General features: G+C 42.9%; 1 long non-coding RNA gene across 1 annotated transcript; it reads left to right on the forward strand.

The window, feature by feature from the left end:
* The first annotated feature begins 25204 nt into the window (after window positions 1–25204).
* Window positions 25205–37836, forward strand: LOC120892591 (uncharacterized). The gene is made up of 2 exons (XR_013426157.1): window positions 25205–26130; window positions 27355–37836. It is a non-coding gene; the product is annotated as an uncharacterized LOC120892591 (long non-coding RNA).
* The last annotated feature ends 34253 nt before the right edge of the window (window positions 37837–72089 follow it).

The following is a 72089-nucleotide window of genomic DNA, read 5'->3' on the forward strand; positions in this document are numbered from 1 at the left end:
AGCAGCATCGTTAGAGGGATGCCAGAGGAAACGAGCCCTGAGAGGTTGCTGGGAGTCCTCTGACCACATTTGCTGCAGACCCTATTTTCTGAAATGCCTCACTTGCTTCTTTCAAGGGAGGTTGTTATCTGCTTCCCTAAACAACTTGCTCCGTAGCCAAGTCACTTGTGGCGAAGACAAGTTATGGGGCTTTTCAGAACCAGGCTGGTGATGGGAATAACAGAATTGAGACCAAGGGCCTTTAAGTGCTGTTTGCACGTTAGGTTTCCTTTGGAGCCCCGTCCCAGCCCTATGGAGTACAGTGTTTATGTTTTATTTAATGACTGCCTGACACTGAAAAATGGTTGCTATATAGCTTTGTAGTGGGAGGCTGGGGAGAGAGAGTCAGAACAATAGTGCAGAGGGGAGTTTGGAGTGAGGAGATGTACCCTGTCCTATCATTACCAAGTTCATACTCCTCACTTGTTTTTACCTGTTTAAGTACCATGTCCTGTGGCTCCTCTGAGGATCAGCCCTCACTTCATATGTGGTAAAGGCTTGTCTATTATTGTTGGTAAGTGGTCTTGATGGGGGGGGGCCGATGGGGGGGAGACAGGCAGGGGAGCAGAATTTTGATGCATCAAAAAAAAATGACCTGTATTTTGTAGATCTTTCTCAGTAGTGCACACATGCCAGACATCATGCAACAGGTGAATTCCTTTCATTTTTAAACGTGTTCCAGATGAACTTTTAAATAAAGGAAGCTAGTAACACATTATTTGCACAGCAGAGTTTCTTTCTAATTATGAAGGTCATTTATAAAATTGGATCTTTGTAGCGTAGACTTGATGAAAACAGCCACATGGGTAGAATACCGTGGTAGGCTCCCTAAGGCCTAGATTGGGGATGTTAGAGGCGCCCAGCTCTAGCTATCAGAGATCAGGGTTTGAATCTTGCATCCAGCATTTGCAAGTTCTCCGACTGTGGATCAATCACTTAACTTGTGTGTTTCCAGGTGATTCATGTGCAGAAATGGAGGTAATGCTTCTTCCTTCAGTAGACTGTTGTGACATAAAGTCTCCAGCACATGAAAGAAACTCAGCAAATGCTATTTCCTTCCATTCCTTCTCCCTCCTCAGTGCATCAGCTCACCAATTTAGGCTGAACTGAAAGCATCATCTTGGTTTATCAGAGAAAATGGCCAGTTATGAAGAAGAAGCCATCCCTCAAACTGTGTTAGTGTTTTCCCTGGGTTCTGATGGCTCATCCTCAGGTCTGAAGGCACCTGTGATGATCTCCTGGCTTTGTCCCCTGCAGTGGCCTCAAGGACTTCCCCATGTGGGCCCGGCTCATCCCTCGGTGCCTTTAGAAGGGATGCCATTTTTGTAACTCATTCCATTTACCAGTATGTCTACTTGTCCTATTGAATCTCTGCGTTTCCTCCGAGTGCCCAATTCAACATTTTATGCTAATTTCCTTCTTATTTTGGAAAAAGCTTCAGGAAACCAAATGATCTTATAGAAGCTGGCAAATAAGAGAAAAGAAAAAAAATTTTCCCAAGGTTTATGAAAAGCTATAGTTATTTCCCATAGTCCATGTAAAAATGCCATATTTTTATGGCTTTGGAGTTGACCACCTCGAAGGAACGCCAACAAACAGCAGAGGCTCATAACAAGACCCAGGAAACTGGCCCAGACATCACAACACAACATGGAATTTGTCATTCTGACACTCTTTGAGGCTGAGCTGGGGCTGTTCGATCCCTCCTTGTGGAGATGTGCCCATCTACTGGTCTGTCCTGGGACTGTTTCTTACATAAAGAAAGAATGAGTTGCCTGTGGAAAGATGGTCATTCATTTAAGATATTGAAGTTTCTCTGTTCTCTGAAAGTATTCTTGCTCTCTTGTGGAATATCTGAGGGGAGGCAGTGGATTTCAGCATTTGCCAAGTAGTGACATTATCCATGTCCCTAGGACCACCTTGTCCAATAGCACAACGCCTGTGTGAAACATCTGAGAATACACTGTTTCGTAGGGCAAATGGCAGCACAAGGATTTCATTGTTTTTCAGGAGCAGCAATGATCCGACAGGTGGCATCTCCACCACACCTGCTTTCAAGGTTTCCAGGGTGGGTTCTTCCTTGGTCCGTGCAATCCGGTTGGTGCCTTGCTCAGTATCCTGTGTGGAGAACTGCAGTGGAGGACCAACTCTCCTGCTCCAGTAGCAATCTAAGTGCATTTTGTATGAACGATGACGGGTTACTGACCCACTGTTCTTGAACTTGTGTCTCCAAATTAATGCCGTTCTTCCAAAAAGTTACCTGGGAAGTTTAAATGCTAACTTTAGTGGTACCACCTACACTGGTGTATGATTGTTTAAATCATTCCGGGGACCACCTTCAGAGGCAAAGCCTAATGCCGCAGTGGTCTGCTGAGCGGGTTCAGTTCAAAAGTAGTCGGCTGAAACCGGAGACTTTAAGATCTGAGAAGCACAGCCTCGCTCTCTTTGAAAATCAACACTGTTTGAATACCTAAGAGGCTTCATTACTTTATGGTCAGAGCTGACAGGATGGAGAGAGAGTAATTATGACAACATCCTAAGCATAGCTCCTGTGGACAGCTTGTGCTAGGAAAGACGTCCCCAAATTTCCGCTTTTCCTTGATCATAAGCAATCTGTCCTTTCCTAGTCATTGTGTCACTCATGGGTACTTGTTTCATTTCTTTCTTGATTTAAATTTTTTTTTTTTTTACGTTTTGTTTTCTATTAAGGCTTTCTGTTATGATTCCTGATCTGGCAATCTCACTTGTGATGGGGAAGTGTTTATATTCCCAATTCCAGGGTAATTCTATTTTCTTTCCTCAGCCATGTTTGATTCTCCTCCCCAAGGACTGCAGCCACTCCTGGCCTTCTCCTGATGTTCGTCTAGTTTGTCCCAGCTCTGCTGTGGTGTGGCACTGGAGTCTCATAATGAGGAAGGGCTCCTCTAACAGGGTTCTTTTCTTTTCTTTTTTTTTAGTAGCCTTCTGCGTGTCACATTGGGTACATACGTGTGTGTCTCCTCTTCTCTGGGTTCTTGTCTTTTTACCATATGTTCCGCCAGGCAAGTTTCTACTAATTACCAAGGCTATATAAAACTTCCTCTTAGAGGGAAAATATTTTTATACAGCAGCATTTCAGGAGTTTGGTAGCATGCAGAATTTGGGGGAAAAAAAAAAAGGAAACTCAACGTCGGGAAGACTGATAAGTGACCCAGTTGGCCCGAGTCCCTGGACACCACACTTACTTTTTTGCTTCAATAAAGTCTGCTTCAAAGCAATCTCAATCCTTCATCAAAGAGATCTCCAGCACACTCCCAATGGGTTAACATAAATCTTACTGTTCTCACTCTTTTTCCCCCTTCCAAGTTGCTTTTCAAAAAAAAAAAAAATCAGTCCTTGTGTCTCCATTTCTTTAAATCTTTTATCCTCAGGCTGCTACCACTGGCTGTACGGATTACATATCAGCAGTTAAGAATATTCCACAAAGTCCTGGCTTGTTCTCACCCTGCCGTGCTTACAGTCGCCGATCGCGATGAAAGGCATTTGAAAAGCACAGCCAGGCAATCCTGAACCCGCTCAGCACATTCCCTCTCTGCAGCTTATCTCACCGTGGATGTTCTTTTGACCAGCCATCAATCATGTTAGAAAGTTTCCCGTGATTCCTGAGATAGGGACCTCTTTGATGCCAGTTAACAATACAGCACATGCGGCATGGGCTCAGGAAAATACTTTTGAATTTGAGTTCAAGAAACGCTTTGTTCCAGCTCAGATTTCTACACTTTCTTAGGGTCTCATTTCTCTTGGGCAGCTTCAGTGGCTCCCTATCATGTAAGCCAAGTTCAAGATCCCACGGATGCTTAAGTGGCTGCCATAACCAGAAAAGAAAGGGCCTGCAGGGAGACTGAGAGGCACAGAGAGGAACAGAGAAAGAGATGGAGCAGAGAGAGGAGGGAGAGAATAAGCACTCAAGATTCGCACATCGAGTTGAAGACAGGAGCAACTGAGAAGGCATCCTGTGCCCAAGGAGCTGTAGGGGCAGGTAAGACTCAGTGTCGGAGGAGAAGGGCTTCTTGCAACAGAAACTTCCATGCTCCAAAACATCTGTGTGCTTTACAATTAACAAATGATCCATTCTGGTAAATGTTCTTGGGAGCTGAAAGTTAAATCATTACTCTATCCCACCAGGTGTGATTTTTTTTTTTTAAAACTTAGGTAGGGCTTGCTTGAATCATTTTCCATTTTTATGCTTCGTCCAGGACACCATGGCAGATAACTGTTTTGCTGATGGGAGTTGGGCTTTGAGCTTAGGGGGTTAATATTTAAACATCTCCAAAGCCAAGGAGTCCTCCTGCAATCAGGCAGAGTTCATTTGCAGTTACTTTTAGCAGAAAGGGAAGAGGGAAGCTGTCTGCCAAATTATGGGGCCCTGTACCCTCATATCATCGTGCATTATTGTGAGTGGACAGGCCATTGATTGCTCGGTACTAGGGGAAAGCTGTTCATTAACCGAACCGCATAGCAAACAAGTGCCACCCACATTCCTGGACTGAGGACTGGAGATTGGAATTAAAATGTCACCCTTTCTTTTATCATCAGCTGCAATTTGGAGACACTTCCCTGGAGACTTGGCCTGCCCCTTCTTTCACGGGTTTGGGATAATTCCATTAAAAGCATTTTGCTTACTAAAGTAAAACACCCTATCAAGTGAGTGGCATTTAGCAAACTTGCTCTTCTCTTCTTGATTACTCTGGTCTATTGATCTATGTCTCTGGAGAAATTCTGGAAACTTCCATGAAGTCTTTTGGAGTTTAAAATATTATCTTCCCCATGATTAACTTGAATCAGAGGCTAATAAGATGAATTTTTTTTTTTTTACTTGCATTGGTGGTCCTGGTTCTACCTGCCTGCCCATCAATCTTCCTGCTCTCAGAGAACTTCCACATGAAGAAGTACACATGTCACCAGTGGCTCGGAAGGCCATGGAACCATTCCAGTTTGCCAGTCAGAAATAAATGCCTTCTCAGGAAAAATAGAAGGCACACAGTTGGTTGTTGGAAATTGGAAATAAAGAATCTTATATGAAAATAGTGGAAGGAGAGACCTCATTCTGTTAGAAACCACAGAATTATATTTCTGTTTCTGGTGCATTCCCTGAGGTCTGGATTCCAGATAATCTTCCACTGGGGATAAGGAAAAAAAAAATAAATTGCAATGTGTTTCCTTCTGCTTTAATTTGGAAGCACCGTGGATGGCTTTTGAATTCCTGGAGCACACGTGGGAAGAACACCAGTAAGCTTCTAGGGTCTACTTTCTCCTGCAGGGAAGATAACAGAGAAATGAACGATGGGCTCCTTCTAATTTATAACGATGGTTTCATCTCTCTCAGATATTACTTTAGTTCTTGGATGATCAGTTCTTCCCACCTGAATCCTGATTGCTTTTTTAAAGAGGAAAAAGATCAGAGAGCCTGGAGAGTCTGTTTATAGTCATTACAAGTTTGAGACTTACATACTACTTTTGATCCTAGTTTTGAATTGCCAGACTAAGAGAAGTTCCAGTTTATTTTTAATTTGTTCTTTTTGTTTTGTTTTGTTTTGTTTGCTCCATAGTTCGGATCACAAAAAAACACCTATAAACAAAGCTGACTGGTTTTGTCTGTATGTGCTGAAGTGCAGACTTCAGATCTCCTCAGCAAAGTTATTTTGAAAGTAACTAATGGCTTGCATTAATAGAAGAAGCCAAAGAACAACGTGAGAAACGCTGTGACTGTGTGCCCGTGTTACATAACAAGAAACATATGGTACTAGATGTCTCATGGTGTCGAAGTGAATCCTGTCTTTGTGCTTGCTCTTAAATTAGGCACTTAAAATATTGTGCTGAAGTTTTTAAGTGTTCTGAAGCTCTGACCACGTTCATTCATACTGACATTAAATATATATATATATATATATATATATTAATATATATATAAATATATAAATACTGGGAATTCTCTCCAAAAGTAACGGTGATATCTTCTACTGCTATATTCAGAAGGGCCATTTGGTCTTTAGCAAAAGGCAAGAACAAAAACCCATTTATTAACCGCCCCCACTGATTTTGTCCCAAATATAATATAATTACTCTTCTTTCTGCTTCAGTTTCTTCTTTAACCCATTCTGCTTTCTTTTAATGAAGGAAAGTGGAAAATAGGTCAGAATACATAAAAGCAGGACATGGGAGCAAGATATGCATGGGGGCGGATACCATGTCTCTAGCTTCTATTCCCCCCCAGCTTGTCTTGTTCAGCCATATTCTTAGAGCACAGCTTGACAAGTGTTTCCGTTTGTGGGTGGAATAAGGGAGTGAGAAGATGGGGCTTGTGGGCAAGTCTAGAACAACTGTTCCCAAAGTTTGATTCTATGTAACACTAGTCTAGATACATGTCTCGCAGAAATGTTCTGATTGAGAAATATTACAGCTTCTATTTACTTTAGGAGAGCCAAAATGCATATTAGCATGCCACAGACTGAAAAACTTGTCTCTGAAGGGAACATGATAAACTTGGCTAATGCACTATTCCTCCAATCTATTGGGCCCTAGAACTTTCTTTTCCTTCCCTTGAAAATCGTGCTTCCTGTTAATGTCCCACAGAGCCAGTGCTCTGATTAACGCCCTGGATTAAGATGGATTAGACATGATGGAAAAACCTTGTTTTCTTTGGGCATTGGATTGAAGATGTATGTATTGAGCATGTATTGAACATGTACTTCAGCTATCACAGGAAGTCCCATTAATAAGAAAAAGGGCAGAAGGAAGTAAAAGGCTGCATTTCCCATTACATCAGGAAAATAAAAATGGTTCAGGCAGAAAATTTGATGAAACGTTTCGTAGGGAAGAAGAATAGAGACCACTTAAAGATATAAATGTCTATTGTGGGAAGTGATGGTTAGGCCTACCCAGAGCGTTTGCTGCTGTAGAGTCACAGGCTTAATACAGTCTTACAGAGAGACAGTCTCCTCTGGTGAAACGGAGAACAATCTAGTATGGACAAATCGTAAAGACTCATGATTTTGTGTGTCTTTTATTTTTTTAATGTTTTTTTTCTAGAGTAAAAGTGGGTTAAAGAAAAACTAAGTTGCTAGGTATTTTCTGTGTCTGTGGGTCTGGTGCAGAACTTCCCCCGGCAAGGCGGACGGGGTCTTCTGCTGAACCGCTGTGTTGTGAGGATCATTAGAGTCTGCGAGGGAGACAAACGGGCCCCATCATTTCTTCACCGTTCACACCTGCAGGAGGAAGGCGACACTGACAGGAGAGGAGCCGCGGCATGGCAGTCACCTTCCCTCTATTTCTGCTCTCCCTTCTTTCTGGGTAATGAATCGGGGTGTCGTTAGCTGCCTGCCTTGTGTTCATCACTGTCAGTGCTGGCAGGGTAACAGATAACGGCAGAGATTCAAGGCCACCCAGGGAATGAAGCCTGACAGGACCTCATTTATCACCCCCCTTTTAGGGGGTCTCTGTGGTGGAGCCAGCACCGACGCTGTAATGGAAGCGCACCAGGTCGCACAGGGGCCGGGCGGGAGCGCGCTGCCAAAAAGCAACCGGAGCTGTCAGATCTGTTTTGTAAATGAAGTGTTGTTCTAGAGACAGTGTGTTTATAATTGTCATCCCGTATGCAGTCCCTCCATATCCAAGATCCACTCTCCACGCGGTCCCTCTCCTTTCTTTCAGACAAATGGGATCTGCACCAGCTACAGAAAAGGTATGCCAGAAAATGGATTTCTTTGACCTTGGGTGCTCCTAAACGTGCTGTCCATCTGGGGTTTATGCTTTCCCCCTAAAGGCTGGGCGCGTCCTCCACTGGGGCAGCGTGGTTACTAAGCTTAGGTAGGAATGGCTGGCTGGAGAGCTGCCTCCGGTGTCCCTTTCCCTGGATGATCTCTGGCTCACCTCTATCCACATAGGTCAGTGACTCCCTGGTCCACACCAACAGCCAGCTCAGTTCTCCACTCTGTGTGTCCACATCTCCACTTGGACATTCCACAGGTCCCCGCATTTGTCATATCCCAGACAGGTATATCATTTTTACCCCAAACTTTCTTCCTATCTAGAGTCTCAATCTCAAGAAATGCAAAAACCTGCCAGGCGGCGGCGGTGGCGCATGCCTGTAATCCCAGCAGCTGTGGAGGCTGAGACAGAGGATCACAAGTTCAAAGCCAGCCTCCACAAAAGTGAGGCACTAAGCAACTCAGTGAGACCCTGTATCTAAATAAAATAAAGAGAAATGCAAAAACCTATAGCAAGAAAAGGAGATGAGTCCCAGTGTCTTTGCTAATCTTAAACAATTTCTAAATGCAATCAGAACTGAATTCAGTTGGAACCAACTTTTATTTATTTATTTTTTCTATTTTTTACCATACGATTTATTTTTACTTTTGTATTTTTTAATTTTTTTAGTCATACATGACAGCAGAATGTATTTTGACAAATAATACATACATGGAATGTACATACGGAACCAACTTTTAAATATCTCCAGTAATAATCTCTTTGTTTCATATGATTTTTTTCCCTCAGTCTCTTTAATGCTCTCGGTCTCTATATCACAGTGTGGGAGAACAGTGCTTACCAACTCAATTTAAATCCAGCATTCATCATTGACTCCCCATTGCCTATTGGATGGACTCCAACCCCTTCCCATGGAATGCTGGCTCTTCATAATTGGACTCCTGTCTCTTTGACATTTCCTGGACTTTCTGCTTGGACTTTATAATCTAGTTATGCTGAATTGCCAGCATGTCCTAGAATATACCAGTTCCTTTATAATCTCTGTATCTTTCACATGCTTCCTCTTCCAGGAGCATGTAACCCAGGTACTAAACCCTATTTATTATTTAATCTCCATGAAGGGACTAGCTTTTTGTGAAAACATCATTGACTCCATTTCCATCATTGACTTCCTATTCCCAGATCATTTTTTATGGTTGCTGAAATAATTCAAATAGCACTTATTGAATGCCTCCTAGTGTCAGGTACCGTATTAGTTTTTTTTACATATTTGTATTTCATCCCCAAATCAGATTGTAGGATAGATCGGATTAGATCAATTAATCAAATGATGAATCTGAGACTCAGAATGATTAAATAGTTTCCCCAAAGTCATGCAACTTGGAAATGAACTTCAACTCCAAGTATCTCCAACTGCACACTGCTGCTCTTTCCTTTGTTTAAAAACATATCTGTTCATGTCTTGAGAATAAGCGCCGAATGTTTTTGATTCCATTTTCTTCGTGCTGAATACAGTGCGGTCCATGGTGGCCCTCCAGCAAATGGTTACTGAGTGGATGAAACTTGTAGCGGTTTCCATCTGTTTTGTATCCGCAAAACACATCTACCGACAATCTCTGTGTCCACAACGATCCTAAGCTAAAGGCGCAGATGTTCCTATTTTTACAGTTGTGAAATTGAAGCTGGAGCAGGTAAATGGCTTTGCCGGGCAGGGACATGGGGCAAAAAGACAGTGCTTCCTCATGCGGTTGCCCAGGGCCTCCTCAAGGCTTCACGCTGGCTGTTAATGAAAGAATTCACTAATGACGGTGACAGAACAGCATCAAGGAAGGACACACAGAGCTGAAGAGCATCTGAACCAAGTTTGTCCCTCTGTGCTCCGAGGCTTTCTGTGGTTTCATTAAATTCTCATTCAGCTTCTTCTTTTCTTCCTGCCCCCGGCCCCCCAATCTGGCTTTTTCTAACAAAACTCCACCATCTCCATTACCCACTCTGTTCAGGCAGAATGGCTCTCCACATCTCCTCTTATCTATCATGCTTACTGTCCCTGCTCTCTGATTTTCCTCACATCCTTTCTGCTGCTAGGAGTGCCCTCCTCCACCGCTGTGCCCAGCCAGGCCCATACATCTCTCAAGGACAAGCCCAAGTCCCATTTCCTCTGTGAACTGTTCCCCATGGCTCCATCCGCCTGCTCTGACCAGACATAATGTTGTCTCTGCCTTATATTTTTTGGTCTTGGTTACATAATTTTATTGCTTGCTCCATCCTATCTTGCATCCTGTAATTACTTCAGCATCCAACTTTTTATTCCCGGGAAGATTGCAAACTCCTTGACAGGAGGGACCGTGCTGTATATTTCTTTTATATTCCACACAGTGCACTGCACACAATTCTATGCGGGCACTCAATAAATATTTATTGAATTAAATCGAATATGGCACAGACTACATTTAGACCTTCACAGAAATTCCTTTTCATAAATTATATGAGAATCGACAAGGGGATTGTCGGAGGGAATCACTTGAATATACTCAGTCTGGGCAAGTACACAAGAGATTGCAAGGTCACCCTCAGATCTTGGACAAAAAGAGATGGCTCTACTGGGATTTGGGGCCAGGGGTGGAAGAGGAAGACTGTGCTAGGTCAGGAGGTGGGAAATGGTGGCTGCAACGAGAGTAGGGAGCCGGCGAAATTCATCAACCAGAGATGTGCTTCTGTAGAAAAGGGTCTACAAAGAGCTGTTTTAAAAGTTATGAACAAGTGAAATCATTGAGTCAGGAGATTTGTTGAATAATATCTCGCCAGGTCAGCAAAATAATGCTGCTTGCAATAATTTATGCACAGGTAGAAGGCAGCATTTAAAGAATTTTATTCATAAAAATATTTCTATTTCTTTTGGTATTTCCCCTCCCCTGATTCTCTCTCTCTGTCTCTCTCTCCCTCTCTTTTTCTCTCACATACACATGCATGCACACACACCACACATTCACACATATGCACATTTTCTCTTTTAATTGGACAGTGTTCTCTGAATATTTGGGATACAACTGGATTTTGTGTTTTTCATTGTCATTACTCCACCCTTGAATTGACATGTCGGGGTCTATAGGGGAATCATGGGTGTAGAACTTGACTTATGACAGGCGGGAATGATCTTGATCTGAAATTTATTGCTCAAATGTAGAATGACATTATATCAAGCCGTCCACAATGGTTAATGCATCCCCGGGCATAGTTCAATATCTTTATTTTTTTTATATCTGCGTATCTTTTCTCATTCCTATGTTAGAGTCTCTGGGTTACTGCCAGGAATTCTTTCCTAAATAGTTGTAAGATGGAAACAGTATTACAGAAGCACAGATTGGGATTAAATGGCAATTTAGGAAATTATCTTGTCCATTTCCTTGCTATACAGTATGAGATAAATTGTATGACATTTCCATCCATTTGATTGCAACTGAAAACCCTTGAAAATCTCCAGGGTAAAACATGTCACCATCTCACTAGGAAATAGTTTCTGGTGTCCCATGAATGATATATAATGTGAAAAAAAAAAAAAAAACCTCTCTTGAGGAAATGTTTTCCCTCTTTCTCTTTTTCCTCTCCTTTCTTTCCCTATTCTTGATTGTAAAGTGATGATTGATTTCCACTTGAAAGCTTTCTATTGCTACTAAGAAAATAGGCTTTCTTTCTTTCTTTTTTCTTTTTTTTGGGTAGTACTAGAGATTGAACCGAAGCACTCTACTACTGAGCTGCCCTCTCAGCTCAGGAAACAATTTTATGGGAACTGAAAGGCGCTGTTGGCTGGCTGATCCACCTCAGATCCATATACCCTCATGCTGCAGTGAGGTGTGACCACAGGGTCCAGTTCTGGTCCATGAATGTAAACAGAGGATGCTGGGGAGGCTTTCAGTGTAGCTCCTTGGAAGAGGCTATAGATTTAGCACCTGCCCTTTGGCCTTTGGCCCAGTTCTCTTTCACCTTGGGATGTGGAGGTGGGTCTGAGAGCAGCAGATATGTCACACTGTCAGATATGTCTCACTGTCACAGATGGTGGACTCCAAAAGACCGAGCCTGAGTCCTGACAGCTTCCCTGGGGCACTGCCAGGCCTGCACTTCCCACCCTTAGAAAAGGTATGAAACAAGCAAATCCCATACGTTTTAAGCGACCATTTGTCAGGTTTTCTATTAAGAACAGCTAAGCACAGTCCTATGAACTGATCTACTCATTGTTAGCTTCTGTCATTGAAAATTTCCTTCCAATAGCCCATTGGAAAGAAAAACACACCACAAAGAATTCTTTTCATCACTAGGTCCATTTAGAAACTATATTCAATAATAGATACAGTGTATGCCTTCCCTTCCCTGTTAAAATTGTTTTGTTTTCCAGGTGAACTATAGGTGGGTGAGATTTCATGGCTGAAGGTGATGCTGTTGGGAACATTATTCTCCTTGTCCTCCTCTTGCCTGTAAAATCACCATGGCTCACCGACAGTCCTAACCCTCAGACAGGCCTGTAGAGCTCCCTGATGCCCACAGTGACACGGAGGCATGAACAACACCTGGACAGATTTCTGCATCCTGCTTGTTTGTGACTATTTATTTTCATATTCTAAAATCTGGGTATGTCTTCTTTTTTTTTTTTTTTTTTAACTCTCAGGACCATCATCACTTCTACATTGTATGGCTGGATATCCTATACAAGACGGGATGGGTAAATTCTTGGAATATCAGGCTAGAGGTCTTTTCTAGAGGCTACTATTCCATCTTAATCCCCTGAGAAACACACAGGGCTTTCAGACGGCTAAGAAGCAGCCACACAAAAATGACTGGGGGAGTTTGAGACTGTATGGCCTGGTTGTTCTCCGCCAGCTCCACAGGAGAGGCAAGGGAGGAGAGCAGAATCCCAGACAACCCGATCGTGGTGTGCATCCTGCTCTTTCTCCTTCTGCTTTTATTTTCTAAAGTGGTCATGCTTTTTTTTTTTTTCATATGTAAGTTCTCTGTGTCTCTCTAAGGTAATTGAAAGATTAAATTAGGTCAAATATTATTATAGTTACTATTATTATATGTTTAATCATCTGTCTACAAAAAGTAAAAACCACCTTCAGTGAAATGATATTTCCAGAGGAAATCTGAAGACCTTCCCCCTCTATTGACTTAAAACACATCCATAGCTTCTCTTGGTTTTGTATATTAATTTTAGCCACTTTTGCTCTAATGCGACCCAATGTCTAACTTGTATGTATATTTGTCCTCCTCACTAGCTGCTTTGAGAGAGTCAAACTCTCACAGTGTTGGAGAATCATCAGCCCTACAGTCCTCTAAAGAAACATAACTGCACTGAATAGGAAGGGACACTGGCAGAAAGAGACTAGTGTCTGACTCTTCAGAAGAAGTGCCTAGGATTTGGCCATTCCCTGTCCATCCATCTCTTGGCAATTGCAGTTATGTTAGGAAGAGTTAGTAGTCTAAGACTGGTGAAATGACTGGTCAGTGCAAGGGTAGTTAATGGCATTCACTTAGGAAACTGGGCCCGCATTCCCCCCGTTAGCAGGGCAGTGCCCACCCCTTAGCTCTTCCTGGTCCCTCTAGCAAACACAACACTGGGTGGGTCGAGGTAGAACATGGACCCTCAAGAGGTCCACATCAGTGCTGAGCCAAGTGAATATTCTGCCACACATGGCAGAGGGGACTTTGCAGATGCAATTATTAACAATCCTGATATAGGAAGATGCTTTGGTTGATCCAGATGGGTCCAGTTACCACACGGATCTCCAGAAGAGGGAGGCAGAAACGTGGGAGTGAGAGAGGAATTAGAAGATGCTCTGCTGCTGGTTTTGAAGATGGAGGCAGGCCCAAAGTCCCAGCATATGGGTGACTTTTAGAAGCTGGAAAAAGCAACAACTCTCTCCTGGAGTTTATAGGGGAACCAACCTTGCCTGCACCTTAATTTTATCCAAGAGAAGCCCATTTCAGACTTCTGACTCCCAGTACCATAAGATAGATAATAACTTTGTGTTGTTTTGGGTCACAAATTGTGCAATAATTTGTTAATAGCAGTGAAGCAGTCATACTTGTTTTTTTTTTTTCATATGTAACTTCACTCTCTCTCTCTAAGGTAAATGAAAGCGATCAAGAGAAAAAAGAAAAGAAAGTAAAACATGGAGTGTGCTTGCTTTTCTACCTGAGCTATTTATTCTACCCAAATTCTCTCCATCTCCCTCTTCTCCTACTCCAGCTTGTGCCATGAGAACTATTAGTTTTATTAATCCTCTGGGATTTTAGATAATAAAATGGGAATGGGCACTTAAATTCCTGTTCTTTGTGACATTTCTCTCTGGTGCCTAGCAAACACCGTTGTTTTCACACACATGAAGATGGCACTACTGAGGCCGTTTAGTCACATCCCTCGTCACCTTGAACTTTGATTGTTGTAAACCTTCTCTGTTCTCCATGGTATACTAAAAATACCAACCATCTCTAATGAAATGAAATGGATCTTTCCAATGCACCATCTTATCATGGAAGTTCTTTATCAAGAATCAATACTGCTCTTCATTTCTTTTTTTTTTTTAACCTTTATTTATTTATTTATTTTTATGTGGTGCTGAGGATCGAACCCAGGGTCTTGCACGTGCTAGATGAGCCACAACCCCAGCCCTCTCCATTTCTTAATAAGAGGACACTCATCTTCTTCCTCACCTGCAGGACCTGATTCTACTCCAGCTCCCAGCCTGAGTGGGGACATGCATTCTGTTGGATTGGCTCGCTCACCTCCCTGTCTCACCAATCCAACACCATAACATGTCTGTGTCCTCCTGAGACTCATTTCCTTATCTTTAATTCTTCTTTCTTTTATTTCCTCTCCCCTTCTTTCCATTGTCATTGTTTTTTAAAAGTCTAGCTCAAGTTACCAAGCCTTCTGACTCTTCTGACCTTTTCCTTACCTGATCACTGAATTATTGCTGGAACAATTGATGCAGTTTTATTTGAGAATGGAAGTCTGGATCCTGTATTTGCTTTTGCCCATGGTTTAGGGTAGAGCATGTGGTAATAATGGAAATGGATTTATACTTAGTCAACCTCATTCTCTCCTGACTTCTGAACCCCTTCCTCACTAATGTATAACCAATGCCACAGATTCTCCAAAAAACTAGTTGTGGGCGGGAGCAGTGGGTTCAGAAGCTGCTAGTGGGCCCAGATAGGAAACCGGGAGGCAATCAGTTCTCTCCAGCTGAGTAAAGTGCTTGGAAAATACTAGAATTTTATCTAGCTATTTGATTGGTCAAATAGTCTTTTTAGAATATTTCCACAGTTTTCTCCATCATTTCACCTTTAAACATAGAAATGCATTATTATTATTATATAAAGTTCCAAGTATTTTCTTAAAATTGTAACCTAGATATCAGAACTGAAATTTTCATCTTGCTGGGGTCATCTCTCTTTTATATTTAAGTAAAATTTGGCATAAGTCCCCATTCCAATAGAAAGGTCAGTGTTTCTTCCATTATTTCTGAGATTCTAGGAAAGTGACTTTTTTTTTTTTTTGTAATCACTTCTAGCTCTGAGTTCCTACGTTAGCTCTATTTTTGATTTCCAGTCTGCATTTCCACCCTTTGAGAGATGCTATCTCTTATCCTGCACAATGTTATCCTGGGGATATTTGCCTTTATCCAATGTCTTTTCTCCTACCAATTTAGGACATTGTGTGCTGCAGAGATTTGGGGGTTGATGGTGGGTTGACCTGGAGGGTCAGAGGTTCTGCACTCCATGATTTTTTTTTTTTTAAAAAGTGCACATTAGACATTCCTGTTCAACTCTTCAGACAGATCTGCCTTAAAAGTTACTGGTCATCTCTTCTACTTAGACACCAGACTTCTAATGTGCTCCCTCCTTAACCTTCTAGATTACGATTCCTGTCTGTTTTTGAGGCACAGACCTCCAGGTAGTCTTTTCTCCCAGATGATTCAAGTCAAGCCTTGAAGGCTCTAAGTTTATAATCAAATGTGTCCATTTAGGTGTGTTCTTGAACAAAAATAGTTTCTCCTTGGGGTAAATCCTGCTAGTAATGCAATAATTTCTTCTCCTTTACCATGAGTGGAGAACATAAATCTGAGTTTCTAAGGAAGACTATAAGATGTCTTCACTGCATCTCTCTGTGTTTGGGGATTGTGGGTGATTATTGTTTTCTTTTTTAAGGACTTTTTAATCTTCAAAAATTTCTAGAATGATTATAATTGTAATAGAAAAAAGTAAATACAACATGTTGATCAAAACGAATACAAGAAGGATGATTATTAAAACTGATCAATATATAGGAACTAGTTATATATATAATCTATATTATATATGTGTGTGTGTGTGTGTGTGTGTGTGTGTGTGTGTGTGTGTGTCTGTGTGTATTTATTTTGTGGTGCTGGGAATTGAACCCAGGGCCTTGTGTATGTGAGGCAAGTACTCTACCAACTGAGGTATATCCCCAGCCCTAGTTATTTATATTTTGAAATATTAATTTATCTGTTTATTTCAGAATTTAGGTTCCTAAAAGAAGAGGCTCCTTTTTTTGGTAAGGGTTTTATAAGTTCCTAATGCAGAGGGGATCTCTGATAAATGTACAGTGATGTCTCTTTGATTCACACCCCCATCTGACACATTGGCACTGCTTCAAGACATTAAAGATTTTTATGGGGAAACTTGATGGGTACAAGTTATTTCCATTATCAGGATAAGACACAAAATAAAATACTCTTAAGTTGGGTCCACGGGAGCAAGGCCTGTAAAGCAAAAATAACTTTGAAGAGAGGGAACTGAGATGATGAGAGACACTGAAAGTATTGAAGATACACAAATACCAGAGAAAGATATGGCGAGACCCAGAAAGATAAAGACTATAAAACACAGGGCTTTTTTTTTTTTTTTTAGTTTTGTCCCATTTTTTTTTTCCTATTTCATCTCTTCTGCTATCACTTTGCTAAATCAACAATTCAGTTTGGACCAGCTGCTCTAGTGATAAGGCTTTAAATAAGGATGTGGAAACCGAGACAAATGATGGAGTCATCTTTTACCATAATATATTTTCACAATGCCTAACAGTTCCCCATTTAATCAAGAGATTGGCAGGACAGGGAACAAGTTGGTAATTTGCAGTTGGGGTGTAATAAAAATGTTATAATTCATGGATGAGACACCAAGACTACATTATGTATTATGAGTTTAACTTGACTTATAACTCTTTCTAGAATTTAAACTGTCATATCCGACCATATGCGTTGACTTTTATAGTGATTTAATGAGTTGTTTGGTGAAAATAAATGTTGACAAAGTTATGAAATTTTCTGACTCTATTTTTTTTTTTTAGTTGCTATTTTCCTTTGAAGACTAGAGCTGGCTGTCTTACAATAACCTGAGAGTCTCTCTTCCCCTGTAATCCATGGACTTGGATCTCGATCCCTGGACGGAGTTTGCTCATATTTCATGCTTGACCTTGGTGGATAGATCATGATAAAGAGAACCTAACAAAATATACTGATATATCTCTGGTGGCAGCAAGATAATGGTGTGAGCTTCGGAAATAGGGGACCCAAAGCCCTTACATTCAAAGTGTCAGTCGATTTGCCACTGAGGTGTTTCATCTTGAGGATGTGGTTCAGCTTTAGCCTAGTTTTTGCTGAGGGGCCATGTTGCAGTGACTCATAGAGCTGCTGGAGCTGAAGTGTGAATGATTGACCCGTAAGGAGAAGCTCGATTCCCATGGAAGCTCCTAGGAGACTCTTAGCTACTATGATGGATGACCTTGACACCGAAAGACAGGAAGTAATGCCAAATTGCAATAGTAGGAGGGTAGCAAAGGTTCTAGTCAAATGAGTTGTAATTCGAGCAGGCACCCATTTTATACTCGTGAAGGAAAGTAAGGAACAACTAATTGGCTTATTATGCACTCCCTAATTGGTTCAGCTAACTTTCAGTTATGGCAGAAGGGAATAAACAGGGGAATCCTGTTTGGGGATTCGGCGAGGCCAGAGAGACCTCGGGAGATTTGCCTACATGATAAAAATGAGTAGATGCACCACCATTTAGCAAACACAATAAGGAAAGAACCATAACCTACTCAGAGCTGCCTGGCAGTCCTGGCTGTGTGGTCAATGAGCCTTGGTGAGCGTGAGAGTCCCTGGGAATAAAGTGACCGGGTGTGTGGGAGGGAATGACCTCCCTTAGGGCACCTGGTAGCCTGAAGAGTGATTTACCACTCACTTGGCCTCCCAAAGGCCATTTACCTCACAGGGGTGACATATTTCTTATTCATGACTTCCACCCCCAATTCTGCCATTCTCTGCGTCTAGTGGAGATTCCAGGGAATTACCTAGCTCCTGTGGACCCTCAAACACTTTTTCTTTAATCGCCAGGTGCTTCAGGCAAATGTTTTTTTTTCACCTAAGTGATAATTGCCTTGATTTTGAATTTCACTTCGGAAATTTGGACTAGCTTGTGTCATAGGAGGGAAAAGTATTAAAATTCTTAAAGGAAAGCTCTCCTAAGGGCTTCTGAGACTCTTCATAATGCTATGTTAAAAGAAAATTTGCTTGGGCTATGCAGCACGGTGAGTGTGGATGCATTTCTGTCCCTGAACATTGATTATTGAACCTCAGGCTTTAATGGGCAGATTCACAAACGTGGATTACACTCTGAATGCTAAAAAATGGAGTATGGTATTTTTTAACATGGGAAGATGATCTCTTCTCACCAACTCCACTGCTAACACCTTGGGAGCTCGGGAACGACCTCACTCTGAGAATGAAACTTCCTCCTGCTGAGGATGAACACCAAGGAGATCAGGACTGAGTATTGTCTGGCTAAGCACAGCCCAGCCAGGTCTACATACACACGCCGCCAGGCTTTGGTTTCTCTAAATTGTGACAGCTTCCCTTGGGTAGAGACATCATCTCACCGCTTCTCCCCAGTTTGACCAAATTGCACAAAATTCCTTTTTCCATTCTTTGCTTATTTCTTTGTGGGTGGGCAAGGGAACCTGGCCAGCCAGGACACAGGTGGCTTCCTGGCTTGGCTCCCGTAACAAAGCCATCATCTCACACCTGGCCTCCCACTTCCACCCTGGGTCTGGCTGCTGCTTCTACTTTCCATACAGTGGCCAGAGTTATCCTGGTCCTGTGTTATTAAAGCACAAGTTAGTTTGGCCATCTTCCTAGTAAAATCTCTCTAGTGGCTTCTCATCTCACTGAGACCAAAGTCCCTGGTCCTCACCATGAACAAAATCCCTCCAAGGCTGGCCCCTAGCAAGCACTCTGCCCTCTTGGGGACCCTGTCCACTTCCAACCTCACTGGTTTCCTGGTCACTTCCTGCTCATGTGAAGCTCCGTCTCCCTCTGGACCTTCCTTCTCGCTCTTCCTTCTGCTGGGAAGGCTTTTGCCTCATTGTTTTATGGTCTAGTTGCTCAGTTCCTCCAGAAACTCTCCAAATGGCCCTTTATCAGGTAAGCTTTCCATAGCCACGATGCGGGATAAATGGTGAGCTTGTCCCCCAGTACCCTTCCTTTCCCTTATTCCGCTTCATAGAGGTTATCATCACCCGGTATTTCCCATATTTATCTCTCGATATGTTCTTTGCCAGGCTCCAACCCCACCTGTTTAGAATATGAGGGCCGAGACTTTGTACTATAGATCACTTCTGTGGCAGGTGGAACTTTCTGAGATGACTCCCACATTATCTAGTTAGAAAGTGACATTGACATGCTTCCATTGAGAGTTGTGGGTGGGACTGTGTTTAGTCCCCGTGAATCTTGGCAGGTCTGTGACCATTGCTAGAAGTCATTCTGTGAGATTTCTGAGGCTAGACCCTAAAAGACCATGTAGCTTCCTCCTGGTTCTCTGGAGACCTCCAGTCCTGGGACCCAGCCACCATGCTGTCAGGAATCCAGGCCACACCAAGAGGCGACTTTGAATCGCCCCTGTTGGGTCCTCATTGACAGCCAGCACCCACTACCAAACATGTGACTGAGCAAGGCTTTGGGAGGACTCTGGGCCCTGTCACCACCACCATCTCATTGCAGCTGGATCAGAGACCCCAAAGCCTCGGGGTTCAAGCCCTAGAGGTAAGAGACACCATGATGGCTATGTTTTGAGCCACTGAATTTTGGAATATTCATTTAGAATCAGTAGAACTCAGGACACTGTGATATTCCCTAGAGCCCGGAATAGTGCCTGAATCATGCTCCTTCAATAAATATTCTCTAAATAAACAAATGGCACATTCCTCTGGAGATAGAAAACACACACACACACACACACACAGAGGTTTCTACTTGGACACTTAAGTTTTCTTTAACTGAGCATCAACTCTGTTACTTCATTTATGTAGCACATATTTGAAAATTTCAGGTTAGCAGTTCCTCTTAAATGTCTAAACGCATATATAAAACAGTAAACCGCTCATTTGATATGAACAAAGGAAGGTAAGATGAAACTTGAACATTCGTGTTACTATTTTTGATCGTTTCACTATACACGAACGTCTTCATAGAGGATGTTACGAAGTCTAGAAAAAGATTCTGATGTAGAACAGGTCGAGGTGCTGGAATTACCTGTCCATGGCTCTTGTATTTCTTCTCAGTCATTATGGCCCACCACGTTCCAGCCTTGCCCACTTTTTCTATATTATCATGACAGTGGGATATCAGACTAAAGCAAAGGAAGGCATCCAGGATTCAAAGTCGCCATAACCCACGTGAAAGAACATTGCTCTACAATGTGCTCTTGTCTCAATGAGACCTGTCATCCTGGGCCTGCACTGTTTTCCTCCTCACTATCTGTTCCCAATGCCATGGGGAGTTCCAGGCACAACCCTTAAAACTGTCACCTGTCTCCACCCAACCTGATCCAGTCGCTTGGCTTTGGACATGGAGGAGTCAAGCTTGTGTCTTGGGATGGCTGCAGAGAGGCCCAGGAATGCCATTTCTTCCTTCTTTGGTTTCTTTGAAAACATGCAGGGGGCCATGTAGGAAGTGGGGGTGTCGTTTAAGCGACCATCCTAAAATGTCTCACTCGCCTGTCTGTGCTGGCTGCAGTAGGAAACCCCAGGGAGATGGACCGTCTCATGACTAATGCTCTTCAGTGTCCTGCCATTCTCCACACTCCAGCCTTGGGGACAGTGGGGGACTCTTCAGACAGGGGCTCTACCATGTTCCACGCCCTTCAGTCTCTGGAATCTTGAAGATTTTCTGTTGTTCCTGGGGCCAACAGCAAGCTTGCAAAACAGCATGAATGAAGAAAGTCACACGGGAAATTTACTGAGACCAGCAGGCAGAGGCAGGGCACAGGAACTCAGAATTTAGGACCTGGCCCTGGGGGACTGCACAGCGAGGCCCAGGATCTTCACACCCAAATGGAGAGAATATGGCCTGAGCCCCAGAGGAGCTATTCTAGCTGCTTCTAGGAGGAGCAGAGACAAACCTTTCCTGCTCAGGCCTGCATTGTTCTGGCTTGAAATCCTGATTCCTCTTGTTTTAAGGATGCTTTATAATACAGCAATAAATATCCGAAAACCATTCCCGTCCTGCTTCCTGGAAGGAACAACATTTAACTACTCCTGGTTTTGAGATCTCTTGGTGGCTACTAACAAATAGGAAGACATTTTCTGTCCTGTGATTTATTAATCGCAGACATTGCCTATTGATTTTGCCCTATGGTAGGTAAATACTGTAAGGTTAAGGTTTTATTTTAATCAAATTGTTTTTTGAGACAAAGACAATGACAAGGCTAATGGAAGGTCATTCATGGCCCATTTCTTCCCACCCTCAATTTCTTTTCTTTCTTTCTTCCTTTTTTTTTTTTTTTTTTTTTGGTAGTGCTAGGGATTGAACCCAGGGCCTCATGCATGCTAGGCAAGTAGTCTACCACTGAGTCATGCCCCCAGCCCTTTTTATATTGAGACAGGATCTTGCTAAGTTTCCCAGGCTGGCCTTGAACTTGTGATCCTCCTGCCTCAGCCTCCTGAGTAGCCTGGCCTCTTGGCTCAGTTTCTGCTCCACAAAGTCAACAATTTTCAGTTATTTTAGCTGTTGTCTGGTACTAACCTTTGGATTCCTCAGTAGCAGACTTAGACAATATTTTGATCTTTACCTTTTAGACATTATCTATTGCCTTCTGACTAAAGAAAATGAATTTTAGCTTTCTTAAACTCCACCACCACCCCTTCCTGATACACTAACTTGGATTTCTTGGCATTCACAGTAGAATTATCACAATTTTTGAGTAACTCTGACTTCACTATCTACTTGACTATGATGATACAAATATTATTCATAATTGAGCTATATTTATAATATATATATATATTTCATTTCTTAGAGCTAATAATTATTCTTTTTTCTTTTGCTTGGCTTTCTGTGTAACTATTAACACTTTGGTCAAAACCTGAAGTGTTTCTGAATGTAAACAAACATGTATTCACTTAAAGTAAAAGAAGGCAATTTCTCTCTACCGTGTAATATGAAGATCACGAATCAGTTCCACATTCTTGGGAGATACCCTTCCTGAAGTTCTCTGGCTTCCTGCCCACATCTACCCTGGATGCTCTCTAAGACTGCTACATGGCTATTGCCCTAGGGCTTCCTTATCATGGGAATTTCTTTTATTTCTCTTTTATGGTGGACACCTGTGTATTCGTTGTGTATTGGTATGTAACAAATCACTCTAGACGTTAGCAACTTTAAAGGACAAACGTTTATTTTCTCACCGTTTCTCTGGAACAGGTCAGCTAATGGTTCTGGTTCAGGTTTCTCATGAGACGAAAGTTTCTGAAACTGGAGCAGCTGCTTCTGAGCTTGCTCACATGCCTCTTGGCAGGAGGATTCAGTTCCTTTTTTTTTTTTTTTTTTGGTACTGGGGATTGAATCCAGGGGTGCTTTATTTAGAGACAGGATCTTGCTATTTGCTAATTGACGGAGGCTGGCTTTGCACTCTAGATCCTCTGGCCTGAGCCTTCTGGGTTCCTAGGAGTTCACCACGGAGCGCGGTTCGGTTCCTCTTTTTAAAGGGCTGTTGGCATCATGGCAGTTGCCTTCCCCCAAAGTCAATTACATGTTCTACAGGAAGAGAGGCAGAGGGCAATCAGGGGCTCTGCTAGCCCCGTCTCAGAAGGGTCAGGGTGCTACTTTTGCTGCCTTCTGCTGGTCATTCGGGCCAATTCTTGTCCAGTGCCCGAGAGGACCGTACAGGGATGTGAATACCAGAGGAGGAGCTCCTTTGGGGCCATCGTGAAGAATGACTGCCATGCCTTCTGTCTTGGAGTCCGTATTTTCCCTCCTTAGCTGGAAGGAAAGGAAGGAGTTCCTCTCCTTCATGAGTGGTTTCTTCTAGGAGCATTTTGGAAAAGATGGGGAAGTAATTGTTTTTAGATTTTGCATTTGTGCCCATTTCTTCATCCTTTGCCTTCGTGATGGTTGGTTAGAGTTCTAGGTGGATAAGCATCTGCTGCAGTTTGGATCTGAAGTGTCCCCCCAAAGCTCACGGGCTGAAGTTTTAGGTCCCCAGTGCAGCAGCATTCAGAGGTGAGGCTTTTCAGAAAGGACAGGATGATGAGGGTTCTGACCTTATCAGCAGATGAACCCATTGAGTGATTCACAATCTGAAGGCATTAGTGGAAGATTCAGGAGGCAGGGTGAACTTGGAGGAAGCAGATTGCTGGTGGGGTGCCCTGAAAGGGTGTATCTATCCCCAACCCTTTCCCAAGTGCCAGGAGCTGAGCAGCTTTCCTCTGCTACATCCCCCGCCATGGTGTTCTGCCTACAAGTCCCCAAACAACAGAGTCAGCTGACCAGACACTGAAACCTCTGGAGCCTTGAGCCAAACTCAATCTTTTCCCCTCAAAGCTGATTTTCTCGGGTATTTGGTCTAAGTCACAGGAAGCTGGCTAGCATATCATTTTTCTTGAGAGTTTTGAAGCCATCACTCCATTATCATGTCATTTCCAGAGTTGGTATTGTCAGGTCTGATGCCTTTCTGGGTCTCCACTGGCACGTGCACCTATTTTTATGTTCCTGAAGCTTTTAGGATCTTTTCTTTCTCTCTTGTGTTCTGCAGTTTCATATTGATGTCCCCCACCTCATATATTTGTGTATTTACCTGGAAACATGTAGACCTTTTTCCATTTGGAACCTCAAGTTATTTGAATTCTGCAAAGTTTTAACGTTTGTATTTATTTGAAACATTTCTCAGTTATCTCTTTCTGGGGATGTATTTGATGCGTGTTTAACCTGTACTGGTTCTTTGCTCTTCTAAGCATTACTTTTTTTTCTATTAGCTATCTATCCATTTTTCTTTGATCTATTTTCTGAAAGCCCTCTTCAGGTTTATCTTTCAAAACCTTTATTGATTTTTAAATTTCTGCTTTTTGTTTTTAATGTCCAAGAAGTCCTTTGTTGTTTGATGAACGTTCCTTTTGGTCTTTTGTGGGGTTTTTTCTTTTAGCATTTGTCCTTCCATTCTCTTTCCTTGTTTCGTCCGTGTTGTTCTCTGAGGATGTCTGGCTTAGTCATTCTGAGCTGTCTATTAGCAGGTCAGGGTATAGGGTGAGATATCAACTACGGGAACTGGGTACAGAGGCAGGACTGTGAAGACTTGGGCTTTAGGTTAGGGTAATTGGTGGGGGCTATTTCATGGAGGGATATGCCAAATCAGTATTTTAGAGCTCTTTTTCTTTAGGTTGTTCAGTTTCCTCAGAGAAAAGCTGCCCAATCTACTGCCTTGGGTGTGTGTGCCAAGGGGCAGGTAGCAAACCAGGCCGCTGAGACTCTAGGAGTAGGGCAAGGGGGATGAGGATCTTACCACTTCTTATGCGTGACCCCACCCAGTTTTCCTGCTTAAGAAGAATGTCCCTCAGTTCTGATGCCATCCCTGAGCCTACAGATTGTCAGGGTTTCACCTCTCAGCCAACTGCAGCCCAGGGAGAGAGACAAGCACATGACTTTGAGCTGAGAGGACCTGGGGACCTGGGGGAGGGGTCTAGCTGCTTCAAGGTTGGACTCCTGACCAGTGCCTGTCTCAGACTCACCTTCCCTCCAGGCCTGCTCCCAGGGGCTGGCTGTCTCCTGTGGGAGGAGCATTTACCCTGCCCTTTCTGTACGTACAGGGGCGTTTATTAAAATAGTGCTTCTCAGAGTGTGGTCCAGGGAACTCTGGGGGTCTGAAAGGTAAAAATATTCTTTTATAATAATACCCAAATATTATTTACTCTTTTATTTTCCTAGGAGCATACCCAGGAATCTTCCCGAGGCTGCATGACCTTTGGTGTCACAACAGATTGCATGCAGAAGCAGAGGCAAGAATCTTGCTGTCCTTGGTTAAGGAATGTATTAGAGAGATTTGAAAAAAAACGTACAAGGCTACTCCTCTCACCATATGCTTTTGTTTTGGAAAATATAATTCATAAAATGTGTTATTAATGTTAAAATATACTAGAATTATTAGTACTACTTAAATGAATAGATTGTCAAGATATCAGTTTTATAGCTAATATTGATTGATTAGGTTTAGATTTTAAATGCCCAATCAAGGTCTGTCTGCTAAAGGCTGAGTCCTCAGCCTATGCTGCCTTTGGGAGGTGACAGACCCTTAGGAGGTGTGATCTAGTAGGAGGAAGTTAGGTCTTCCAGGGGGCATGCCCTGGAAGGGATATGGGACTCTGGCCTCTTCTTTTCTCTGTCTTTGCTTCCTGGCCACTATGAGGTGAGCAGTTTTGCTCCACCACACACTCGCCACCATGATGTTCTGCCTCATCACGGGACCAAAGCGATAAGGCCAACAACCACGAACTGAAACCTGTCTTCCACAATAAACCTTCCTTCCTTTTAAGTCGATTATCTTGGGTATTTTGCAACAGTGATGGAAACACATTCATAGACAGGTAGCACCAACGTGATCTAAACTCTTTGGTGTCTTCAGTAATTTTCAAGAGTCTAGAAGGATCTTGAGACCATCAGGTTGAGAACACTGCATGAGAATAATACTTCTGTGTTCTTTCTTCTGACTTCTTTTATTTGTTTTTGCAATGTTGGGATCAAACTCAGGGCCTCGTGTTGTGCACACCAGGAGACACTCTACCACTGACCCTCAGCCCTTCTTCTTCCTTCTCGACCACTCTGCAGGTGCGAGGAGTGACGCAGTTAGAGAGAGAGCGCGGGCGAGGAACCGTGGGCAGGCTTAGCCCTTTCCTCTCACCTTTCATTCAGGAGATCCTGAGGTCTCAGACTGACGACAGGCCTGTTCCGTGTTGTCTTCTCATCAGCATTGGCCAGGGATCAGCTGGGAGCCTACTGGCTCTGTTTTGTGGTAAGTCTTGAGTTGGCCCATCGCGGTTTGCAACTGTGGCTAAGTAAATCCGTTTAACGTAGGGCTGATAGGCACTTTTATCTAATTCAGGCAGAATTGGCCCTGCTTTCTAATAACCAAGGAGAACTTTAACTGTTCAAAAAAGCTTTGTTTCGAAATGATTTTGGACTTATGGAAAAGTTGAAAAAGTCGTTGAGTTACTGTGTATTCTTTGCCCAGCTTTCCCCCGATGTCATGCCACTACAGGATCAAGAGAGGAAGCTGGAGATTCAGAACCTGTTAAAACCAACTTGTCTCTGGGCCCCATTGGACTCTCATTAGTTTTCTACTTGTCTTTCTCAAGATCCCACATGGAGGGTGATGCTCTGATTTCCCATTGCCTGGCTCACAGATCTACATCTTAACTGGTGTGCACTCAATTAGAGGAAAAGGGGGGGTGCTCTCAGGATGACTTGGCTCCCATCACCTCCAAGTCCTGAATTTTCCAGCAATATTCTGTGATGCGAGGGAGTTTGTGCCCCCTCTCTTCATCCCCACACCCCTCACTCTGGTACTTTCTAGACTCCTCTCTTGGAAACTCCACGACCACAAGTTCTCCTGCTTTCTGTTTTCCAGAGTTCTGCTGCTTCCCCTCTTCTCTGCTCTCTGACTCCCTGGGATTCGAGAGGCTTCCATTTCTCTCCTCATGCAGGGGTTAGTTGCTTTAGCCTCCCCCAAGCTTTAAGAACTTGGGAGTTAATGCATTTTTTTTATTCCTCTAATATTAATATTGCTCAGATTTCAGGAAAAAGCAGAGATAAATGAATAGATTGAATCTCCTTGTTTAATTAGAAATCTGGCCCCTGATGTATAATCCTCCATTTGTAGATTATTTTTGCTTTTCAATGGAGAGTCTTGTTTAAATACCCTCAATGAGTATTGTACTTAAACAAAGCTTTCTAGTCACTCTTAAAGCAAATAAAGACTACGGAAAAATTAGGGGAAAATTGGGTTAGCTTTTTCACTAATTTTGCAGGTGTATCTATTTATTGTAGTCAAACACCTCTGGGCCCTGATTAGAATGCTTTTTGTAGCTTATCTTGCTTTTCTTAGCTTGGAATCAGAAGCCTGTTAAAGTCCAGGGATTTGCTGTGTCCTTTGGGCTTGGCTGGCGTCATGGTACCTCCAGCTACTCACTGCTCAGAGAACCAACAGCCGGCCTCTCTCTGTCTCCTCTTCTTTCAGTTTCTGAAGGAGGAATCGCTGCCAGGAAGAAATACCATCTTATCTCTGTTTCCCAGCTCCCAACTTTCTTCTATCATTTTCTCATATTCAACTGAAAAGAAAGAGGGAATTTACAGCTATATAATACTTTTCTGCACTGAAGGTATTTGATTTTTCCTTGATTACTTTCCCCTGAATTAAAAAGGAATTAAAAGGGTTCTTATTTATAGAAGAAGAGCATATCATTCTCTTCCCATCTCTTACTTAAAGCTTTTACCTTGGTGCATGTCCTCTCCTTGTCTTCCACTTGACCTAGTGGTTGGTTATGTGTCCATAGAGATGTGTTAGGTTGTTGGTTGGGGATCCAGAAGCTGCATTGCTGATTTCCTCTGGCCAAGGAGGAGAGCGAGGACTGGGAATGGGTATGGGAAGTGGAGAAGAGGTCTCTGGGACACCGCGGACACCGCTGCTTCATTTCTTAAAAGTAAAGACCAGACGCACACGTGACAGATCATGAATATTGGTTCATCTTGGGAGTGGGAATGGGTGTTTATGATATCATTTGTACTCCTTATTTATTTATTTATTTTAAAGGCAAATTTAATTATTTATTTATTTAAATGTTTATTTAGTTGTAGATGGACACACAGGATCTTCATTTATTTTTATGTGATGCTGAGGATTGAACCCAGTGCCTCACACGTAGGAGGCAAACACTTTACCACTGAGCTACAGCCTCAGCCCCCTGTATACTCTTTATTTTAAAAACAATTTTTCAAATTCAGAAGTATATGTAGATGGTAGATATTGTGTGATTTTAATAGAGAGGAGGCTGATGACTTGGTCTTCTGTCACCTATGAATGAATCATTTTCCATGATGAAATGATTCTCTGCAATTCCAACTGAACTTTCAGGTGTGTAAACCACACACTTCCCGAGCCATGCCCACCTTGGTATGGGTTCGAATAACAATGGTATGAACAGTATTTCACAATATCTGTTTTCGATTTCCTTGAACAAACTTCAGCCCTCTCAGGTTTGGCAAACTAGCCTGATGATCTTTAAGATAATGTCTGTGCCGTAGGAACTTCAACATCTCCTCTCCCGGTGGTGACAATAATGACTTTGATTATTGCAGATGCACACAGCTGCCAGTGTCCGTGTTCAAGTCACTGATTGCCGTGTGCTTGGTGCTAAGGACATTGAAGCCATGCATGGTGACAAGGTGCTCAATGCAGTGGAGACCACCACCTGGCCACTACTGGCACCAGGTTGCTGATGCTTTACAGTCTAAAGGTCCCAGGGAGGATCAGAAGAGGAAGCATTGTGGCTCCTATTGGCGCAACCTGCTGTAGGTGTGGGCTGGAGGAGCGTCTGAGTGACAGCTACACGCCACCCTCTCTTGGCCTTCTCCTTCCTTCCAGGCGAAGGCCATTGATGCTTTCTAGGATGCGTTCTTTCCTGGGAAGAGCCTTCAACATTGTGGTAACTTGTTCGGGGTGAGTCTGTTCCACTAGTCCTTTTCAATGTCCAGATACACTGAATTTGAGGTGAGCACAATTTAGATTCCAGCTGGGGCCCTGTTACAAGTTCTAAAGCATTTGCATTTTTAAAAACATGATTAAAAAAGGAGGGCTGGGGATGTGGCTCAAGCGGTAGCGCGCTCGCCTGGCATGCATGCGGCCTGGGTTCGATCCTCAGCACCACATACAAACAAAGATGTTGTGTCTGCCGAAAACTAAAAAATAAATATTAAAAACATTCTCTCTCTCTCTCTCTCTCTCTTTAAAAAAAATAATGTTAAAAAAGGATACTTTTTCTAATATGGGTCATTTACATTCCTGTCTTTAGAAATTTGTTATTATTATTATTTGTAATTTTAGTGTAGGCAACTGTGAAAACAAAGTACCCTGAGTCTCTGGGAATTATCTAGAAAATTAAAGCATAATGATGACTTTAGATATATGTAAATCATCTCTTAAATACAAATGTTGCAGAAATCCAGAAGCAGGAAGCCAAAATGTCAAATTAGCTGTATTAGCATGACCAAAGCTATTATGAGTTACTTTGAATTCATGTCCTAAGAACCTAACTTGTCAATCAGAAGAGGAAGTAGATAGTCAGTGATGGCAGTTAGCAAAGTCACCAAGTTCTGAAATCATGAATGCACTGTGACCCGGGGAAGTTCTCCTGGCCTGCACACGTCGCTTGTCTGGGGACAGGAAGAGTCTTTTGTGGCTACATACCACCAGGCCCCAAAGCTGAGTGCTGTTGAGCTGATCCATGACCATTAAATAAATGGGTTACAACTGAGCTCCCGTAAACATCCAATTCCCTTGCGAATCGCTTTTTTTATTTTAAAGATGTATATCTTTCTTTTATAAATAAGATTAGTTAACGTGATTCTATCCTCAGAGGCACGAGTCACTCTTGGGTTGTAAAGCAAATCAAGTATTCGAGCATGTAAAGTTGAGGAAAGGATTCTAGACCAGAGTGAGCGTCCTTGGCAGCCACACAGCACCCTGCCTGGCTACACAGAGCACCCGCAGAAGTGATGGAGAACATTCAGAACACAGGAAAAAGCCATAATCCCCGGGTCATAGTGTCTGTGCTGCTGCCAAGGTTGGTGTGGCCATTTTCTACGTGTGCACCTGTGGTTTCGTCTGTTTAGGCTGCAAAACAGAGAACCACAGGCTGGTTCTCTGTTCACAGAGTCCTGGGAACTGAGAAGTTCAAAATCAAGGTACCTCCAGCGGGGGCTGCTGTCTGCTCCGTCCTCACCTGGTGGAGGGTGGAAGAGGGGAGAGCTCTGTGCCCTCCTGTGGTGCCAGGGCAGGGTGGGGCCAACTCCCCCCTCAGCCCTTCTGTAAGGGTCCTGCCCTCATGACTCAGTCACTAAAGGACCCACTTCTCAATGCCATCGCATTGCCATCAAGTGTGCACATGTGAACTTTGGAAATCACAGTAGTCATTCAAACCGTAGCACTGTGTGTGAGTGTGCAGAGTGTGTGTACGTGTACATATACACATATACACACGTTAGATTTGCATACACATATTGCTTTGTGGTGTGAGTACAATTTAGTTTTTGATATTTAAATATAACTTCATCTGTAGACTCATTTAATGATTATTTATTGCGTTGCTATTCAATAGTGCTGTTTTAGATGCTGTTCTTGGCAGAGGAAAAAGTCTTTCTCGGTCAAAGAGTGTGCCTTCTAAACAGAGGGATGGAAAATAAACAAAGGAAGGACCAAATCTGAGGCACATCTGGTGGCAGTCAATGACAGGAAGAGCACGTAAGGCAGAGGAAGGGTTAGAGATCAGAGGAGGCTGACATTGAATAAAGGACTGACTCAACCCAAGAGAACGTGGGATCAATGACAAGGGGGAGAACTAGTTGGAATAAGATTTGGGACTTACTGATATACAAAAATCCTTTTACTGTCATACTTAAAAGTTGGTCAGATACATTATGGCTGTTAACTTTTCACTACATCGGGCATTTTAGAATATTAGCTATTTATTAGATACTTAGAACACTATTGTCTTAAAACACCCTGGTGTGTCTATTTGGATGTATAGTCAGAAAGGGCGCATGTGTATGTGTTCCTGGTCTGTAGGCCTTTCGGGAACCTCAGCCTCCCTGTGCATTAGATCTGAGCAGAACAACCCTCTTCAGGGCCCTCCAAGGCTAGGAAGGTTCACACTCATCCTACGATTTTCCTACCTCCCCGCATTATAGTCCAGGTTCACGTCTTAGAAAGGTTTTCACAACCGGCTGGTAACCACCTGGATCACCTTTTCCACGAGGTGATGGCTGACTGTCCCAGTTCAGTTGATCCAATTTCCACTCACTCGGCACTTACCAGGCTCCCACTTGGCGGTGGGTGGTGGGGAATTGAGGCCAGAGATGGAAGACAAAACACGTCTCCTGACAGAGCTCCAGAGGAGAGACAGGGAGTGAGAAGCTGGGGGGACGGATGCAGCGACGGAGGCCGGGTCAGGTGTGGACAGCAGGCAGCACTGGAGGGCCTCACGGTCAAGGGGGTCAGCCTGTCGGCGGTGCTTACCACGGTTTTAGGAGTGATCCCTGACTTCTTGCATGTGATGAAAACAATTTCACATCTGGTTATATACCCCAAAGAATTGAAAGCAGGGACTCAGAAGACATATTTTCACCCCTGTGTTCTCAGGAGCATGGTTCACAGTAGCCAAAACGCGAGGATGACTCAAACACCCAGCACGAACGGTTCTATACGTACAATGGATGTCATCCAACCTTAAAAAGGAAGGAAAATGTAATACTACGCTTGCGAATATTTTGCTCAGTAAAACCACCCAGACACAAAAAGACCAACGTTGTGTGATTCCACTTATCTGAGTTACTTAGAATAGTTAAATTTCTAGAGGCAGAATATGCAATCGTGGTCACTAGGGGCTGGAGCGGAGAGAGGTACAGAGTTTATACTGGGGATGGTGAAGAGGTTCTGGACATGAACTGTGGTGACAGCTGCGTAATAAAGCGAATATACCTAATGCCATCGAACCGTACACTTAAAAATAGTTAAAATGCTCTTTTAGCCGTGTACACTTTACCACAACTGAAAAAAGATAAGCTGAGATGACTTCCTCGTGCATATGGGTGATGTCCTGGTGTGTAATTCAGATTTCCTGGAGTTTGGATTATTATTCTAGAACCCAGAACCGGGCTCAGCTGATGGTATTTTATAGCCTTTAATTATTTTGTGGAAACAATGATGTGATTTTTATAGTTCCCCCAGGTACATAGAAAGTTCTGATTTTGTCGCCCATACCCCAAAATCTATCACTGACAAAGAAAAAAGAATACTTTTAATAAATCATTGCACCAGCACCAATGAAATCACAAAAGGCAAAATCACAAGAGGCCATACAGCACCCTCCAGCACTCTTCCTGGGACACAGCCCTGAGCTGACTTGCAAACCGTGTGTCCACTCAGCAGCTGCCACGCTGGAGACAATATGGTGGACATGAAGAGAAGGGACCTAATTGCAGAACTATGAGCAGGAACAAGTTTGGTTTGTTGCTTTAAGCCCTCATGTTGTAGGGTGATTTTTTGTGTGTGACCATAGACAAGTGCAATGGTTGATTCAAAGGGAGCTTAAAAACTGTGGCAAACCACTGGGCACAATGGTGCATGCCTATAAACCCAGAGACCTGGGAGGCTGAGGCAGGAGGATCGCAAGTTTGAGGCCAGTCTCAGCAGCTTAGGGAGACCCTGTCTTTTTTTTTTTTTTTTTAAAAAGGCTGGGGTGTAGCTTAGTGGTAGAGAGTACTTGCTCAGCATGCAGGAGGCCCTGGGCTCCGCCCACTGAATAACAAATATCAATAAAAACTCCACCAACAAAAAAAGCAAGTAAGCAAACAACAACAGCAACAAAACAACCAGAAAACCTGCAGCAAACTGTCGTTTACCACGTCCTCATGCCACCACGTGGGGCTCCACGGCTCTTTCTTCAAGGGCTCTCAATCCAGGCCAGAGGCAGAAGCTGCAGCCCCTTCACTAAAACGGTTGGACTGGGCTCTTACAGTGCCTTGAACATTGCTGAATTCCCCGTTGGTTTTTGCGATCACGTTGCTCTTAGGTGCCTCTTACCAGATGCGCTGCTCATAAATTATCTTCAATGCAGACACGTCTTCAGAGTTTCTCCTTGAAGGTCATTTCGCTTTCCCAGAGAATGTTCTAAACAAAGTTTGAACAGTTTCCTAGCAGAGGCTTACATTTATCTAGTGGCAAACTATAGGAAGCCTTAGACTATTTTTTTCTTACATTAAGGATTTCAGGTAACAGAGGCATAATTCCACTCTATCCTTAGAAGCTGGAAGAATGTTTGGGAGGACAGATTCTTTCTTCTCCCGTAAATTAACACCATGGTTAGGTTCCTGTAACTCGGTAAGCTTGTCTTACATGGGACTCAGCTGAGGGTAAGGAGACTGATTGATGGAAAGATTTCTTGGGACCTACTTCTCCGTGTTCCTCTTGATTGCCATTCCAGAACTTCTGCAGATGGCAAAATTGCTTAGAAAAAGGAAGCCAGGCCTTTTAAGAGCTGGCAGAGGAGCAGAACACAGCAGGTTATTCTCCTAGCTCAGGGAGTGTGTGCAGAGTGGGGCCTGAATCATGCTCAGGCCACTCATGAGCTGAATAATCTCAGGCAAACTGTTCACCCTCTCTGTGCCTCAGTTTCTCCTACACAAAATAGGGAAATAGGAGTTACTGCTTCGTAGGGAAGTGAGGGTTAAGTGATTTTAAAGTCCCTAGGACATGGAGCATGAGATAGGAGCCACATAAGCCTTAGCTGCTGCTACTATTGCTATATGTATTATTAGTGGACACCCAGTTAAGTTTGTTGAACGAATAAATGAGTGACTGTTGCCACTCTGCTGTGCCCTAGATTTTCCCTTTTGTATAAGTTTCTATGATTTTTCAGCTTCTTGGCTCCACTTATCTTGTTTTTTTAGGACCCCATTTAGAGCTACCGGACTCTTGTAGCATTGAGCTGAATTTTTATCCATATACATATTTCGATGGCTCACCCGCTGGCCTTCCAGAGCCCCGGGTTTAGATCTTCCTGTCCCTTTTGACCTTGGTTCTTTAAATAGAACTAGTCCATCCACGAGAGGAGTAAGAGCTCACACGCACCTTTTCCTGCTCCTTGTTCCGACTCCCCTCTGGCTGGCAGGCTGTTCCTGGTTGTCTCCCTGCCTGGATCTCTCATCATCTGCCTTCATCAGTGGGTCATTAATATGCATTTCTTCAGTTTGCAGGATTTTATCTGCTCTGCTCACACTTCCACTTGGGTCTTTTCAGCTCATTTCCACCTGCAAGATGTAGATGCTATATCTGCCCGTCCCTTCCCGGGTGACCCATACGAGACGGATTCACTGCCAAGAGCCCTTAGATGCAGACCGGGGGCCACCCTCCCACTCCCAGGGCCCGTGCAGTCTGACTGGCCCCCGCTCCATCTTGACGAGCTTTATCTGGAGCCTCCATCAGCTTAGAGACACAATCAACAAGACACATCTGTTTTGTATTTCTATCTTAGCTTCTTAATATTTCATTGTGTTTATCTATTTTTCTTCTTATATTAAAAGTATTTTTATGGAGGAACTGGATGTTTTGTGTTATACAGGTGACAGAGCTCGGGCATGTGTGTCCCGGTCTGTGGACTAAGTTCTTGACCTATATCTTGCTTTTGAGGATTCGGGGTCTGTTGCTAGAAATGCCAGGAGGGGGTCATGTGACCTCTGGGGTTGTCTTGCCTGGCTCTGTATCAGCCCGCTCAACAGTTGCCTGAGAGCTCTTTTGCTCCTGGGTTTTGGCTGCGTAATGACACTGCATTGGCCTAGGTGACGAAAGGCTTTGATTGAGGTTTCAATCCCTTGGATGATGTATTTAGGTCTTTGGGGTCCAGTTTTCTGATTTGTAAGAGTAGGGCAAAAAAATAATACCTTTGAGAATTCTCTGAGGATTTAATGCAATAATTCTGATCATATACACAGCAGGTCCATAGGACTTTGTATAAATTAGAAACAGGTGCTCCTGCCTCCAGGCACACACAGCCCATGCCAGGATGTGCCTGTGGGCGGAGGGCAGGCTGATCTCCCCGCCCCACTCTTGGCTGGAGGAATGACCTGACACAGGCCACGCTTAGTGAAAATGTATGCAGAGATCCTGAGATCTTCCTTCCCATTTAAAATATTGTGTTAAAAGACATATGACATAAAATTACCATCTTAACCATTTTAAGTGTATAGTTCTTTGGTCTTAATTATGTTCATAATATTACGCAACCATCACCACCGTCCATCTCCATAACTCTTTTAATCTTTTTTAAAACTAAAATTCTGGGCTGGGGCTCAGTGGCAGCACACTTGCCTGGTATGTGTGAGGCATTGGGTTCGGTTCTCAGCACCACATATGAATAAATAAAATAAATAAAGGTCTATCAACAATTAAAAAAAATTTAAAAACCCCCAAACAAACAAAAAACCTAAAATTCTACCTCAAAACAGTAACTCCCATTTCTCCATCCTACCAACCCATCATCCTATTTTCTGTATGGATACCCCATAACTTCTGAAGTTTAGTTTGCAATGATAAAATATTATCTGCATACATATGAGTAATTATTACTAGTTATAAGATCTAGCATCTCTATCTATCATCTCTATGCATCTATCATCTGTCATTTATTGTCTCTCTGTGTTTAGTCATTCTCTCTCTTTCCATGGAGGATTTGAGGTGGCATTGATAACAAAACCACAGCTAATGTTTGCCCAACTCTCTTCTTTTGGCCTAGATTACTTTATTTAGTCTTCATAATGGTCCTACGAGAATGTTATCCCATCTCTCATTTACAGATGAGTGACTGGGTCTCAGACACTTAGTCATAAATGGTGGAGCTAGGACTGGAACCCAGATTTTCTGACTTAAATCTGTGTTCTTCTACCAAGATGATGCCATCTAATCAGCCTACCACTGTGATTAAATACTGTATGAGAACTGTTTTTCTTATTTTCTGTATTGCATTTCAAAATTGGAGCTGCTTTTCAGCAACTGAAAGTAAACAGAAATCAACATGTATTATTACAAGCACAATGGGGACACGCAGAGACGGTCTTCTCTGTGTTGGTGTACTGACTGTCACTGTTGGAAAATTTAATTTAATTTATATGTGAGAGAAACAGCTCATTCAACTGAAGGGATGTGGATTTCATAGAAATGAGCTATGTTCAAAGGGACTCAGGTGGCCAGGGGAAAGGGAGATGGGGACAGCATTAATACCTGCAGCTTAGGTAATCACTCACCATCGTTTATTGTGGCTGCTGTCTATTGTCACATAAATAGATCATGTTCCATCGAGTACAGGGGGGATTTCCCTAAGCAGCACGATTGCTAAACACAATTGGATTTTAGATAAATCTCCCATATCCGTTTCATATCACCCTTTGTTACAGGATTTCAAAATGCTCGTGGAACACGAAGGAAATGAAATGATTTCTAACTCTCATTAAAAAAGCAGGGGTTCTACATCGATGGTCATGAGAAATATGAAGGGGGAGAGATTTTGAAATGTCATGTGATGCCACTTGGGACCACAACTCTGGGCTTTGGAAATCACCCGCCAACCTCTGAGCATTTCCTTGAGAAGATGCTGTTCCTTGGTTGCTTCTCTGGTCATTCATGTCGTTCCAATAACATTTTTATTGTTCAGAGTCAACATTGCATTTTTTCTTCCAGGGCTACCAGATTTGGAAAACCTCATGAAGTAAACTGGAGCTATGTTCAAAGGGACTCAGGTGGCCAGGGGAAAGGGACTACAGGCCTTCAGGAATTTTTCCAGAGGTATAAAGTCTTGGAAGCCATTTCTTCCCTGAGAAGTGCCAAAGTCATGGGACCCTCAGAACAAAAGGACCCTGCGGCCGGGGGGACAGATGTTGAGCTATAAGAAAGGAACTGATCCTTCCTCGTATCCTTTATCAGGAATCAGGACAAACACACACAACCTAGTCTAAATTTGTCAGCCGTGTCTTGGGAGACATCATTTGATTGATGGTGACACTGAATCTAGCTTACAGAGAGCAAGAGAGCCCATATGGTGCTGGGTGTTTTGGCAAGAAATGTGATTTATGTAGGAACTTATGGTTTTAAATTCAGCCATGGAGTGATTTTAAGGATATAAAGGAGCTTTAGGTGAGTCCAACACAGTGTAGTCTAATATTTTTGTTTTCAATGAAGAAATTGCCTCAGGGTCCTTATAATCTGTTAGTGCCGATTCTGAGAACTTTTACGGTTATCTTGCCCTTCACTCACCACCCAATCTGCTACTTCCTTTGTTTTTCAAGTTGGGACAAACATTTTCCTTTAAGAAAATAGTAGATGAAATTTACTTATGACTTTAGAAACGATGTCAGCACTGTCACTTCTTGTTGTTTCATCTAACCTTCTCGAGAACCTGTGGCCCAAGGATATTACTGTTGTGACCGCCTCTTACAGAGGAGGAACCAGGGCTTCAGAGGAGATCCACACTGCACACCCCATCACAGCCAGAGTCTGGAGGATCTCATCTCAGAGAGGCACCCGGAGCCACCACCGGAAACCAGTGCCCTCCACTGTGGTCTCTGTGTAGGGAGTTCCTGTCGGACACGGTTGGTCCAGCTGATGGAGCCGGGGGAGACAACAAACTTGGCACTGTCCAGCCCAGCACTGTCTTCCTCTCTCTTTCCCACACTCCTTTTCCTGCCATGGTGGCCTTTCCCACCTGGAGCAGCCCGCATGTGGATGAAGTGTTCTACCAGGGCTTCAGCTGGACGGATCCTTCTTGTTTTATTTTTACCTTTGATTATAAAGGTGCTTAGGGCACAGACTTTTTACTGTTTGTTTAGTGCAATCTTATTTATTGTATAAGGTCATGTATACTTTTGACATACACATAAATACTAAAATAACCAACCATATGACTCGTGTAGTCTTGTGTGTGTGTGTGTGTGTGTGTGTGTGTGTGTTACTGGGTATGGAACCCAGAGCCTCATGCATGCTAGTCACGCACTCTATACCCTGCAAATTCTTTATGAAGAGCACGTAGTTTGATTGTCTTTGTAAGAGATGTTATAAGTGGGGCCCCTCAGCTTTTTTTTTTTTAAAACTTGCGCACATTCTTTTTATTGAGGGCAGAGGAAATATATTTTCACTCTGATTTTATTGGAGTTAGGTAGCATGGAGAATATTTGTTGCATTAAGAGCATTTTCTTATTTAGTTGAGTGGTCTGCTGCCTTTGGCTCTGTATTTAAGAAAATGCACTGTTTTTTGGGTGAAGAACATAACCGAGGAGGTACTTTGTACCTGAAAGCACTTCTACAAAGTGCTAGAGCTTGATTTATGGGGAGAATATCGGTTGGGGGATGATAAATATGTGGTGCAGACTCAATTTTGATCTCAGCAATCCAAACTGCACAATTTCTTTGCATCCAGGGTCACTCCGTAAGTATTATTTGTATATGCCAGTAGCTGGGAGACTGGTTTGCTTCTAAGTGCCGTTCGGGCATGTCCAGCATAGCTAATGAACCAGGGGCTGATGAATCGAAGGACATTTTCTCAGGGGCTGTGTAGCTCCCAGGATATAACACTTGTGACATCCCCTGCTGTTGTGCAGGCATGTCCAGGCATCTCTGCTGCCCTGGTGGAGATGCCCAAGGAAGTCTATCAGCACACCGAGGAGGATTCTGGGAGGGCAGCCACTGAAGTAATGGGGAGCCAGGGGAAGAGATTGACTTGGGAGCAGTAAACTGATACTGTGTGAGCATGTGGGTACTGTCCACAGCCCAGTTGTGCTACAACAATGGGATAGGTTGCTGAGAGACCAAAGAAAGTACCCAAAGATAGTGTGCAAGTCCTAAGATTTATTGAAAAGTGCTTACAAGGAAGGTCCAGTGGTGACAAGCTGGACAGACAGCAGCTTGGTCCCTCACAGCGCTTTGCTAAGAAATGCAGCATCCTATCCTTCATGATCTGAGCCCTGCATGCTGTTTGGGGCTTGCATTTGTCTCCGTGGCATAGATTTTTGCCCTCATAGCTGTGAGAAAAAGGCAGACTTGTTTAACCACACTACCAAACAGAGGACACAAATCATGCTGCCTAGGGGTCCCCGAGGAACTGTCCATGAGGGGAGTGTCCATTTCTCTTCCCTCCTCACTGTAGGCCACTGACCACTCTGGCTCTGGTAGGCAGCATGACTCTACCATCCTGGAGAATTCAGTTCATCAACTCTCACATCTCTTTTCCCTGTTCGGAAGAGAGCTTCAGGAGAGCAGGGGCCGTTTCTGTCTTGTTCCTTAGAGTCTCACCGGGACTTGGCACGTGCACACCTCACTGAGGAACTCACTCGCCGTGTTGTGGGAGGAATAATAACTGGCTGGAAGAATCAAGTAATGCTCCAGGCTGCACTGGGGGAGCCTAGCAGAGCTGGGGCGAATTGAGATGCATGTGTGCAAGTTGAAGGACTGAGCTGCCCGGGGCAGTTGCCTGATGGTTAACTGGCCTTGCCAAATGAGAGGAGAAAGTAAACTGGTACTTGTGTGAGCACGAGGGAACTGCCCACAGCCCATTTGTACTACGACAATGGGATAGGTTGCTGAGAGACAAAGAAAGTACCCCAAACAGTGTGCAAGACCTAAGGTGTGCTGAAAAATGCTTCCAGGGAAGGTCCCGTGGTGACAGGCTGGACAGACAGCAGCTTGGTCCCTCACAGCACTTTGCTAAGAAATGCAGCATCCTATCTTTCATGATGTTACTTCACAGAAAAGCATCTCCGACCCTCGTGATGCCTTGTGCAGTGGTGACCGGCTAGATGCCTGGCACACCCTCCCCACAGTGCCCTCAATTCTGCACCAGTTTCCATGGGGAGGTTTTATAGGTTAGGATACTAGTTTGCAGAAGCAGTGGCCTCATTACCTTAGCCCACTGTGTCCCACCCTATGACCAGCTTCCCAAGGAACTTGGCCCATATGCAAGAAAACCGCTTTCAACAGGTAGCCTGACTTGCCCAAACCCCCAGCAGACGTGGCAGAGGCCAGTGTTCTTTGAGATGATATTTACCTGGACATTTCAGCCCAAAGTCACTCTCATGGTAACCTTGACTTGACTTGGGGTTAGAGGAGGCATTTCAGGGACGTATCATCCTCCTTTCCTCCAAGGAGGACAATAAGTATGTAAGTATTTCACATTTGTATTTGGTCCTTTTTAGCTTCTGTTATGTGACTTCAAGTACGTGGCAGCCTCTGAAGTCGAAAGAAGAGGGCTTCCCGTGGACATGTTGAAACCAGGGCTGTGTCACAGGTCCCCACCACTGAAGTCACCTAGGCACTTGCTGTTTGCTTCTCCTCCATGTCCCAGATTTCAAGTGGATCTTTCGATTGTCAGTTCATCTTCTAGCCTAGGGATCAGAAGACAGCGTCCGTCCTTTGGCCAGCTGTTCTTATGTCTCCAGGTGTCGCTCGGATGCTGCCTGCTCAGTCTTGCCTCGTCTTGCTGGTTTTCTTTTTCCTCTGGTTTCTCTTATCCATAGATTGTGTGATGTTTTGGTAGCTTTTCTGCTGCTGTGACTAAAAGACCTGACCAGAACAATTATAGAGGAGGAAAAGCTTATTTGGGGACTCAAGGTTTCAGAGGTCTCAGTCCAGAGACAGCTGGCTCCTTTCCTTGGGGCTTGAGGTGACATCAGGATAGAAGAACGTGGTGGATGGGAAGTGGCTCACATGATGATCAGAAAGCAGAGACCCCACTTACCAGATATGAAATAGATACCCCAAAGGCCATGCCCCAAATGACACGACCTCTCAAGCAACCCCCTACCCACCTTCAGTTGACACTCAATTAATGGTGTCGGGGATTAATTCACTGATTGGGTTAAGGCTCTCCGAACTCGATCATTTCACCTCTGAATGGTCTTGCATTTTCTCACACAGGAGCTTTTGGGGGGCACCTCATGTATGAACCATAACCCATGTCTTGGGGCCCCTTAAAACTTCACAGCCAAGTACGCTTTTAACACTTGAAATGAGGATGATTCACAGCTACAGATGAATCCCAAGACACAGGATGATGAAACTGGGCATGCACACAAGGAGGAGCATATTCATAATGAGGCCATTGCATCTCGTTTTCGTCAGAAACTTGAAAAGCTCCGAGGGATCAAAAGTTCTGTGTGATGTTTTTTTTTTTTTTTTTTTCTGAGAGAAGATAACTGATTTGGCATTTGAGGACAAACTCTTGGGACTTAGTAGACAGTTGAAAACCAGAAGTACACACGATAACACTGATGGATGTTGCTAAGACAATGAGGTCAAGGTTAGCTTCGAACAAGCCCTCAGCATCTTGCTGTTTTCCCAGATCCTCTCCTGCTCTGCCATGTTCTGGGTCTTCATACATCACGTCCCCTTTGCCATTTCCTACTCATCCTTTTAGGCTTTGCTCCTAGGTGATGCCCCCCAGGTTGCCAGGCAGGGTTAGGTGTCCCCCATTCCCTATGCTTCTTTAGCACCCCTCAGTGTGCATCTGTATGGTAATATCTACCAAGACGTAAGACATGCGTTGGCAAATTATTCTGCAAAGGGCCAGATAGTAAGCGTTTTGGGTTTTGCTGGCCATATGGTCTCTGCTGCAACTATTCAACTTGGCTGTTATGGGCCGTAAGCAGTCATAGACAATATGTAAATGACTGTGTGTGGCTATGCGCCAATAAAATTTGATTATGGATGATGGAATTTGGGTTTCATATACACTTTTCATGAGCCACAAAAGATTCTTTTTTATTTATTTTTTCTCAAAAATTCAAAAACATAAAATACATTCTTAGCTTATAGGCAATATGAAGATAGACATGGGTCTGATCTGTGGGCTTCATTTGCCCAACCTTGACATGAAGCACTCCCTTGACTGCATGTCTGTCTCTTCCATTTGAATGGAAGCAAGTAGAAACCAGGGAGTGGAATCCCCAGGACAGAGCACAGTTCCTCTGACTAGGAAGAGCTCAACAAATACTTGCTACATCAATGCTTACACAGGAGTCTGAAGCAATAATACTCCCAGTATTTGTTGAGTACTTATTATAATGTCAGACATTGTGATGAACACTTTATATGCATTTTCTCACTTCATTTTGTTATCTAGGGACATTAAAAGCAACAATTATCATTCTACACCACTTAAACACAGCCTAGGTAGTATCTCATATAATCTTCTCATATAATCTGTGGTGGGTAGGTCCTGCCAATATTTTTCCAGTTAGGGAAATTACTCTTGCAGAGATTATTGATCCTGGGTTACTCAGCTAGGGATTGCATTGGGGTCAGAAAGATATCTAGGTCATTAGTCTTGAGGGTCCTGCCTTGTAACTTTCCTGCTGTGGAATCTCAGAGCCTGGATGCCTTCTTTGTGAACTGGAGAATGAGGCGTATACACTGGGATTATGCCGATGTTGAACTGGCAGAGTTCTTTTTCTCCTTCCAGCCATTTGGTTATGTTTGGAACTAGGACAACTTTTTTTCTAACTATGTGTGCTATGTCTGGAATGTTGCTTAACTTTCCTGAGTCTAAGTCTTCCAACTAGAGAACAACGAGTTTGAATTACCTGCTGTCAGAGGTCTCTTCTGATGATAAGTTTCTGTAATTTTGTTCTCTGATGCCTTCTGCTTATTTATTGCTATTGCTTGTCTCTGTTTTTCTCCCAACCCCTGGCTGTAGAAACTTTAGGTCTCACGGGGTTGCTTGAACTTGGAGGGGAAGAAAGAGAAGGAATCATACAAAGGAAATGTGCATCTACCCACACATGCATTTTTAAGTCTAAAAAAGTCTGTTAGGTATATTTGCTTTGCGGATTTTTGTTGTTGTTGCTGAAAGTTTTTCCAAGAAAAACAAGTAGCACTATTGTCTATGACATAATGACAGTAGTGATAGCATCTTCTATTTCCATAGCACCATTTAAACGTAACTTTGAAGGTATTATCTAAGTCATCCTTCTTTCCAATATTCCTTTGAGACAGGTAAGAGCTTTTTTTTTTTATTAGAAGATCCTTTTATAAAGTACAGAATGAGCTTTTCTTTGTTGTAAACCAAAGGCAGCAAGTGGCCCAGAGAGATCTCAACAGCAGGCCACAGGGTGAGTGGTGCCGTATCAGACTGATGGTCACAATTCTAAAAAAAAAAAAAAAGAAAAAGAAAAAGAAAAGAAAAGAAGAAAAGGCAACCTTCTGCCAGGGCTTTTAGAAATTTGAAAATATATTTTCCAATTAATATAAATATTGGCTTTGATATTTAAAGATCCAACATCCTTGTTTGGCTGCATGATATATTAGCCAGTTGTGTTAGAATGGGGTGAAATGGACCATAAGTATTTGTAGAAGGAGCAAATGGGTGACTGAGGCAACTTCAGAACAGCGGGAAGAATATGTGCAGGGAATTTCCTTGCAATGAAGCTATTGTACCAGGCCCATGTTAACTGTATGAGAGTGATTGCCTGCTTCTGTTAGACTTATCTATGTTTAAGTAGTATCTCTCTGTTTCTCTGCAGATATTAAAGAGTTCTCAGAGTGATAGTGTCCTATAAATTACAAAAAAAAATTTTTTTTCCAGAATTCTCCATAAATACACATTTCAGGTAATCTTTTCTGAATACAACCTTTAGGTTTTATAAAATGCAGTATCTTAAAGATATTTTTTTGCAGTAGAGGGATTTTTTTTTCCATAAGGAATTATTTAATTGGAAGAAAACTGTGGGTACATAGAAGTAGCACACATGGAGTTTAAAAACTTCAGTAGCTAGGATATGGGTTCCACTTGGTGCAGTAAGTGTTTGTATATTCCCCTATATAACTTTACTTTTAAAAAATTTTATTTGTTCTTTTTAGTTAGACACGACATTAGAGTGTATTTTGAAATCTCATGCGTACGTGGAATATAACTTCCCCTCTTGTGGTTGCGCATGATGTGGGTCACACTGGTGGTGTATTTTTGGTTTTAGGTTTGTTGGGCAGTTACTATCACAGTTATATTCTGACAGTCGGGACAGGTCAATGGTAACTGGACAAAAGAAGCAGAATCTGTTTGAGGGGCCTCCCCACCTCTCTTTGGTACCCACACTCCCAGATCTCTCCTACTATGTCCAAGAGTTACAAACCCACACGTGATGTTCCTCTGATGCCAACTGCCATATTACTGTGTTCTTCAGATTCACGTGTTGGAAACTTAACCCTCCATGCAACAGTGATGGGAGATGTTTAGGTCAGGAGGCCTCTATGAAAAGGGCTTGTAGGAGCAGATTTGTTCTCTCTCGCCCTCCCACCTTCTGCCAGATCAGGATGCAGCAAGAAGGCCTGTATCTTGATGCTGGCACCTTGATCTTGGATTTCCCAGCCTCCAGAACTGTGAGAAATAAATTTCTATTCTTTATAAATTACCCAGTCTTGGGTATTTTGTTATAGCATCAGAAAATGGACAAAGATGCCCACCCTCCCCCAGTGTTCCCAAACTTCAGAACATTCCAACTTCTCTCTATCCATTCTCTCATTGCTTTTGTCCTTTTTCTTCACGAGAACATGAAGATTTTTGAAAATAGAAATTAAACTGATGAGCCGGTTCACATTTTGGCATTTCATCAGTATTAGCCTTTTGGATTTTGTGAATAAGGGAAATTTTTAAAATTTTGGATTGTCATCCTTTTCTATTCATCTTCTATCACCACGATTTTGTGAAATAAAAGATAGCTTAATACCTGAAAATTAGGATCGTTGTCATCTTACAATAAAAGATAGTTAAGTCCAAAAGAGGACAGGTGACAAATTGATACTGACATGTATTTTTTAAAAAGATTGAATTCAATAAAATTATAATACTCTGCTTTAGTTTATAATTTTACATGTAAATTCATCAATTGAGTAGATCTTCTTCAAGGGGTCAAGATTCTAACATGATCTGGAAATTTAAAAAAATATATTTTTAAAGCATTGTTATTGCCAAATTGCACAGAGGAATTTGACAAAAATACATACTGTGTTTTTTAACTTGTCCACTCAGTCCTAAATGTTCTAAGGGAGCTGAGAAGGGACCATGGAGCAAGTACCGTGCAGCATCTGAGGACACAGAGGTGTGGGTGCCACCCCAGGGCCCCACTCACCTGGTCTGGAGGGAGGCTTCTGCTTGGCGGGAGTTTCTGTGGGTGCTGGTCACAGACTCTCCAGCCTTCCAGAACTATCTGTGCCAGAGACATCTCTAACCTTCCAAGGGTAATTTGCATTTGAAGAGCTCATGAACCAAGTAAGCGTTCAGTGTCTTAGTTTTAGTGTGCTCAAGGATCTTTGGGGAATCTGGTGAGAGCTCTAGACTGTTTCCCCAAGAAAAGGACACAAGCTTAGACAAAAATTGTACATTTTGGTGTCAAATTTCATGAGATTCGTGGATTACAAAACCCTACTCTTGCAAATGGAAAAAGTGAAGCTTTTCAGAATTATGGGATAATTATTAGGGACAGGGACCCCTCCTTGTAATTTTTGTTCTGTTTGGTTTTGGGTGTTGGTGATTGAACCCAGAGCCTGTGCATGCTCAACACATGCCTTACCACTGAGCTCCACCAATAGTGCCTCCTGCAGCTTTAAATCCTATTCACGGTGGGTAAAAGTAGCCCTGTTTCCAGTGACTCAGGATCTTAGGTCTTTTAAATGTGCACTTCACTTCTGTGCAACTAGATACAGATAGGATGTGTGTAATTATAATTAGATCCAACCAGAAAGATATATCCCTTGTCGTAGTAAGTTAAAGAATGGCTGAACCGTGGCAAAATAGTCCCAGTTTATGCTTTCCAAAGGAAAGTATAGAAGGAATTCTTGCCTTTTGATTTTTGAAACCCTCTTGGAGTTCACAGGCTCAAACTAAGGCCTTCTACCTAGGTGGTCACCAAGAGCTCACTCTCCAATGTAATGCATGGAGCTGTTGTCTCCCTCGGTGGCCCTCTTCTGTCTTGTAACTGTGATGTTGAGAAAATGTAAGCCTGGTTAATAGCTTTATATACCCTTGACCTCAAATTCCTCTGTGTGCAACAAACATATGCTTATTAAGTCCTAAAGTTTTGTCTCTGATATTGCTATTGGTGAAAAGAAATACTAACAATTAAAGAGAGATTGCATTGCTTGATATGCTGCATGCATTAGTCATAATGCAGACTTATGATTCTCCTCCCCTTGCTGTGCTAATGCAGACCATCTGTAAAGGAGAAGAGTTATCTATAGGCTTTTCTTTTTTATACTCATCTGTTCAATACTATCAGGCATTTCCGTCAGACACATGCATGTTCCTGCCCTGCAATGCTCCAGATCACATATTTTTCTTTGAATTTTTCTATGGTAAGAAATAAATGAATATTTTAAGTATATGAAATTGTATATTTTTTATTGTAAGAATAGTTGAATATTTCTATTGCAAGCCTATGAAAAGACATAACACAATTCTTTCACACTCCCTCCTCCCAGTCACTTATTGGAGAATTGGGTTCATCTTAAAAGCACCTGCACTGCAATGATACTCCCTCAGATAAGAAGCCTGTGTGCAGTTTTTGAGTTGGTCTCATCCTTATCCTACTGGCTCTCCCCCCTCCCTGGTTTCAGGAGGATTGGACACCCTACTCCATCCTCCTCTCCTGTGCAAACACGAGAAAGTTAGGATCCGGATGCAAATAATGATTGCCTTTCTCATAAATAGAGATTGAGTTCTATTTTGGCTGTGCTAAACATTTTTTAAGGAATATAAGCATAAAAGATTTGCTTCTGAGTCAGGATCTTGAGGTAGCGCCACCTCGTCAGGCCTGAGTGAGGGGATGCCAAATCTGAGTGACTTCAGCTTCCTAAAGGTGGCAGCATCCCTGTCTCATCTAGAGACAGTGGCACTGTTTCGTCCTAGTTGTAACTTGTTGAAAGTAGTCCTGCGCTGAGAACGAGGAATAATCACGTTCAAGCTGCCAGCTCGATCCTTCAGCTAGAACTGGGAAACCATGGCCAAACCACTGAGTTGTCGCTGTGCCCCTGCACTTGGGTTCCTGTTGGGAACTGGGAGTGGGAGCCTTATTGAAAGGAGGTTGAGCCCTTCATAGGCAGAGAGGACAACATTGGAGTGACTATGTTCTTCTGTCAGAGACTGGCTAGTAGGAGCCCTGTCCAGCTTCCTTTCCCTGAACGTAGACAGACCATATTTCCTATGAAGTTAGTTTGGGGCCATTTGAATGGTCAATGAGATACGATGGGAAGTGACGGATACCATTTTCAGCTGTGGACATGGAATCCTTTTGGTAACAGTCTACATACCTTCTCCTTCTGGGGTACTCTGGAGGAGACAGTCCCATGAAAACGAGAGTCGTAAGGAGACCTACTCTATGCCTCGGCAAGAGTGGGACACAAATATTTAATCAAATGAAGACTCGGTGGTTGGGTTTGTTGGATGTGGCAGCTAGTGCTCCTTCATAAGATCACACTGTCACCATCCCTGAGTGATAATATTATTAGTTTATGAGTGGGCTCTGTAGGACAGTTCTGTAACATCCACCCCCTCTTGCAGAAAAGCGGAAAGACTTAAACAATGAGTATCTAAATATCTTCCATCTAGATTAAACAGTGTTAACATTTTGCCACTTTTTTTTTGTATCTTTATTATTTGTCTATTTATTTTCTTCTGAACTTTGAGAAAAGAAGTCACAGACATCAAGATCCTTAAAGTCTTGAGGCAGATTTTATAGTTGAGGTGTTTTTTTTCCTCTCAAAATCAATTCTTTTCATTCAAATGCTTATTTTGAAAATGTGCTTCTGAACATAAATTTCACATAATTTCTATTATTACATAATCTTAAAGTTTGTAGAATGGATCATGCAACTAAAGATATGTGAAGAAAATGTCACATTTCTTTTGTACTTTTATAAATAAACACTGAATGCTGACTCCATGAAGCACAGCGTTTGTTAGAGGCAGCTTTGATCAGTTCTCAGTAATCTGAACTTCTGGTATTCATGTCCTGGTGTAATAGCCTTGCTAGTGGGCGGGACCCGTGACTCACTTCTAATAAGTGAAATATGCCAAAAATGAACCATAGAAAAGACAGTGACCTGAAAGTACTCTATCTTGTGACACCACTCTGCCCTCCTCCCTCACTCGCTCTGATGAACCCAGCTGCCATATTGTATTGAATCCAGCTTCCCCGTGGAGAGACTCGGGCAGCAGAGAACTGAGCAAAATAAAATGCCATGTGGAATTAAGTCTTGTCAACAACCACTGGAGCAAGATTGGAAGTGGGTCCACCCCCAGTTTAGGCCTTCAGACCCTAGCCCCTGCCAATACCTTGGTTGCAGCCTGTGACAGAACCAGAGTTGGATGACCAACATCTCGCTAAGCTAGGCCTGGGTACCTTACTCAAAGAAACTATGAAAGAGCAGATGAGTGCTTTGGGTCACCAAGTTGGGGTAATTTGTAGCCATTTATAACTCATACAGTGCTCTATTAGATGATAAGAATGTCACTATGGATGAAGAATGATTCTTGACTTCAACGAGCACTTGGTCTGTCTGTAGTGACTGCTGAGGTCGCTCTATACACATAGTTTTTGGAGCTGAGGAAGATAGTGTTGTTCAGGAAAATCATATTGAATAACTGGTGTCAGTTCTGGTTAGGATTTTAATACATTACAAGAGGGAGGAGGACATTTCAGTTGAGGAGAACAGAAGACAGAGGTATGAAAAGCATGTTTGGGGAACATCAAGTGGTCTACTGAGGCTGGACTGGTGAATAGGAGAGTCTGTGGGACATGAGGCTGAACGTTGGTTTAGATGATAAGATTTATTCCTTTACCAGTGAGGAACTGCAGACCCTGGGTTGAGAAGTTGTCTGTTGAAACTGGTATCAACCAAGAAATGAAGAGCCGAGTTCCAGTTTGGGGCAAGAAAAGAAAAATTCCTTTGAAATTTTATCATCTGCATGATCTATACCTAGAAAAATCCCAAACTGACTAATTAAAAAGTCATAACATTATTTGGTTTGATATTAAAGTGGTTTAGTTTGATTTTTTTCAGTGGGTTATTTTTTGGGGGGTGGGATGCATGTAGCCAAAACCTGTTTCTTGGTTCCTTACCTCTTTTTGATGGTCTCAGGAGCTTTTTTTCCAGGGCCTTCAATCCTATTCGGGTACAGCGTTGGGGATATCTTTTGTCCACTGAGCCTCCAAGTTTGTTTGGCCTGCTATTAGTATGTTCTCAATTTTGGAGGGGGTGGCGTGGATTGGGCTGTGTATTTGTATTTAAGGCTCATCTATGAAAAGAGTCAAAGTGCTAGAATTGCCACACCGAGCGGGACTGATGAAGTCCTGGGCTCCAGCTTGGGTTGGCTCAGTCACCAGAGTTCAGGGATGTTGATCCGATGATGAGTCTGGCTTATTAGAATTGCTTTTTGCACTTTTTTCTCCGTCGGGGGCATTTATTCAAGAATCACTGCTGTGGCAGCCTGAGTGAAAGGGGTCACCTTGGTGTGTATGAAACAGCAGCGCACATCTATCAATCATGGGTCTGGGCATGTTTAAGCCTGCTGCTTGAGAAGGGACAGTCTCATTCCCTTGGTTGAGATTTATCTGATGCCTGTTATCAATTGCACTTAAATCTCACTCCCCCACCTGGAGTTCCCGCTGATATCTAAGTCCTCTTTTTGCACACTTCAAGTATGGTGGTTGCAGTTCCAGGAAGAAGAAAGGTTGAGTGGAGGTCATGTCTATAAAAATACCAGGGAAAGCTGGGATGGGTCTAAGAATCACTGTAAATTTTTAACAGCTCCTCTCTGTCCTGCTGTCTTGCAAAAATCACATTTCTCAAAACTTACTTAAAATCCAAATAAAAAAGAAGAAAACAAAACCATCTCTTTTATTCGAAGTCACATTCTACCTAACACCCTGACTGTGTGTCTGATTGTATCAGTCTTACACATTGAAAAAAAGAACCACAGAATGACTATTTTTTTCTTTAAGTTATCTTTCCTCCATCATTGCCACTTATAACAAAGAGCCTCCAACAGATAGGGCACAGGAGGATTAAAAGGTGGGGCTTTTCCCTCCCTGGCTGCCTGATGATCGGCCGCCATCATGAATGGCTCAGTAACTAGGCGGACCAGGAAGTTCATGACAAACCAGTCCCTTTAGAGGATATAAATAAATGGCTATCGATATTCTTCACCCTGGGAAGGCAGCAGTACCCTATGAGAGAAATCCAGGAAAAACTAGCCCAAATGTGCAAGACTCTACTGAATGTCATCTTTGTAAGTTGATTCAGAGCCTATTTCAGGGTGGCAAGGTGATGGGCACTGGTATGATTGACCATTCCCTGGGCCCTGCAAAGGAAAATGAACTCAAACCTAGATCTGTAAGACTTGGCCTGTGTGAGAAGACCACCACGAGAGGACAGGGAAGAGAAGGCCCGAACAGAACACAGGAAGGCAGGGGCACCGCCAGGGGGCACTGCCAAACCCAGCGCTGGAGCCAGTCAAGAAGCAGGGTCAAGATTCTTCAGTGACTTTACCTGTAGAGATGTTGTGACCTTTTCACAAGAGAATTAATAAACTGTAAACTGTAAAAAACTGAGAGACAGAGAGAGGGAGAGAGGGAGAGGAACAGAGGGAGGAAGATAGAGATAGAGATAGAAAATAGAGAGAGAGAGGGAGATAGATAGATAGATAGATAGATAGATATTAAAAGGGGACAGAACTCCAAGCAAACGTTTTCTCCTCTTTCACTGAGTTCCTCTTTATTTGCAGCCTGTGCTCCATAGGTTACCTGGGACATATTTTATTTAAGAAAGCTGGGAAGTCTGACGGTTTGGCTGATCTTTTCATTTCCCAGCATTCTGGAGCCAAATGCCTCATGTCCCATCTCAATATTTTCTACGTTTACCTTGTGGGTGAACATTTCTCCACAGGCCACTGATGTGGCGATGTGGCGTCTCTTCCCCTCCAGAGCTGATGGACTGGCTTTTTGTTAAGAATGACCATGAGCTGCCTCCAATCAGGGCATCCTTTGATAATGATCAGCCACACGGACTCCTGGGAGCTTGAATCGTCACTCATCCCACGTGTGCGTTGGTCCCTGGTCTCCTTAGCAGCCTGTGTGCTACATCTTCTGCCTTCTGAGTTTTTGAGGAGGAACATTTTGCCAAATATGATATCACTGTGTCACGGGCATTTTCCTCCTTGCTACTTCTGATAGATAGCTGTTTCCTTTCTGTTCATTGTCTCACCTCACATTTTAGTTTTCTTACTTTTAGGTAGAGCAGAATTCTACTTCTTGGTACCAATTTCTCAATTGGTCGGGAATGGCTAGGTTCTATTGCAGTAAAAAGCAACCATAAAAATCTCAGTGGCTTAAGTGACAAAAGGGTCATTTCTTACTCCTTTTACACATTCACTGTGCGATGAGCATTCTGCCAGGTCACCCTCACTCAGAAGTCCAGGCCAATGAAGCTCCATATGTACTCCATATATGCTTTTTATTTCCTTAGCTCAAGAACAAGGCTACAAGACAGTTGCCCAGGCTGGTGTCTTGGTTACCGATGGCTGTGTAACAAACATGTTTAAAATACAGTGCTGATGAAAACAGCCGTTTATTTGTTCGTAAATTTTTTTGGTAACTTGGGTTGGACTTGGCTTGGCTGTTCTGCTGTTCTGTCCATTGCTATAGCTGCGGACAGTTGGAGGGTTGGTGGGGACTGGCTGGGCTTGCTGACCTCACTCACACAGCTGGGCTCACAGGAGGTTTCTGGGATGGTGGGTTGTTCTAGATATCTGGTCACTTGTCTTTGAGGAGTCAGGCCTGGCCTTGTGTACATGGCCAGGCAAGAGTGAGTGGCAAAGGGCTTCTTGAGGTCGAAGCACATCACAGGGTGATGTTGAGAGCCACAGCTGAAGGGGCCCCAGCAAACTTCCAGCTGCCGGCTGATGATTGGCTCACAGCGGCCCCAGCAACATCTAGCTGATTGGCTCCTCTGCAGTGATGCTCATTGGGCTGTTTCCCTGCCCTTTCAGACCATGGAACTGCTCATTGGGGGACTTCTTTGGCTCCGCCCATGCGACTCAGCCAATCTGCCTCAAGAGCAGGAGGATTGGGGGAGTGGGAGAGGCGTGTTTTGGTGTGAGAGGCTTGTGGAAGCCGGTGGTGGCAGTTGGGCTCTGAGGGTTTTTCCTGAGGAGCTGTTTCGTTTGGCATGTGTGGTTCTAAAAATAAAGTTAGTTTCTTTTGACAAGTGGCTCCTGAATTGTGCCCAGCCAGACTGCAGCAGGGCTAGTGAAATCAAAAGGAGGCGAAACCGACCCCATCTCTGGATGGGAGAGGCTGAAGAGAATTTATGGCCATTTTTAACCCACCATGGCAGGAAAATGGGAATGTGGTAAATCACTTAGTTGCTCTTAAATCTTTGGATGTGACAATTGTCATTTCTACTTGCATTTCCTAAGCCCAGGTCAGTCGGTGGGCTCCTTACCTCCTGCTAAGAAATCAGAGAAGTTGAAAGTATTTGGAAGATGGAAATAGTAATGCTAACTCAAATGGCCCAATCTTTGAGTATAAAATCTCTTTTGTCAGGAATCAATGACTTTCCTGAGATGGTTTTCAATATGTTGCTTATGGAGTAGTAGTAACCACATTCAAGAGTGAAATTTTAATTAGGATGTTTGCCAGAACTTCCTTGCTGCTGTTTTGTACACGACCCAAGGTTTAATTATTGTGTAGATCTGCATGGATTGTAGTCATCGCTGCATATCTGTCATTAATTGTGTTTTGAGTGCAGAATTAGTATGTCAGACTTTGGACATTATTCTTAAGGTTTTCTCTTGTTTATCACACAGTGATGAGATATCAACACATCTTTTTATTTCCTTAGTTCAAGAACAAGGATACAATCAATCAAGAACATGAAGAGAGAGCCTTCAGAATGAGATAAAAATATTTTCCACCTGCACCTCAGGGCATTAATTTCCAGGATACACAAAGACGTAAAAAACTTAACATCAAAAACAAGACAAAACAAAACAAGAAACCACAAACAAACAAAAAACAGCCCAATCAATACATGGGGAAAGGAACTGAACAGACACTTCTCAAAAAAAAATATAAACGCTCAACAAATATATGAAAAAAATGTTCAATACCTCTAGCAACTAGAGAAATGCAAATTAAAACATTGAGATTTTATGAATGGCAATTATCAAAAATACAAGCAACAATAAATATTGATGAGGATGTGGGAGCAAAGGCGCACTCATACATTGCTGGTGGGACTGCAAATTGGTGCAACCACTAGGGAAAGCAGTATGGAAATTCCTCAGAAAACTAGGAATGAAACCATTGTTTGATCCAGTTATCCCACTCCTTGAAGTGTGCCCAAAGGACTTAAAATCAGCATACTAAAGTGATGCAGCCGTATCAATGTTTATAGCAGTTCCATTCACAATAGCTAACTATGGAATCAATGTAGGTGCTCTTCAACAGATGAAAGGATAAAGAAAATATTGGAATATTTTTCAGTCATAAAAAAGAATGACTTTATGACATTTGCCAGTAAATGGCTAGATCTGGAGTCTATCAGGGAAGTGGAAAACCAATCTCAAAAAACCAAAGGTCAAATGTTCTCTCTGAAATGCAGATGCTAACGCATAACAAGGGGGGCGGGAAGGAGAGGAAGAATAGAAGTTCACTGGATTAGAAAAAGAGGTATGAAGGGAAGGGAGGTGGGATAGGAAAAGGAAAGGCAATGAAATGAATCGGGCCTAACTTTCCTATGAAGATATGAAGACACCACAGTGAATCTCACTGTGATGTGCATCCACAACATACTCATTTAAAAAATAAAAAATAACTACGGGTGAATGGCAGAAAGATCAAAGAAGGGAAGGGAGCAGGGGTGGTGAGAGGGAAGGGGAAGGAGAGGTTTTGGGGTCAGAATTAGAGTAAGATATATTCCATGCTCGTTTAATTATGTCAAAATAGATTCTACTATCATGTAAAACTACAAAGAACCAGCAAAAAAAAAAAGATGAAGGATACAATTAATATGTACATGAAGATGATTAAACAGAAGAAGTCATACGCACAATTGGAATCTCAGTCACAAATTTAAGTTTAATGCGCTAGTCATATTTTGATAGAGACTTTGAAGAGACGGCAACAACGTGCAATCCCCATTTTTCGTTTGGGTCAGAGATGATTCCTGTTTATGGAATCAAAGGCTGGACAGATGGGCAGAGTAGGTCCAGTTCCTAATTGTTTTCTTGATGAGGCTAAATAAGCCCTGTCAGATAGTTCTATATAACTCGGTATATATAAAATTTTGAAAAAAATTTCACAAGTACAACTTCAGGTGCCGTGAGTGAGTCCTGCAGTCTTCTGAGAAGTCCTCTGGCAGGGGACCCAGGGAAATCTGAATGGCCCCCGCAGTCATGAGTAGCAGAGCGGTAAAAGCAAGGTCTTGGGGAGCAGTGCACGTGCCTCAGGACCTCACGTTGCCGTTTCCTGGCGGGGTGTCCCGAGAGCCTGCACCTAGTAGGGCTGCTTCTCCACATCTCCCCTGCAGTGAGGTGTGGCTAGGACAGTGCTTTCTGGCTAGTGGAATGAGCACGGGCACTAGTGTGTGCCTCGGCCATGCCTGGGCCAGGAATGTACCCTCCCTGTGTGATCTTCTCTCCCTTCTCCCCGCAGCGGGCCGAACTTGGAAGAGGATCCAGGAGGCAGAGGAGCCTGGTCCTTGAATGACATCGCACAGTTACAGTCCACCCACCTGCCCAGCCCCCGCTGCGTCTTCCTCTGGCTGATCCAGAAAGCCTGACTTTGTCAAGCCACGGAGATCTGGAGTCCATTGTAAGAGCAGTGAGTGTTACTCTGTCACACATGTGACATTAGGCAAGGTGCATAGTCCTTCTCAAGTTCACTTTCCTCTTCTATAAACAGGAGCAGCAGATTCTCACTTCATGGGATTTTCCCAAGAACTAAAAGACAATGGGTTTCTAAGTGCTTATCAGAATGCCTTGCATGTAGTAGACACTCAATAAATAGAGCCATCATTATTAGCAGGATTATAAATCGGAAGGCTGTCATGTTTCCCTTCTGATGATGGAGCAAACTGCTTTAAAAAAATTTGCCTAATGGACTATGAGATCAATTATGGTAAATATCTTGGAAAGACTGAAGAGCAATTAACTGTCTATCCTTCTAGGTTGGATACTTTAAGCTAAGGGGAAAAATTAAATAGAAGAATGCCCCCATCTTATTTATGTCTTTAGAACAGAGCAGATAAGGCATTGGAAACCCAGAGCTCCTAAATTCTCCCTGTGACTGGACACTGCCTCGCACCCATGAGACCTAAGCGCTGATGCCTGTCAAACTAAGTATTAACTAATCCTGAATCCCCACAGGATTCGTAGACAGTAGGTGCACTACTTTAGGTGCACTTACCTCCGGTTGACAGGTGAGAGATTGAGGCACAGAATGTATGATCTGTCCAAGGCTCCCTTAGCTAGCAAGTGGCAGAGACAGGGTCTGAACCAGGCCACCAGGCTCCAGGATGGACACTCACCAGCTGTACCACACACTCTCGTGTCCCTGTGCAGAGCAGGTGCTCCACAGACATTTGTTTAATGAATGATCTCGCTTGCCATATCACCCTTGTGGGAATTGGAACCTCCCGGGTAGCAATCAGATTTTTGACTCTTTAAGGTATTAAAATACGATGAAAGGCGGTGGGGGAGAGGGGTCAAAGAGCCCTGTTGGATCTGTGGGATGCTAACCTTAACATGCGCTCAAGCCGAGTTTGCAAGATGGGCAGAGCCTCTGCAGGGTGGCACTCTCTTTCTGGCCTGTAGATATTTGACCTCCATGCAGGCCGCAGGCAAGTCTGACAAGATGCCAAAGGGAAAAAAGCATTGATGCCATCTTCGGCCCTTCCAGAAGCTTCTGACTGGGCTAGGTGTGCTCTCCACACCAGCTACTCAGGTGCCTCGTCCAGCACTGGTCTCTGGTTATGAGGAAAAGAAATGTCACTTGAAATCGGAAGCACAATTTACACTCTACATTCCTCAAATCACTTTCAAAGCTTATCTGCTTTTCCAGCAATTTTATGATAGATATCACTGCTTTTTTTGTGTTACAAGCTGCCCACAATTTGTGATTTTTTTTTTTTACAAGAGATCATAAGGTGATTGACAGGACAGCTGCCACTATCTATTTCCAAAGGTGTTCACACATATATCTATATATAGATCTATATGAGGAGAGGAGATAGACCAAGCTGACCTATGATTCTTTTTGTCCTAAAATTTTCCCATGTCTGTGTCATAACTTGGATCTTAAATCTTATTTGGCAAGTCACAGAATGTGCTAGTTGATCGAAGAGATAAAAAAATGGACTTTTTTTTTCCCTCTGAATTTCAATGAAAGAAGAGTATCTGTCTTCAATATTGATCTATTCCATCGAGTAGTCTTGTGATGATTACTACTTTCCTATATTTATAGAGAATCAGCACTCCATAAATGTCAAAAGGCACTTTGCTTTACATAAGTGTCAGTGTTCTAACATCTCTCAAAGTTAGCAATTATCACGAGAACCACGTGTGGAAGGTGGAAAATAAATAATCACCAAGGGAAGTGACTTCTTTTTTCCTGATAGAATTGGGAAATAAGGAAAAGCTCTTCATTATCTGCCTTATTTTGAGGGCATGTCCTTGACCGTAGAGTCACAGCAATCTGTGAACTTTCTGATCTCCTTTTCTAGTTGATTCTCTGCAACAAAGGTCCTCTCTCGTGGGGCTTAAATAGCAAGGGGGCTAGGAAAAAAAAAATCTCTTGCAATGTGGGATGCTCATATTGGCCAGAGGAAAGTTACATTTTGATCATAGGAATCCGACAGGGCAACCTTTGGGGTTCTATGTAATTATTGCATTCAGGGTTGTATATACTATCGTGACAATGTAAGTGAATATTTCAAACAATTTATAAAACTGGGGTGGAAGGTTTCTAAATAACACTTGCAAGCTGTCATGACCATTTAACCTCCAGCTGAATTGACCAGCTCTTTCATGTCCTGTAGACATAATCTGTGCCTACAGGGTTTTTCTTGGTCCCCAATAAGGCCACTTTGAAAAGTTGTCATAGCAACACTGGCCGCAGATAATAAAGCAGGGTGAGGAGGTGGCCTCTACTGGCCTCTGGGCTTTGTTAGTTCATGCTGTTGTGGGCTGAAATGGCTTGTCCAGAGATAACAGTTCATTGCAGCAAAAAATACTCTAAGCTGGAGACCCCTAGAAAAGCCAAAGCTTGTTCTCAAAATGAACTGTCCATGTAAACCTGCCCCATGGTCCTGTGTACCCCACTGTCTGTACTATTCAGTGGGGCCCACGTTCAAGCTCTTGGCACAGAGATTGCCGTTCTCCACTGAGTTATTCCTGGTCACGTGCTAAGTTGGTCCCTGTCATGTCTTCTCCGTGGCTTTGCATAGAGTAGGCAGATTTTCGGCACCGTGTGGGAGCCCCACATGGCTTTCTTTGTTCCGTCTGCTGGCAAAGTTTTGAGATGTCCTGGGTGTTTCTCAGCAGACTGCTGTCACCTAGGCATGGCTGTCATACATGATATGGCTCCTGCTTTTAATGATTGGGTTAAATGATCTTATTCTCTCAGTTTAGAGCCGTCGTTTGCAAAGCCATGTGTATTTCAGGACACTTCAGTGGAATGATGAATCCCATCTGTCTTCCTGGCACAGGTTTGTGCTTCAAGTTTTCTGGGTTACGGGTCCTGGGCTGTCACATTTATGGTGATTGACTTATCATGTCTTCTTAATGGATGAAAGAAATTCTGCTTTCAATTTTTGTCCTTGTTTGATTTTCAGGGACTGGTGTCTGGTATTTTCAAAAATCTTGAGGATTTTTTTTTTTTCAAGTTGCTTGTCACCTGGTTCCTCAGCCTTAGTTGTCACCTGCCTCTGTCTCACCCACACTTTTTATGGATTCTCACATTGACCCTATAGGAACATGATAGGCACCTCATAAATTTTGATTATGTTGAATTTTAGGAGGACAGAGAGAAAGCGCAATTGGAAAGAATCCTATTTTAGTGGACCGTCTTTATGCGGAAGTCTTTCAAGGGGTTGTGGCCTTATGTCAGGAAGTAGAAGAGAGCTGAATTTGTCCTGCTGATAACTGGCCATTCCCTGTTTGAAACCAAGAGCAGATGCCCAGGCTGCAGGCGGAGTGTGTGGAGTGACACAATTTCACAAGCTGCTTTGATAATTAAGAATATTCATATATTGGAAAAAATGTCTGGAATGGCTGTGGCAAGTTACAAAATAGAAGAGAGAGATTTCTGCTCCGGCATAAGCCATTTCTATGCTTGGGTATTTCCATCAGATTTATTGCCATGATTATCTTAAATACTCTTATGGAGAGGGAACAAAGAAGGTATTTTGCCTTTCATCCCAATAACTCTGGTGATGTGTGGTCCCTGATTTGGATCGGCTAAGGGAGTGCCATGTGAGGGAGCAATGTGATAATAAATGAGGAGGCAGAGAAGATAAACTGCCCTGTCCGGCCCACTCAGCTCCATCCTTTAAACACAGATTGACTCGGGGACATGAAAGGATTGCCAAGCAGTTAACCTGCACCACGGCAGCAGGGCCCGGCCGAGGAGCTGTCCTTTGATGACAGCATCTCAGTGCCTCCTTAATTATATACCCGAGGATTCGCATATCTTAACAACCAGGATGGCCACTGTGCTGTGGCCACGTGGAAAAGAAGGGAGCAGGATCAGAAACCGGCAGATTGAATTAGGCGGGGACTGCGGTCCTCAGAACTCTAACAAAAGGTGGAGGGGTGATCTGAGCACGATGGGAAGTCAACCACAAGGCATCTTGGGGTGGCTTCAGGTCCCCCACTTTCCCTCTACACCTGCAAGGTCCCCTGTCACTACGGAATTGAATTTGCGTAATTGAAACTTCTTGGATAAAAGGTTTACATTTCCACTTTCCCAAGGGGGGGGGGGAATCACATAGAAAGACTCCACGTGTTTGTCCATAGTTCTGACCAGTAGCTATTCATGGCAAAGTTGAGTGCACATTTGTGGTCCAGAATGAGCGCAGGGTGGCTTCACGGAACTTCTGTCTTTTAAAGGATACTGCATGGTGGAGAAGCGGTCAGCCCAGCTTATTTTGCTCCAAACTGACCTATGTTCAGATCCTATTTGCACCAATTGTTCCCTTTGTGGAAACTGGCAGATCTCTTTGATTCTCAGTTCTTTTATCTCTAAAGTAGAAATAATACTCTTTATTTGTGTACTAATTTTCAGGGATATGCAGATTAAGAGAGATAATACATGTGATCTCCTTAGAAGACCCTCCATGAAGATCCTGTTCCCACCCTTCCACCTTCTCTTGCAGAAAAACACAACTCAATCCATGTCCTGATGCTGTGGCTGTCACTCTCCCATGGAAAAGGGTAGCAATCCGTTTCTGAGCTGTTTGCCTTTTATTAGCACTAAAGAAATAAAGAAGAAAATTAAAGGTCTGTGACCAGTACAATGGATATTTCCCAAGATGGAGGGAACTCGACCAAGAATTGTCTGTGTCTTTAAAAACCAGCACTGATTTGGGAGGACGATTGCTGGCCTCCTCAACACATATATGCGCTGAAATCACCTCATTTGCTGTTGAGTTATATTTGAAAAGAGACTCAGTTTCTGATGACAAATCTTTGATTGATAAATATTTTATTAATGACATACCTTAGATCTATTCCCATTCCCCTCAATATTTGGATTTTTTTTCCCCTAAAATTGAATAACACTGTAGCTGCATGACTAAAGGTGGTGGGCAACTACATCTCTGAGCATCCCCCTCCCCTCGATCTCCCTGGGTTCTTTTAGGGGTTAAATTCATTCTATTGTTTCTCCTCTTGTTCAGGAAATTTCTAGTTTATTTTTTCTTGAAGGGTTTCTAGAATCACAGATTTTTCTTTATCTCCATATTTTGCCCCTTAACATCTTAAATTTCTTTGCTCAACAAATATTTACTCATATGTCAAAAAACACAAACAACCAAATAAAACAAAATAAAAAACCCCTAAAAACAAACAAAAAAAAAACAAAGTCCAGAAAAGACTTTACTAAATAAAACTACCATTTGTAGCACTTGAGTCGTTCCCCTAGGTGCTAAGGCATTAGTCATCATGCAACATTGTTTCAACTCATTCTAATATGTCAGAAAAGCACAAAATGCTACACCAGGAAAATTCGCCAAAAATGGGTGTTTTTATTCATTTTATACATTGAAGATCTTAAAAACCTGACAGATCACTCAAGTAGCAGCATTTAATTATATTCTCCTATATGAAGTATGAACGTATTTCTTTTTATTTCCTCTTTTTTCTTCCTTTCTTTCTTTCTTGTTGATATCATCTAATAAAAGGAGGAAAATATACTGTCACAGTGACTGATTTTCCAAGGTTTACCACATTGCTTGCTCCCAATATTTTTTTGGCCCATATTATTCACTTCTGATAGCTATATCTCATATTTAGATAGAGTCACAAACAGGTAAAAAATATATGGCAGTCCGCCTTATTTTCAAGCCATTCTCTTTTCTGAGGTGCCTATAATCTTTGCTTCATTATTTAGCACACACTCAGTGAACATTTATGATGTCCCATGCACTGGGCTAGTTGCTAGAAATACAGAGGTGAACAGAGAGACCTATGGATGAAAGTTCATGGCTATAAAGCAAGGGTCCTCTATGTGCAGTGTGGTTCATACTCCAGGTGTTTGACAGAGTACACCAGGCTTCTTCTGGAGAGTACGATTGGGAATTCCATTGGTTAAGTAGATTCTTATTTGTGGTTCCCTAAAATAGCAATCATGAGGAAGAAAATCTTATTTCTTGAAGTTCTAGCATGGATTAGCAAAGGGATTATTTTATTCATTTAAACTTAAAAAAATTGTTTAAAATCATAAATTCTCATTTTGATGAGCTTTCCTAACTTGTTAGAAAAACTGACCATGTTGGCTGACAGGTACTCAATACAACCTAGAAAAGTGCCTTGAGAACTCCCCTCCACTCTGTGCAGAGATGGGTGTGTTGGTGGGAATAGTTGTCTAACAGGCATTTTTAATAAATGATAAAAATAACCTTTTCGATATTTAAATCATTTTGCTGCCAAGGGCATTTAATCAGGCCCATTGCCAAATGCTAATTAATGATACAAGTGGAGGATTTTATTTAAATTTGTTATACTAATATGTTGAAATATAAATAGAAGCTGCCAATTGAGAGGAACTTACTTGTCAAAGGGCGAAATGTAAAGGTGACGGAACAGACACCAAACTTTAAAACAATGGACCTGCTGTGGTGCAGAAGGTATTGAAATAGAAACCTTGCCAGGAAGATAGTTTATTTGTAAGTCTTTTTACAAGATTTTAAAGAATCAAGCAACTGGAAACTATACAAAATAATAAGGATTATTTTAGTCTAACACATGAAACAGGATGAATTCAACTCAGTTATGAGGGAGGTACTTGTTAAATGCGTGCTATGTGACATATCTCTTTGCTTAAGCCTTCAGCTGTGAGTTGCTGAATGACTGGGATATGCTCTGATAAATGCATCATTAGGTGATTCGTTGTTGTGTGATCATCTTAGAGTGTACTTACACACACTACGTAGTATAGTTCAATTCCTCAATGCGGCCTTTTGACATATGAGGCTGATACTAGGGTAACTCATCTCACTGTTTTATAGAAAACTTATTTTCATAAGTAGAAAAGAAACACTCTAAAGTAATGATATAAGTATAATATAGTTAATACACAAACCAGTACTATAGTCATTTATTACTATCAAGTATGATAATCCATCATAACCTCATAGGACCACGGTGTGTTAACATGACATTATGTGGCACATGACTGCATTTGCTAAGCCCAGTGTCTGTCTTTTATTGGTGATGGTCCTGACTGTGTTTCCCAGTACCAGCTGTGGATAACATTGTGCTTTAGGTCCTGCTGATCTGCAAAGAAAGTGGATCATAGGGATGTGGGATTTTCTATGGTTAATGGCTAACAAGATTAATTACATGCTTGGTGGAGCAAAGAGGTAGAGCCAGATCCGGAGATGTCTGGGATATATATGGAACATGTTTTCCACTGGGAATCCTGACGATTTGGCTTCTTGCCACTCATGCTCCTGGCACGTTTGATGGCTTTCTGGTGAACTGAAATCAGTGGGAGAGCTAAGGGCAGAAGATGCATCTAAAGGTAAGGCGGGTGTGTGTAGGCGGAAGGCACACACGCTTATTCTTACCAGATGAGAGCAAAAAGTGGGAAGGTCATTTTTTTCTCCCTGCGTTAGTGAGGATATTGGATCCATAGACCTCTAAACTGTCGTCCAGCAGTGAGACACTTAATTTAATGACACGAGTAACGCCGGGTAAAGAAATAAGCACTTTGGGTCAGGAGTCGTTTATGGTGATTGGTTTGATGGCCTCACTTCATGAAGTGGAGTGAGCAGGAACAGGGACCTGTCAGTGGAGGAGATTTAACCTGCTCCATCCTGGTTGCTTTGAGATGGCCCCATTCAGTGTCTTTCTTTGTGCTAATTTCCCTTCCTAGAGTGAGGCTCCTCCAGTCCATGTCTCCCTTTATATTCATCCATCCTATTCTCTCTTCATTGGAAGCAACCCTGGAGTACTCCATCTAATTGATGATTCACGGTGCTGAAGAACGACACTGAATAAATTTAAAATCCACTGGATAAATGGCACTCATTGCCTCGAATCATGTGATACTTGCGATATGTCTTGTTTGGTAATTGCTTGTATACCTATCTCTTCCAACGAGATTTCGCATGCAGGGCAGGCGGGGACGACAGCTTTGCATTGCCTATTTCGCCTGGTGCTTCGCTTGGGGAAGTTAGACAGCAAATACTTGCTGACAGGTAAGTAGACACAGTAGGTGGAACTCAAATGGATAGCGTCATCAATAAGATGGTGACCACGGTGTGTATTCCATGAAGACAAGTGGCCCTGTTCTTCCTCCTCACTGTGCTCTACTGCTAGAGAGAGACCTTGCTGCATCTCATTAAGTGAGACATTAGCTTTTTACCACATCCAAATGGTATAAACATCTGGGTGTGCTCAAGATAGACACACTTAAATCTGCATTACCCAACCACTACAAAATGCCTGGTAAGGCTTTTTAGTGCCTTTTTTTTTTCCCTTGCAGAAGATCCCAGTCAATATTGGGATTCTTGTAAATGCTGGGAGGTGTAACTCTCTTGGGAATTGTATTTTTAATTGCTCTCCTCAAGACCCGACACCTCCCCGCTGGAAACTTAAGGATGAAATAGACTTCACAGACATCTTTCCTTTATAGAGGAGAAAGTGAGGGTCAGAGTGCTCAAGGTCACTCAGCCCGTTGGACGAGCAAGCCCAGTTTCTGCTCTCTTGCTACCAGCCGTCTGAATACGATATAATGCAGAGGTGGCTGCACTATTTGGCCATCAGTTAGAGACCAAACTCTAAATTTCTGTACTTTAAAAAAAAATATACTCTATATCTATCATCTTGAGCTATTTTGATCTTCATATATCAAGGCTCCTGAGCCTCTGTCAACTAGCCTATTTCACAGATGAGGAGACTGATGATATATAAGTTCAAGTAGTTTGCTCGAGGTTGCGAAGCCCGTACAGAAATGATAGTTACCACCATTTGAACTTATGTTTTGACATTTAGTTCTGGCAAAGAAAAAGCATTTATTTTTCTCTGCTCTTGCTTGGCTGGTTTCCCCTGGGACCAGGAACAGGCATTTATAATGAAAATTGTTACTGTGAACACTCACCCGTCGGTGGATGCAAAGTAAGGCACAGTGACATCAATGACCCAAAGTTCCTGCTCTGACTCTGGCTGCTCCTGCAGGGCATTGAGCTTTCCTGCAAAGGCTGCTTCAGGTGTGCGGGGTTTCCAAGTGACACTGGCATGTGCCGACAACTGAATTCTCATCTTTAGAAATTAAGCAGCACTGGACTCTGTGCCTTGCTTTCTACGGTGACCTCTTGACTCCCAGCCCTCAAATCCATTTGAGAGGGTCTTTCTGTTGACATTTATAGTAGTGGAAGCTGTGAGGCCACTGACTTTTACCAAGTTCCAACTCTTGATTCTTTCAATGATGCCCAGCTTTAGATTTCTGAGCAGTAATGGCTTCCACACAGAAATAGAGAATGGTTCTTTCTTTTTCTGGGGGTGTGGGGTACTGGGGATTGAACTCAGGGGCACTTGACTATTGAGCCACATCACCCGCCCTATTTTGTATTTTATTTAGACACAGGGTCTCACTGAGTTGCTTAGGGCCTCGCTGCTGCTGAGGCTGGCTTTGACCTTGCGATCCTCTTGCCTCAGTCTCCCAAGCCGCTGGGATGACAGGCGTGTGCCACAAGGCCTGGCTTCTCTCCTCATTACTTTGCCTCGCTTTGTTAGTTGGCTTTCAAAACATTATGATTTGGGAATACAGTCTCAAAAAGTCTCCTTAGGAAACAGCCTCTTCCCGTTCTGGTCCTCATTCCTCCCTGTCTGGGGATGCAGTATGAACTTGAGTGGCAGGGCAGGGATGGATACCATTACACCCTTGTGCTTGAGTTGGTTTGGCTGCTATAACAAAGTGTCACAGACTGAGTTGCTTAAACAACAATTTATTTATCACCATTCTGGAGGCAGGAAGAGCGAGTTCAATGTAGCAGCGTGCTACACTGGGTTCTGGTGAGGGCTCTCTGTAGGTTGCAGATTTTTGTCTTCTCTGGCCTCTTCTTACAAGGGAACTAACTCTGTTCATGAGGAGTCCGTTCTCACCCATCCTTACTTCCTAATGGCCTCGCCTTCTAATGTTATCACCCCAGGGTCTAGTATTTTGACAGAGGAATTTGGAGTAGACGAAGACTTTCACTCCATCATGTCCATGTCCCTCCTGCTTTCCTAAATTCCTCTCATGTTTTTCTAAGACGAAGAATTAACCTCCCTTACTCTCCTTCAGCGAAGCACCAATAGAACTTTATCAGCTCGTGCAAACAGCTGGCAGAAGGATCACGGGCCCTGATCCTCAGCTGAGTGGACTACACATGAAGGTGAAATTCCTGGCTTCATCTCTTTTCACATCCCTACACGGAGCTACACATTTGGACGTACTTTATCATATTCAATTCCTGACATTTTGAAAGCTAATACTATTACTCCAAATTTAGAGATGAGAGGACTAAATCTCACAGACATTAAGAAAACCGCCCAAGGTTAAGGAACTTCCTCAAACCGTGCAGTCCTGGGTGGAAAGCCCTGGATTCCAGCCCAGGCCTGGCTGACTTCTCAGCTGAGGCTCTTGCATTGGAGACCCCTGCCCCTATGATGCGTGGCAGCCCATGACCTGCTGCTTCAATATCCGTGCACTTGTCAGGTGCTGTGCCTACTGTTCAAGCCAATGTGACAGACAGAATGGCCATAGAATGCATGAGAAATACACAAAACCAGAGCCTATGAGATGAATCCCTTTGTCCCCCTAGGTCAGTGCATAAGACTCATATAAAGTGCCTGTCAGAAATTCCTGGGCTCTGTCCCACTGATTTTCATCACCCCAGGCCCAGGTGATTCATACCACTGGTGGCCATGGGACACCCTGGTGTAAAGGATCCATCCATGTAAATGGGATGGGTAGGCACTATACTTGACCGTAGCACCAGTTTTGCTTGATCTCTGTCCTCTTGGGCAAAGGTTGCACAGATTCTTAGCATCTGTGTTCAGGAGTGTGCTTGCGTTTCCCGAGGCTCAGAAAAGTCATCTAGGAAAAAACCAAAGAGACCCTGGTTGCCTTCACAGATCTACTGATCTGGGGGCTTGGAGCCCTGGAACCTGCATTTCTTACAGATTCCTAGCTGAGTGTTATGCACAACCAACACGAGATATAAAATCAAACACACAACAACAACAACAAACCAGAAATTGATTCAGAAAGAATAGTTGTTTCTATCCTGCTTCTAAAATTAGTTTGTTCGAATGGTAAATGAAATTTTAAAAAGTGACCACAAGTCATCTCTGGGCATTTTTCAATTATGTTTGTCAGCCAGGAAGTGCCTACCTGCTCAAATCAATACAGCAGGGAGGACAGTGATGATAATATGAGCCATACACAAAATCAGAACCTACTGGATTAATCCCTCCCCCTGAGGTCTGTGGAGTATACATTTCCTAGTTGTTTTTCCCTATAGACTTTCAAAAGAGAGAGTGGGGCCTGAGGTCCTGGGAGATTGCAGTTGATTGAAACCGTAAGAACATTGGAGCATAAGGGCTAGAATTAATTAGCATCTTTAAAACAGCAGCACTAGGCCCTTGAATTTTTGTAACATATGAATGGTAACTGTTGATTTCTCAACCCAAAGCAGAACATCTGTTCTTTTGCAGAGAGTCTTGCAAAGATTGAAATGCAGAGTCAGGTGGGGGTAGAGTCATTAGGAAGTACGGTTTCTATCAGAGCTGTCCATTTGGATTTATTTTAGATAGCACTCCAAGTAATTGCCTTCTCGAGAATTTTTAGATATCTGACACAGACATTGTACATTGTGCGGGATTTTATTGGACCCCAATGCTCGGGAAAGCTATTCCAATCAGAAATGCATATGAGAAGTCTCCATGGAGTGTAACAGACTCTATTCAGAATTAATTTTAAATTAAACACAATTTACTAATTCCCATCAAGTCATTGTCTTTGTTGTCTTGCCTTCCTGACTCTTTGGGAGATGAAAACCCATGAGTGAAGAAAGGAAAGGCTGAAGACGGAGGAAAGGCAAGACAAGGAGCGAGAACAGGTGGGGTCATTTCTCAGGAAGTCACTGACTATATATCTAAGGAACAGGAAGACATGGATGAAATTAAAGCAAACAAAACAAAACAAAAACAAAAACAAAAAAACAGGACTGTCTCTAAACACAACCACCAGGTAGAGATCTTCATCTGATGCATAATCAAACATCAAGGGTCATGATTTTTATTATCTATTCATTTTCATCTGAACTCAAGGAGACAAAGAGACACTGGATACTATTCAATGATTTGGGGGAAGTTATTTAAATTTTCTATGTAAAGAGAGTTTATGGAAAATAAAGATAAGAATCCATCCCTTGTGGGATTCTTGTAAGGGTGAAAATGAAATAATCCATGCATGGGCCTAGCCAAGTGCCTGACATAAAAGGTAACTAAAACTCTGATGGCGTCTCTTTCTCCTCTCTGTCTGCTGAGTGTCGTACAGCTGATCTGTCCATGTTCAGTCTTGATGGAACTGGATGCCTTAGTTACTGCTTCACTACATTAATTGGACAGTGAGTGGGTGACTACATTAATTTTCTGATGGATGTTCTACAAACAAACGTGGTCTCTCTTTTATAAGCCTAGGTGGGTGGGGATCAGTCCAGTTGAGAGTAAGAAAAAAGGATGCCCGAAGAACCCACTCATTTTCCCTTTTACAAAACTGGCTAGTTATGTCTTTTTTCCCCCATTGTAATAAAAATAAAAGCCAAAATATTGTCCACTTTGCTTCATTTTCTGCCAGACATTCAGATGACTGAAATGCCTTTTCCGGGCTGCTCAGTCGGAGCAGGTTCAGGAGAGGGAGAAGGGCCTGGGAAGCAGGTGTTCCGACAGGCATAGCTTCTGCTCCTGGTGTCTTGGGAGGCCTTGGTTTTCCCTTCAAGCCCTGATAGGTTGATGGTCTTTGAAAACATTAAAAATGCTTTCCTGCCGGATGCGGTGGTGTATGCCTGTAATCCCAGGGGCTTGGGAGGCTGAGGCAGGAGGATAGGGAGTTCAAAGCCAGCCTCAGGAAAAAGTGAGGCGCTAAGCAACTCAATGAGATCCTGTCTCTAAACAAAACACAAAATAGGGCTGGGGATGTGTCTCAGTGGTCGCGAGTGCCCCTGAGTTCAATACCCGGTACCCCTCAAATGCATTCCCACTAGTATTTTCAAATTTTTTAAACTACAGAGTTTATTATAAGCTGTAAAGAAACTATTGAAAGTGAAATGCAAGGAGATCAACAAACAGATTTAGATCATTAGAGTCATTAGGAACTTGGCTCCTTCCAATTTGTACTTTAATGGTTCGATTTCTAGAGTTAGGTGGCTTGATAGCGAGTGATTAACACTGTTGTGGGTACATAGCTAGCATCTCTGACTTTGCTAATGGGCTTCCAAAAATTATGCCATTTATAAATTAAATTAATTCAGCCTGACGAGACGATGTGTAGAGCATCCCTTAGCAGCGGGCACTGTTTCTGTGGCAGGGAGAGCTTGCCGGAGCCCAGCTTTCCCACAGCAATGGTTAGCTCCATTTCCTGTGTTTAGTTACTTTGTCCAGATGGTTAGAAATTGGAATTCCTATCTACCAGCATGAGAGGAGATGAAATCTAAAAGTAAAAATTAAATAACATCTTACATCTTCAGCTTTCATAGTAGATTCTTAAAATATTTTCCAAGCATGTCTCCTTCCTTTTCAAATCTTAGGTAAGAAAGGGCTTTCTCTTTATAAAACAAATCCATACTATAAGTCAGTTGTAGATTTCAGTCCCTTTCTGTCTTATTTCCCTTTCATAAGGGCGAAATAGAGGCACAAGGACACTATAAGCAATGGTCACTTAAGATTAAATGACAGAAATGAACTGAATGCAGGATGAGGAGTTGACGCTCAGACTGAATTTACCTCCACAGGGTTGTGGAAATGATCAAATCTGAGCCTGTACAGGCACTCTGTTACTTTTTGTCATTTTAAAAATATATATATTTTGATTTCTTTTTATTTTTTAAAATTTTTGAACATGATGTTAGTGCTATATTCATTACAGCATCACTAGCAACCAGGGGTTTTCTACAGTGGTTTTAGTTTACTTAAGCTTCAGAGAGCCAAGATTTTGGTGATGCCTGTGCTGGTTGCTAGTGATGCTGTAATGAATACAGCACTAACATTGTGTTCAAAAATTTAAAAAAATAAAAACAATAAAAATATATATTTTTAAATGACAAAAAGTAACAGAGTGCCTTTACAGGCTCAGATGACCTGGCAATATCAATGATCCCTTTTCTTGGTTTCTTCTCCTATGCCACCTTGCATGAGGTATATCTTTCTCTCTTGGTCAATCTTTTTTTTCTCTCTCTCTTTTCTTTTTCTTTCTTTCTTTTTTTTTTTTTTAAGTCAGTGCCAGAAGGATGACACACAGGTGTCACAAGTGTATTTTTTTTTTTTCTTCTTAGAGCCTCAAAAGGAAATTTCAGGCAGATTTCGTTAGGAAATGGTATTCATTGCTGAACTGCAAATTAGATTGCAAGTGCTTTGGGCATTCTTAGTAAATTATATAGCTAAAACCTGGAGCTATACTAAACCCTTGGAATTTAATTTGACTGCTGGCGGCCATCAATGGTTAAAAGATTTTAGAAAATCTCCACGCTAATGCTTGAATGTGCTGGTAGGTGATGTTGTAGAAAAGACAGGTGGCTCAGGAAGCCAAATAAAACACTGGCCTTTTATAGACTATTCAACAACTAATACAATAAAAATGAACATACTGCATAATATCACAAGTAGTGCTAATGTAATCAAGGCACACACGGACTTCCTGGGTGCAAGTTCATTTTGCACCTTCTGAGTTATTACCGGCACAATTTCCCTCTCCACTCTGCAGTCTTCATCCGCGGGAGCCTTATCTCTCCCTCTATTGCAAGCCCGTGTCCTTTTGCATGCTAATGCAATATTCTGTTCTAACCTGACGGTTACAGATTGCCAAGTGTCTCCCGCTCTCTTTCTTGCCTAATGCAATTCCAGCGAGCAGGAAACCCAACGTTTGTCTTAAACAGTCCTAAGCATTTTTCATATGAAATTCAATTAAACTATTTCCTAGTCTAAGTGTCTGTTCAGTTTCTTACCTTTCAGCAGGAATGAAGTTTTCCTTCCTGTGAAAATACTTAAAAGCAAGCAATTGAGGAAGCAGGGGGAGAGGGAGCCAGCCGGTGGGGGCGGGTGGGGGCGGGAGGGGGCGAACCATGCTGTTTGGCAGAGGGAGCTAATTGTTTCAGCCTTTGTTTTTCTGTTCCCCTTGAAGATGAGCTGTATTTTAATTACCGCGTGAAAGATTTGTCTTGATTAGAAGGCTAGGAGGTGTCAGTGCTTCTGAGAGAGATGAAAAGGCACAGAGAAGGGGAAGGAGGCAGGGGAAGTGGATGTGTTCTGGAAACTTCTAGGCTTCTGCCACCCTCCCCCACCTCCAGCCACCACTCGCCCCACTTCTGTTCAGGCTTTGTTCTGGGCACAAAAGGAGTCTTGGGACGTGGGGTGACACCGTGATCTGAAATAGAACCCCCTTGGCTTGGGATGATGAATGTATGGGTGAAAACTTTGCTGAATGGTGCCTTGAAGGAAATTAGGGGAGAGCTTTCTGTCTTAATGCCATGAAGAGTAACTACCAGGCACTGCTGCTCGGGCTTTCTGCCTTACTTCCTGAGACTAAAGAAGAGGGCAGAGTCTGAAGCCAAGTCTAGTTACTGGGAAGGTGATGTGGATACAAACATACACAAGGCTCAAATTCTGCCCTCACAATCCACATCGTTGGTGGAGGGATAAAGAAATGGGTGGGACGTGGTGGCATATGTCTGTAATCCCCGTGGCTTGGGAGGCTGAGGCAGGAGGATGGTGAATGCAAAGCCAGCCTCAGCAAAAGCCACATGCTAAGCAACTCAGTGAGACCTTGTCTCTTAATAAAATACAAAATAGGGCTGGGAATGGGGCTCAGTGGTCCAGTGCCCCTGAGTTCAATCCCCAGTCCCTCTGCTCCCCCCCACAAAAAAGAAATGGGTACTTCACCCAACATGTGAAGAGGTTCCTACAGCACAGAGGATGGCATGTTAGTCAGCTTTGTATCACTGTGCCCAAAATACAAGAATACTTTAGAGGAGAAAAGTTTGTTTTGGTTAATGGTTTCAGAGGTTCAGTTCACAGTGGGCCAACTCCATTGCTCTGGGTCCAGGGTAAGGCAGAACATCATGGTGGAAGGGTGTGGTGGAGGAAGGCCACGCAGCTTAGGGCATCCAGGAAGGAGAGAGAGAGAGCAAGGCAGAGAAGCTGAACCCTCCCAGGGCCACCCCCAGAGGCCCACCTTTTCCAGCCATGCCCCACTGCCTACAGTTACTACCCAGTCAGTCCATTCAAACTAGGACGGACTGACTAGGTGATAACTCTCAGAATCCAGTCATTTCACCTCTGAACATCCCCACATCAACCAAGGGATTTGGGGACACATCTAATATTCTAAGCCATAAGAGATGGGATGCCCAAGGTGGCCAGCTGGGGCGTGACTTGGTAAGGTTTCTCGGAGAAGCTCATCCTTGTGCAGTCTTGAGGGATGAGTGATGGGGGAAGTGTCACTGTGTAACTAGGATAAGGACTGAAAGCTATTCACAAAATCTGTCAATTAGGTGGTCACTGGTAACATTCATGGAAGAAGAGGAAGGTCACAGCCGGGGGGTAGAAGCCAGGTTTCCAGCACGCAGGAGTGAAAGGCCAGCAAAGAAACACTCTGGGATTCTCTTTTAAGACGTTGACTGGGGGTGGAAGGGAGCAAGGTAGATTCCTAATTAGTGTGTTTCGGTCCAGGCTTGCATGTAAAGCAAAATGCGAAGTTGGCATCCAGATAGCTCAAGTCCCAAAGTATTGTTATTAAAGAAAAACCAGATCTGTTTGGTTTGCACTTTTCAAAGAGCTAACACAGTCGAGTGAAATCACAAGACCATGCTCAATTCCCAGCTCCTCTTTGCCTCTGTGGCCCTGCCTTTGAAAGGGGAATATTCCTCACCGGGAATCTATGAAATTATCTTCCCTTTACCCAGGATAGTTTTTGAATTTTTTAAAAGAGCGGAGATAAAGGGTCTACTTTAGTTTAATACATTAGTTTAAAATAAGTGTGTGCAACCTAAGTGAGTGAGTTTCCATCACAGCTGGAGAAGCTGTAGGCATGGGACCTGAGGGAATATTTAGGTGTATGTATTGCTCTTTTTTTTAGACTCACATATCAGGTTTGATTCATTCATTTTTTTTCTAAATAATCTCCAACTTC

Source organism: Ictidomys tridecemlineatus, chromosome 9 (assembly GCF_052094955.1).
Source record: "Ictidomys tridecemlineatus isolate mIctTri1 chromosome 9, mIctTri1.hap1, whole genome shotgun sequence".
Lineage (NCBI taxonomy): Eukaryota > Metazoa > Chordata > Mammalia > Rodentia > Sciuridae > Ictidomys > Ictidomys tridecemlineatus.